Raw genomic sequence first — 72,089 nt, 5'->3', positions numbered from 1 at the left:
TGAGCGTGATGAAAACTAGCTTGACGATATTCCCATGTGTCCTTGGGAGCGCTTTTCCTATTATAAGAGTTTTGTCCAGGCTTGTCCTTTGCTACAAAAAGGATTGGGCCACCTTTCTGCACTTTATTTACTTTTGTTTCTTGTTGCCTGTTACAATTTATCTTATCACAAAACTATCTATTACCACTTATTTTAATACTTGCAGAGAATACCTTGCTAAAAACCGCTTATCATTTCCTTCTGCTCCTCGTTGGGTTCGACACTCTTACTTATCGAAAGGACTACGATAGATCCCCTATACTTGTGGGTCATCAAGACTCTTTTCTGGCGCCGTTGCCGGGTAGTGTAGCGCCTTTGGTAGGTGGAATTTTGTGACCCCCGGATAACTAAGCTACAGTGAACCTCTGCTAATGATGCCACGTCACCTCCGTTACTGTTACTAATCCCGCGTTAATTCAAAACTGATTCAAAATCCAAATTCAAGAACAAGTCAAACAATTAAAGTTTTCAAAAGTCAAAACTAAAATGTTCTTATTGTGAAAAATAATTCATAAGATATATTGGTGGAGAAACCAAGTCTTCATAAAAATTTTAAATGCACTAAACTAATTAAATCAGTAGCTAAAACCATTAATTAAATGCCTTTTATATTTTGTAAAATACTAAACTATATTATTCTGGGATGAAACTTTTGTGGTTGTGACATAATTTGTAACATAAATTTAGGTGCAAATTTGGTATTTTATTAAAACTGAAATAACTAGGAACTAAAAGAAAGCAGAAAACAATGATTAAAAAAATAAACAAAACAAAAGCAAACAAAAAAATAGAAGAAAGGCCCCCTGGGCCTTGGCCCAGTAGGCCACCTGGCCGCCCCACGTGGCCCAACCGGCCACCCACTCCCCCCTCACTCGCTTATCCACCCACACCCCCAAAACCCTAGCCCACAACCGCACACCCCCACTCCTCCCCCACGTCTCTCTTCCCCTCCCCGATCCAGATCGGGATCGGGGGAAGGAACCCCCACGGCGCCCGACCCCGCGGTCGCCGCCGCGCCAGCCTCCGTCGTCGCCGCCTCGTCTCGCCACCACCTCGCGGACGCCACCTCCCCGCCGGACCGCCTCGTCACCTCCCTGACCCCGGAGGCCGCCGCTCGCCGCCCGAACACTGACGCTGCCCGATGCCGCCTCGCCCTCGCCGCACGACGACGTCACCGGAGCAACCTCGTCGGTCTGCCTCCTCCACATCGTGTCGTCTCCATCCTCCTCAACCCCCACTTCCTAGACCCCACGGCCCATGGTGAGGCCCCGATCTCCTCCTCTCCTCCTCTGTCGCACGCCGTGCCCCACGCCATCGAACTGCGCTCATTGTCCGCTCGAGTTGCCTCCCCCCATGCACATGGTGGCCTGCACCACACGCAGCTCGTGGGCGCGCCCCTGATGCGGTCGCGCCCGCCCTGCTGCCGCCTCTGCTCACTCCCACCGCCATGAGCTCGCTCCGATCGCGCGTCCCACTGACGTTGCTCCCCGGCCGCCCCCTCGCGCGACCCTCCCCATCCTCCGCTGCTGTCCGCCACTCGGCCGTCTCGCCGGTGCAGTTCCCGGCTGGCCTCGCCGTGGCCAACGCCCCCGGCTCTGGCCCCTGTTGGCTCCGCCCGCACCTGGGCATGCGCCAGTTCGGGTCGCGCCCGCTAACGCCCGGAGCCCGCTTTGGCCCCTAGGGCCAATGACGGGGGGCCCACCCTAGAACGTTTTACAAAAACAAAAGGAGATAAAATAATAATAGTAATAGATTTGATTAATTAATTCATTAATTACTTAAATTAATTAAGTTAATTAATCTAATTAACCTGATAGTTTAATTAGACACTAATTAGTTTATCCTAAACCCTAATCAACCTAACAGTGTATGACAGGTGGGTCCCACTGGACCCACACGTCAGTTTGACCAGTCAACACCTCTGTTGACTACTGATGTCATGATGATGTCAGCATACACTATTTTGGATAATGTTGAACTAAAGTAATTGAATAAATTCTAAAAATGATTAAATCTTTTAAAATTAATATAAAATAAATCGTAGCTCGGATGGAAAAACTTTGTACACGGAAGTTGCTTAGAACGACGAGACGAATCGGATAGCAGCCCGTTCATCCGCTACACATTCCTAGCGTAGCAAACACGCAACTTTCCTCCTCTGTTTCATCTGTCCGAAAACGCGAAACACCAGGAATACTTTCCCAGATGTTTCCACCCTTCGCCGGTATCACCTCCTACCGATAGGTCACCCCTAGCACCGCTTATTGCCATGTTATGTTTTGTGATGCCTTGTTTGCTCCGTATTTACTGTTTCTTCCCCCCTCTTCTTCTCCAGTAGACCTCGAGACCGACGCCGCTGCTACCCAGTACGACTACGGTGTTGACGACCCGTCCTTCCCAGAGCAACTAGGCAACCCCCCCTTGATCACCAGATATCGCCTATTCTTCTCTATACTGCTTGCATTAGAGTAGTGTAGCATGTTACTGTTTGGTTACTCCTATTCTGTTGCATAGCCTGTCATTGTTGCTACAGTCATTGATACCCTACCCGCAATCCTAAATGCTTAGTATAGGATGCTAGTTTATCATCATTGGCCCTACATTCTTGTCAGTCTGCCTTGCTATACTATTGGGCCGTGATCACTCGGGAGGTGATCACGGGTATATACTATACATATATACATACTACAGATGGTGACTAAAGTCGGGTCGGCTCGAGGAGTACCCGCGAGTGATTCATGGATTGGGGGCTGAAAGGACCTTTGTCCCGACGGCCATCTGTGTGGATATTTGTGGCGGAGCGACAGGGCAGGTTGACACCACCTAGGAGAGAGGTGGGCCTGGCCCTGGTCGACATTCGCGGTTGCTTCATAATAACACGCTTAATGAGATCTTGGTATTTGATCTGAGTCTGGCCACTGGCCTATACACACTAACCAACTACGCGGAAAAGATATGGGCACTCGACATCATGGTATCAGCCGAAGCCTTCGTGACGTCAGCGACTGAGCGGAGCGCGCCGGATTGGAACGTAAGCCTGCTCTTTTATTAAGGGGGCTAGTTCTGCTTCTGGCCGCATTCGCAACATGCAGGTGTGCAAAGGGCGATGGGCCCAGACCCCTGCGCCATAGGAGTTAGACCGGCGTGCTGACCTCTCTGTTGTGCCTAGGTGGGGCTGCGACGTGTTGATCTTCCGAGGCCGGGCATGACCCAGGAAAGTGTGTCCGGCCAAATGGGATCAAGCGTGTTGGGAAATGTGGTGCACCCCTGCAGGGAAGTTAATCTATTCGAATAGCCGTGTCCCTCGGTAAAAGGACAAACCAGAGTTGTACCTTGACCTTATGACAACTAGCACCGGGTACTTAATAAAACACACCCAGACAAGTTCCACAGACAACCCGGTGATCGCTTTTCCACCGGGCAACGAGGGGAGGATCGCCGGGTAGGATTATGCTATGCGATGCTACTTGGAGGACTTCAGTCTACTCTCTTCTACATGCTGCAAGACGGAGGCTGCCAGAAGCGTAGTCTTCGACAGGATTAGTTATCCCCCTCTTATTCTGGCATTCTGCAGTTTAGTCCACTGATATGCCCCTTTACACATATACCCATGCATATGTAGTGTAGCTCCTTGCTTGCGAGTACTTTGGATGAGTACTCACGGTTGCTTTCTCCCCCTTTTCCCCCTTTCCTTTCTTTCTGGTTGTCGCAACCAGATGGTGGAGTCTAGGAGCCAGACGCCACCGTCGACGATGACTCCTACTACGCTGGAGGTGCCTACTACTACGTGCAGCTTGCTGACGACGACCAGGAGTAGTTAGGAGGATCCCAGGCAGGAGGCCTGCGCCTCTTTCGATTTGTATCCCAGTTTGTGCTAGCCTTCTTAAGGCAAACTTGTTTAACTTATGTCTGTACTCAGATATTGTTGCTTCCGCTGACTCGTCTATGATCGAGCACTTGTATTCGAGCCCTCGAGGCCCCTGGCTTGTATTATGATGCTTGTATGACTTATTTTATTTTTAGAGTTGTGTTGTGATATCTTCCCGTGAGTCCCTGATCTTGATCGTACACGTTTGCGTGTATGATTAAATCGGGGGCGTCACAAATTTGGTAATGAAAAATTTATTTAGTGTGCTGAAATTTTCTGTCACTTGTTACCATGGAAAGTAATTCTCTGAGGGGCTTGTTCGGGGTATCTTCAACCCGTCCAGTAGAGCAAAGATTTGCTCCTCAACCTACTCAACATATTGAAAATGAAACTCCTTTTGAAATTCTTTCAGGTATGATGGAAAAACTGCTAGCTAACACTTTTACAGTAGATGGAACAAAGCATCCTGATGAACATCTACGCTATGTGGATGAAGTTTGTGGACTATTTAAGCTTGCAGGTATACCCGATGATGTTGTTAAGAAGAAGGCCTTCCCTTTATCTTTGAAGGGAGACTCATTGACATGGTATAGGCTATGTGATGATATGAGATCATGGACCTATAAAAGATTGAAATTGGAATTTCATCAAAAGTATTACCCTATGCATCTTGTTCATCGTGATCGCAATTATATATATAATTTTTGGCCTTGCTAAGGAGAAAGCATCGCTCAAGCTTGGGGAGGCTTAAATCAATGTTATATTCATGCCCCAATCATGAGCTCTCAAGAGAAGTAATTATGCAAAGTTTTTATGCTCGGCTTTCTGATAACAATCGCACCATGCTTGATACTTCTTGTGCTGGCTCTTTTATGATGAAGACTATTGAATTTAAATGGAATTTATTGGATAGAATTAAACGCAACTCTGAAGATTGGGACCTCGACGAAGGTAAGGAGTCAGGTATGACACCCAAGTTTGATTGTGTTAAATCTTTTATGGATACCGATATTTTCCTTGAGTTTAGCACTAAATATGGACTTGACTCTGAGATAGTAGCTTCTTTCTGTGAATCTTTTGCTACTTATGTTGATCTCCCCAAGGAGAAGTGGTTTAAATATCATCCTCCCATAGAAGTAAAAGTAGCTGCGCCTATTAAATTTGAAGAAAAGACTCTCACTTATAATGATCCTATTGTTCCCACTTCTTATGTTGAAAAACCACCTTTCCCTGTTAGAATGAAGGATCATGCTAAAGCTTCAACTGTTGTTCATAAAAGCAATATTAGAACTTATACACCTCCTGAGCAAGTTAAAGTAGAACCCAATATTGCTATTGTTAAAGATCTCAGGTCTGATAATATTGATGGGCATGTTATTCAATTCCGTGGTGAAATTGCTACAATTGCTAAACCTTGTGCTAGAGATAAACATAGACCTGTGGTAGGCGTGCCTGTTATTTGTCTTAAAATAGGAGATCATTGTTATCATGGCTTATGTTATATGGGTGCTAGTGCTAGTGTTATACCTATTACCTTGTATGAAAAATTATGCATGAAATTGCACCTGCTGAGTTAGAAGATATTGATGTTACAATTAAACTTGCCAATATAGATACTATATTTGCAATGGGAATTGTTAGAGATGTTGAAGTCTTGTGTGGAAAAACAAAATATCCCGCTGATTTTCGTGTTCTTGGTTCCCCACAAGATAGCTTTTGTCCCATTATATTTGGTAGACCCTTCTTGAATAATGTTAATGCTAAGATAGACTGCGAAAAGAATGTTGTTACTATTGGCTTGGATGATATGGTTCATGAGTTTAATTTCTCTAAATTTAGTAAACAACATCGTGAGGAAGAATTGCCTAGTAAGGATGAGATTATTGGTCTTGCTTCTATTGCCGTACCTCCTAGTGATCCTTTAGAACACTATTTGCTAGACCATGAAAATGATATGTTCATGAATGAAAGAAGGGAAATAGATGAAGTATTCTTTAAACAGGAACCTATTCTGCAACACAATTTGCCTGTTGAAATCCTAGGGGATCCTCCTCCACCCAAGGGTGATCCCGCGTTTGAGCTTAAACCGTTGCCTGATAATCTTAAATATGCTTATCTTGATGAAAAGAAAATATATCCTGTCATTATTAGTGCTAACCTTTCAGAGTATGAAGAAGAAAGATTATTGAAAACTCTGAAGAACACCGTGCCGCTATTGGATATACTCTAGATGATCTTAAGGGCATCCGTCCCACTCTATGTCAACATAAAATAAATTTGGAAGTGGATGCCAAACCAGTTCGTGATCCTCAACGATGTTTGAATCCTAAAATGAAAGAAGTGGTAAGAAAAGAAATACTCAAGCTTCTGGAGGCAGGTATAATTTCTCCCGTTGCTGATAGTCAGTGGGTAAGTCTTGTCCATTGTGTCCCTAAGAAGGGAGGTATTACTGTTGTTCCTAATGATAAAGATGAATTGATTTCGCAAAGAATTATCACAGGTTATAGGATGGTAATTGATTTCCGCAAATTAAATAAGGCTACTAAGAAACATCATTACCCCTTACCTTTTATTGATCAAATGCTAGAAAGATTATGCAAACATACACATTATTGCTTTCTAGATGGTTATTCTGGTTTCTCTCAAATACCTATGTCGGCTAAAGATCAATCAAAGACTACTTTTACATGCCCTTTTGGTACTTTTGCTTATAGACGTATGCCTTTTGGTTTATGTAATGCACCTGCTACCTTTCAAAGATGCATGATGGCTATATTCTCTGACTTATGCGAAAAGATTTGTGAGGTTTTCATGGACGACTTTTCCGTCTATGGTTCCTCTTTTGATGATTGCTTGAGCAATCTTGCTCGAGTTTTGCAGAGATGTGAAGAAACTAATCTTATCTTGAATTGGAAAAAGTGCCACTTGATGGTTAATGAAGGTATTGTCTTGGGGCACAAAGTTTCTGAAAGAGGTATTGAAGTTGATAAAGCCAAGGTTGATTCTATTGAAAAGATGCCATGTCCCAAGGACATCAAAGGTATAAGAAGCTTCCTTGGTCACGCCGGATTTTATAGGAGGTTCATTAAGGACTTCTCAAAAATTTCTCGGCCTCTGACTAATTTACTACAAAAAGATGTACCATTTGTCTTTGATGATGATTGTGTAGAAGCATTTGAAATACTTAAGAAAGCATTAGTCTCCGCACCTGTTGTTCAGCCACCTGATTGGAATTTACCCTTTGAAATTATGTGTGATGCTAGTGATTATGCTGTAGGTGTTGTTCTAGGGCAAAGAGCTGATAAGAAATTAAATGTTATCCATTATGCTAGTAAGACTCTAGACAATGCTCAAAGAAATTATGCTACTAGCAAAAAGGAACTTTTAGCAGTTGTATTTGCTTGTGATAAATTCAGACCCTATATTGTTGATTCTAAAGTAACTATTCACACTGATCATGCTGCTATTAAATATCTTATGGAAAAGAAAGATGCAAAACCTAGACTTATTAGATGGGTTCTCTTGCTGCAAGAATTTGATTTGCATATTGTTGATAGGAAAGGAGCTGAGAACCCCATTGCAGACAACTTATCTAGGTTAGAGAATGTTCTTGATGACCCACTACCTATTGATGATAGCTTTCTTGATGAACAATTAAATGTCATAAGCACTTCTCGTAACACTCCATGGTATGCTGATTATGCTAATTATATTGTTTCTAAGTTTATACCACCTAGCTTCACATACCAACAAAAGAAAAAGTTTTTCTATGACTTGCGACATTATTTTTGGGATGACCCACATCTTTATAAAGAAGGAGTAGATGGTGTTATTAGACGTTGTGTACCTGGGCATGAACAGGAACAGATCCTACGCAAGTGTCACTCCGAGGCTTATGGAGGACGCCATGCTGGAGATAGAACTGCACATAAGGTATTGCAATCTGGGTTTTATTGGCCTACTCTCTTCAAGGATGCCCGTAAGTTTGTTTTGTCTTGTGATGAATGTCAAAGAATTGGTAATATTAGTAGACGTCAAGAAATCCGTATGAATTATTCACTTGTTATTGAACCGTTTGATGTTTGGGGCTTTGATTATATGGGACCTTTTCCTGCCTCTAATGGATACACACATATTTTAGTTGCTGTTGATTACGTTACTAAGTGGGTAGAAGCTATTCCAACTAGTAGTGCTGATCATAACACCTCTGTTAAAATGCTTAGGGAAGTTATTTTTCCGAGGTTTGGAGTCCTGAGATATTTAATGACTGATGGTGGTTCACACTTTATTCATGGTGCTTTCCGTAAAATGCTTGCTAAATATGACGTTAATCATAGAATCGCATCTCCTTATCATCCGCAGTCTAGTGGTCAAGTAGAATTGAGCAATAGAGAGCTCAAAATTAATTTTGCAAAAGACTGTTAATAGGTCTAGAAAGAATTGGTCCAAGAAACTGGATGACGCATTATGGGCCTATATAACTGCATACAAGAATCCTATGGGTATGTCTCCGTATAAAAAGGTTTATGGAAAAGCATGTCACTTACCTCTCGAACTAGAACATAAGGCATATTGGGCTATTAAAGAGCTCAACTATGATTTCAAACTTGCCAGTGAGAAGAGGTTATTTGATATTAGCTCCCTTGATGAATGGAGAACCCAAGCTTATGAAAATGCCAAGTTGTTTAAATAAAAAGTTAAAAGATGGCATGACAAAAGGATACAAAAGCGTGAGTTTAATGTAGGTGATTATATATTGCTATACAACTCTCGTTTAAGATTTTTTGCAGGAAAACTCCTCTCCAAATGGGAAGGTCCCTACGTTATCGAGGAGGTCTATCATTCCGGTGCCATAAAAATCAACAACTTCGAGGGCACAAATTCTAAGGCGGTAGACGGTCAAAGGATCAAACACTATATCTCAGGTAATCCTATAAATGTTGAAACCAATATTATTGAAACCGTAACCCTAGAGGAATACATAAGGGACACCTTCCAGACCGTTTCAAACTCCGAAAAGGAATAGGTATGTGGTACGGTAAGTAAGCCGACTCCAAAACAATTTTAAGGCAATATTTCTCCGTTTTGGAATATTTAGAAAAATAGAAAAATAAGTGGTAGTCCGGGAAGGACACGAGGGCCTGATAGAGGCAAAGGTGTCCCGTCTTTCGATGAGATGGTGGATTTCTCTTTGGTGGAAGTCGACTTTGACGATCCGACTACGAACGTGCGAGGACGTCGCGCCTTAGCAATCGCTAAACCAACTCCGAGAGGTTATTGACCACGCCGGAGCACGATCAACCTGACCACGAGGGTCTGTTTCCTGCGAGCAAACGAAGAACAAGCAAGAAACTAAGATTGCAATCTGGATATTGCGAATATAAGATGAAAGCTTTATTGATCAAGGTGGGGTTCTGTGACGCCTTTGTCTGGTCGTTGAACACAAACGAAGTACGCGAAGTTGCAGCTATGGCGAACTTTTAATCTAAACAAAACCCAAAGTCTAAACGATGCCCTAAGGGCTGTATATATGGAGGAAGAGGGGGGAATTTCGTGGCCCTTGGTGGAGGGGTCCGAAATCAACCCTATCTCTTGTTTCCCCACACATACGGACTCTAAAAATAGCCTATACTTATGTATTTCGAAATTACATGGGCCTGGCCCAATAATAAGGTGACGCAGCACCTAAAATAGCCTCGGGACGAAATTTATGAAGTGGCATCTTGTATATTTCGTCCAACGCTTCATGCACCCATTATGGTGGCTTCAAAGTCCTGAAATCACCACTTGTAACTCCGTTCTTGTTCCCCTTGCGCATGCCATCATCTCCATGCTTGTTCTTGCTCCAATGTTCATCCTTCTCCAAGCTAGGCCCTTCATTTGTAAGCAAAACAAATGTATCCAATTTAGGCAGCATCATATTCTCATGAACATTAGAATCATTACCAAGAAACGAAAGTACCTGGTAATTTAGTTGGCGTGCACGAGCTCTAGTAATTGGTCCAGTATGTATAGCAGCAGGGGCTGTGGGTGTAACAATTGTATTGATGTCCTCATCATCCTCCCCTTCTTGAAATGAAGTCGTCCTCGACGGAAGTTCATCTTCCCCACCCAAATAAGGCTTCAAATATGCAATGTTAAAAGTGGGACTAACCCCAAAATCTGCAGGCAGCTCAAGTTTATATGCATTATCATTTATTTTCTCTAACACCTTAAAGGGACCATCAGCACATGGCATTAGCTTTGATTTGCGCAAATCAGGAAATCTATCCTTACGCAAATGTAACCAAACAAGATCTCCAGGTGCAAACACAACATGTTTTCTACCCTTATCTCCAGCAAGTTTATATTTAGCATTCATACGCTCAATGTTTTCCTTAGTTAACTCATGCATTTTTAAAATCAATTCAGCACGTTGTTTAGCATCAAAATTAACCTTCTCCGAAGATGGAAGAGGCAACAAATCAATAGGTGCACGAGGTAGGAAACCATACACAACTTCAAAAGGTCACATCTTAGTAGTAGAATGCAATGAACGATTATAAGCAAATTCAATATGAGGCAAGCATTCCTCCCACATTTTCTTATTATTCTTCAAAACAGCCCTAAGCATAGTAGACAACGTTCTATTGACTACTTCAGTTTGTCCATCAGTTTGGGGGTGACAAGTAGTACTAAAAAGCAGTTTAGTCCCCAACTTAGCCCATAAACATCTCCAAAAGTGGCTAAGAAATTTAGTATCACGATCTGAAACAATAGTATTTGGCACACCATGCAAGCGAATAATTTCACAAAAGAACAAATCAGCAACATTAACAGCATCATCGCTTTTATGACATGGTATAAAGTGTGCCATTTTCGAGAATCTATCCACGACAACAAATATGCTATCCCTCCCCTTCTTTGTTCGAGGTAAACCTAATAAGCAAGGAACTCGGATTGGTGGTGGATATATGGTGGTGGTATATGGCAGCGGTGGTGGTAGCGGTGGTAGTATATGGATATGGATCGGTGGTGGTATATGGACACGGATTGGTGGTGGTATATGGATACGGATTCGGTGCGGTGGTGGTAGATGGCAGGGGCGATGATGATGGTGCGGCGGCGGCGTGACAACTTATGACCAGAACTCGAAACTCTAAAAGACTAGACTCTAAGACCAGCAACTAGACACGACGATGCAACCGCAAATTCAACAAAGCAAAACCCTAAAAAGATTATGCAAAGGCTCAGATTGGTTCGGATATGATGAACTAACCCTATTTTTTTTTGGCTTTTTCGTGGACTGTAGGTATGAAGAACAGACTCGATCTAAACTACGAAAAACTGTAAAATCTCACCGAGCAACCTGGAAATCTGATACCACTTGATAGAGGCAAAGGTGTCCCGTCGTTCGATGAGATGGTGGATTTCGCTTTGGTGGAAGTCGACTTTGACGATCCGACTACGAACGTGCGAGGACGTCGCGCCTTAGCAATCGCTAAACCAACTCCGAGAGGTTATTGACCACGCCGGAGCACGATCAACCTGACCACGAGGGTCTGTTTCCTACGAGCAAACGAAGAACAAGCAAGAAACTAAGATTGCAATCTGGATATTGCGAATATAAGATGAAAGCTTTATTGATCAAGGTGGGGTTCTGTGACGCCTTTGTCTGGTCGTTGAACACAAACGAAGTACGCGAAGTTGCAGCTATGGCGAACTTTTAATCTAAACAAAACCCAAAGTCTAAACGATGCCCTAAGGGCTGTATATATGGAGGAAGAGGGGGGAATTTCGTGGCCCTTGGTGGAGGGGTCCGAAATCAACCCTATCTCTTGCTTCCCCACACATACGGACTCTAAAAATAGCCTATACTTATGTATTTCGAAATTACATGGGCCTGGCCCAATAATAAGGTGACGCAGCACCTAAAATAGCCTCGGGACGAAATTTATGAAGTGGCATCTTGTATATTTCGTCCAAGGCTTCATGCACCCATTATGGTGGCTTCAAAGTCCTGAAATCATCACTTGTAACTCCGTTCCTGTTCCCCTTGCACATGCCATCATCTCCATGCTTGTTCTTGCTCCAATGTTCATCCTTCTCCAAGCTAGGCCCTTCATTTGTAAGCAAAACAAATGTATCCAATTTAGGCAGCATCATATTCTCATGAACATTAGAATCATTACCAAGAAACGAAAGTACCTGGTAATTTAGTTGGCGTGCACGAGCTCTAGTAATTGGTCCAGTATGTATAGCAGCAGGGGCTGTGGGTGTAACAATTGTATTGATGTCCTCATCATCCTCCCCTTCTTGAAATGAAGTCGTCCTCGACGGAAGTCCATCTTCCTCACCCAAATAAGGCTTCAAATCTGCAATGTTAAAAGTGGGACTAACCCCAAAATCTGCAGGCAGCTCAAGTTTATATGCATTATCATTTATTTTCTCTAACACCTTAAAGGGACCATCAGCACGTGACATTATCTTTGATTTGCGCAAATCAGGAAATCTATCCTTACGCAAATGTAACCAAACAAGATCTCCAGGTGCAAACACAACATGTTTTCTACCCTTATCTCCAGCAAGTTTATATTTAGCATTCATACGCTCAATGTTTTCCTTAGTTAACTCATGCATTTTTAAAATCAATTCAGCACGTTGTTTAGCATCAAAATTAACCTTCTCCAAAGATGGAAGAGGCAACAAATCAATAGGTGCACGAGGTAGGAAACCATACACAACTTCAAAAGGGCACATCTTAGTAGTAGAATGCAATGAACGATTATAAGCAAATTCAATATGAGGCAAGCATTCCTCCCACATTTTCTTATTATTCTTCAAAACAGCCCTAAGCATAGTAGACAACGTTCTATTGACTACTTCAGTTTGTCCATCAGTTTGGGGGTGACAAGTAGTACTAAAAAGCAGTTTAGTCCCGAACTTAGCCCATAAACATCTCCAAAAGTGGCTAAGAAATTTAGTATCACGATCTGAAACAATACTATTTGGCACACCATGCAAACGAATAATTTCACGAAAGAACAAATCAGCAACATTAACAGCATCATCGCTTTTATGACATGGTATAAAGTGTGCCATTTTCGAGAATCTATCCACGACAACAAATATGCTATCCCTCCCCTTCTTTGTTCGAGGTAAACCTAAAACAAAGTGCATAGATATATCCTCCCAAGGAACACTAGGTACAGGCAAAGGCATATATAAACCATGAGGATTGAGTCGTGACTTAGCTTTTTGACATGTAGTGCAGCGAGCAATAAAACGCTCAACATCCCGTCTCATCTTTGGCCAAAAGAAATGTGTAGCAAGTACGTCCTCCGTCTTCTTCACGCCAAAGTGTCCCATTAATCCTCCTCCATGCGCCTCCTGCAACAACAAAAGACGAACGGAGCTAGCTGGAATGCATAGCTTGTTAGCACGAAACACAAATCCATCGTTAACGAAAAACTTGTTCCACATTCTTCCTTCTTTACAATTCTGCATTACATCTTTAAAATCAGCATCATGCACATATTGATCTTTGATGGTCTCCAAACCAAATATTTTGAAGTCAAGTTGTGAAAGCATAGTATAGCGACGAGACAATGCATCAGCAATAACATTTTCTTTTCCCTCCTTGTGTTTAATGACATAAGGGAAAGTCTCAATGAATTCAACCCATTTAGCATGTCTACGATTCAGTTTAGCTTGACTTTTAATATGTTTCAAAGATTCATGGTCAGAATGTATAACAAACTCTTTGGGCCATAAATAATGTTGCCATGTTTCTAAAGTCCGAACAAGAGCATATAATTCTTTATCATAAGTAGAATAATTCAGACTAGGCCCACTCAATTTTTCAGAAAAGTATGCAACAGGTTTGCCATCTTGTAATAACACACCTCCTAATCCAATTCCACTAGCATCACATTCAAGCTCAAAAGTCTTATTAAAATCAGGAAGTTGGAGTAAAGGAGCATGTGTCAACTTATCTTTCAATACCGTGAAGGCTTCTTCCTGTGCGGTACCCCAAACAAAAGGCACATCCTTCTTTGTAAGCTCGTTGAGAGGTGCAGGAATGGTGCTGAAATCTCTCACAAAATGCCTATAGAATCCAGCGAGGCCAAGAAAACTCCTCACTTGTGTGACCGTTTTGGGCTGCGGCCAACTCTCAATAGCTTCAATCTTGGCTTTGTCAACTTCAATTCCCTGTGGAGTAACAACATAGCCAAGAAAAGATACTCGGTCGGTGCAAAAGGTGCACTTCCCAAGGTTACCAAACAAACGTGCATCACGTAGAGCAATAAAAACAGCACGTAAATGTTCCAAATGTTCTTCCAAAGATCTGCTATAAATCAGTATATCATCAAAATAGACTACCACAAATCGTCCAATGAAAGCACGTAAAACTTCGTTCATTAGTCTCATGAAAGTACTAGGCGCATTAGTTAACCCAAAAGGCATGACTAACCACTCATATAATCCAAACTTAGTTTTAAATGCTGTTTTCCATTCATCTCCCAATTTCATACGAATTTGATGGTATCCACTACGCAAATCAACTTTGGAGAATAGTGTAGAGCCACTCAATTCATCAAGCATATCATCTAGCCTAGGAATAGGATGACGATAACGAATAGTAATATTATTAATGCCTCTACAATCAACACACATACGTGATGTACCATCCTTTTTCGGCACTAGAATAATAGGAACAGCACAAGGACTAAGGGATTCGCGTATATAACCTTTGTCGAGAAGCTCTTGTACTTGACGCATAATCTCCTTCGTCTCCTCTGGATTGGTACGGTATGGTGCACGGTTTGGCAGTGAAGCACCGGGAATTAAGTCAATCTGATGCTCAATCCCTCGAATAGGCGGTAATCCCGGTGGCACGTCTTGTGGAAAAGCATCAGCGAACTCCTACAAAATGTTAGTGACAGCAGGAGGCAAAGAGGAAGGCACGTCCTCGAATGAAAATAATGCCTCTTTGCACACAAAAGCATAGCAAACAGATTTGCTGAAATCTAGCTCATCAATATCAGATTTGGTGGCAAATAAACATGTACTTTTTAATTTAATTTCAGAAGCAACACTAGATGGTTTATTATTAGGCTTCATTTGTTGCTCAAATTCTTTTGCCACAATCTGATTTTCACTCTTATTCTTCTCCTGTTGTGCTTTATTAGCTCTATTAATATCATCTTTCAAAATGGAATCAGGAGTCATAGGAAGCAAAGTAATATTTTTATCCTTATGAACAAGAGTATAGTGATTGTTTCTACCATGGTGTACAGAATTTTTATCAAATTGCCATGGTCTACCAAGTAATAAGGAACATGCTTGCATAGGTACCACATCACAATCAACATAATCAGCATATGTAGAGATACTAAAATCCACACGAACAGTACGTGTTACCTTAACCTTGCCGCTGTTGTTGAACCATTGGATGTAGTAAGGATGTGGATGTGGTCTTGTGGTGAGAGAAAGCTTCTCCACCATCTCCATGCTAGCCAAGTTGTTACAGCTCCCTCCGTCTATTATGACGCGCACAGAACGTTCCTTCACAACTCCCTTGGTATGGAACAAATTGTGCCTCTGATTTTGCTCAGCTTGTGTGACCTGCACACTCAAAACACGTTGAGCAACTAAACATTCATACCTGTCAGCGTCTTCAGGAGCCATGTATTGCGTCTCATGATCAGAATCATCTCCACCATGTTCTTCACGTGTAATAAGAGCCAATGTCTCTTCATCATAGTCACTAGCGGAATCATATCCACCATCCGCGGTAGCAATCATCACACGCGGAGATTTGCATTCCCTCGCATAATGACCTCCTCCCTTACAACGACGACAAATAATATCACTTGTGTGCCCTGTTGATGCCATGGAAGAAGAAGAACGCTGTGCAGGACCCGCAGGTGCGCTCTTGGAAGATAATGGTGGTTGTGCCTGTTTTCTTGTATCACGGCTGGAGGTGGCACCGGATGGATGTGCTGGTGCAGTTGAAGTAGAAGATGCACGTGGTGTCCATGATGAAGGTCGGCCTGCAGAAAAGTTAGTTCGCCCCAATGCTTGTCGATCCTGCACTTCACGTTCAGCTTTACAAGCAAGATGGAATAAACGAGTGATATTAGTATACTCCTTATAGTCTAGAATGGTCTGAATCTCTCTATTTAATCCACCCAGAAAACGTGCAAGCATAGCTTCATTCTCCTCAACAATACCACATCTAATCATGCCAGTTTGTAATTCCTGATAATATTCTTCTACAGAATTTTTCCCTTGTCTTAAACGCTGCAATTTTTGAAGCAATTCACGTTGATAATATGGTGGAACCCAATGCGTACGCATAGCAGTTTTCAAAGCAGCCCAAGTAGTTGGAATATGATATAATCAACAATGTTCAGACCACCATACACATGCAAAACTAGTGAAAGCACAAACAGCAGCAGCAACTCGTCTCTCCTCAGGATATTGTAAACATGTAAATCGTTGTTCAGTTTCTAACTCCCAAGTAAGATATATATCAGGAACATATCTACCCTCAAATGGTGGAATATTCAATTTCAGTTTAGGAATATGGACATCATCTCGTACCTGAGGTGGTGGTGCAGGCCTACCATTACGAATATATACCTGAGGTCGACCTGCTGGTGGTGGTACAGGTGGCTGCACGTAGTGTTGATTTTGATCAACCTCATCCTCATAGTCTCCCACATAAGCATCCTCCTCCACATCAGCAGCAGGAGCCACAGAAGTATCAACAGCAGCACCAACAGTTTGGCCAAACGCAAGAGGAACACGGCTTGCTCGGCGGAGGTCTGCTTCGCGACGTGGAGGTAGTCGTTGTTGTTGTTGTTGTTGGAGAGGTGCGTTAGCTGCAGCGGGTGGTGGTGGTGGAAGACGCGCGAGCAATTCATTAAACTTGTTATCGAGCTTTGTTTCGAACGTCTTCTCAAAGCCAGTGATCTTCTCCATGGCCTCTTCAAAATTGTTCAGCACATCTTGCACCTGTTCAGTCATCATTTGCTGAAACTTATCATGAAGCTCCTTGTTCGATAAATTATCCCAGTCAATCTCGTCGGCTTGTGATCCTGGCATGGTTAGCAGTAATAGAAACACACAAGAATATGATCCTACAGACTACGAACAAGTGGTGGTGGTGGGTGTCACAAATTCGTCAAGCAAATCTCAAATTCTTACCAGTTCTTACCCAGCAGCAGGCGGTGATCGGCAACCGTTGTAGTCAAAAACTCTCAAAGCTTGGATAGAGCGATTACCAGGGAGAGTCAAACGCACGACGTAGATGTATGTGGAGCTGGGAAGGCTTATAATATGGTAGCAAAAAGGGTCAGCAATAATCAATTCAGAGATGCAAAGTTGAATAAACGCTCAACGACGGTACTGTGCTGGTCCTAGGCTAGACTGTGCTAGAGACGCGAGCCTAGAACACTAACAAAATCACGGCGCGGCACGTAAACAAGGGAAAAGCACACTCTGGAATTTTTTTTCGCTCTTTTTTTTTTGCGCTGCTTTTTTTTTTGCGAAAAATCACTATAATGGCGAGTGTCTCAAAACTCTTCCTAGCTCAAACTGACAGGATGGGCATGAAATTTTTTCGACCAATTTTTTTTTTTCGACTGCCCGGACCCAAAAACTGGAAACGGGTCAAAAAAAAACTTCCTATAATGGCACCTGTCTCAAAACACTCAGAAACACCTAAAAATAGGATAGCCAGATTTTTTTCGAAAAATGCGTTTTCGAAAAATTTTGGGCCTAAACGGAGCGTGGCTACCCGACACTTTTTTTTTCCGAAACCTACTCCGGCAAGGAAACACGAATCGGAAACTAGATGGATCCCGAAAACAAACCTAATAAGCAAGGAACTCGGATTGGTGGTGGATATATGGTGGTGGTATATGGCAGCGGTGGTGGTAGTGGTGGTAGTATATGGATATGGATCGGTGGTGGTATATGGACACGGATTGGTGGTGGTATATGGATACGGATTCGGAGCGGTGGCGGATAAGCGGTGGTGGTAGATGGCAGGGGCGATGATGATGGTGCGGCGGCGGCGTGACAACTTATGACCAGAACTCGAAACTCTAAAAGACTAGACTCTAAGACCAGCAACTAGACACGACGATGCAACCGCAAATTCAACAAAGCAAAACCCTAAAAAGATTATGCAAAGGCTCAGATTGGTTCGGATATGATGAACTAACCCTATTTTTTTTTGGCTTTTTCGTGGACTGTAGGTATGAAGAACAGACTCGATCTAAACTACGAAAAACTGTAAAATCTCACCGAGCAACCTGGAAATCTGATACCACTTGATAGAGGCGGAGGTGTCCCGTCTTTCGATGAGATGGTGGATTTCGCTTTGGTGGAAGTCGACTTTGACGATCCAACTACGAACGTGCGAGGACGTCGCGCCTTAGCAATCGCTAAACCAACTCCGAGAGGTTATTTACCACGCCGGAGCACGATCAACCTGACCACGAGGGTCTGTTTCCTGCGAGCAAACGAAGAACAAGCAAGAAACTAAGATTGCAATCTGGATATTGCGAATATAAGATGAAAGCTTTATTGATCAAGGTGGGGTTCTGTGACGCCTTTGTCTGGTCGTTGAACACAAACGAAGTACGCGAAGTTGCAGCTATGGCGAACTTTTAATCTAAACAAAACCCCAAAGTCTAAACGATGCCCTAAGGGCTGTATATATGGAGGAAGAGGGGGGAATTTCGTGGCCCTTGGTGGAGGGGTCCGAAATCAACCCTATCTCTTGTTTCCCCACACATACGGACTCTAAAAATAGCCTATACTTATGTATTTCGAAATTACATGGGCCTGGCCCAATAATAAGGTGACGCAACACCTAAAATAGCCTCGGGACGAAATTTATGAAGTGGCATCTTGTATATTTCGTCCAAGGCTTCATGTACCCATTATGGTGGCTTCAAAGTCCTGAAATCATCACTTGTAACTCCGTTCTTGTTTCCCTTGCGCATGCCATCATCTCCATGCTTGTTCTTGCTCCAATGTTCATCCTTCTCCAAGCTAGGCCCTTCATTTGTAAGCAAAACAAATGTATCCAATTTAGGCAGCATCATATTCTCATGAACATTAGAATCATTACCAAGAAACGAACGTACCTGGTAATTTAGTTGGCGTGCACGAGCTCTAGTAATTGGTCCAGTATGTATAGCAGCAGGGGCTGTGGGTGTAACAAATGTTCCAAATGTTCTTCCAAAGATCTGCTATAAATCAGTATATCATCAAAATAGACTACCACAAATCGTCCAATGAAAGCACGTAAAACTTCGTTCATTAGTCTCATGAAAGTACTAGGCGCATTAGTTAACCCAAAAGGCATGACTAACCACTCATATAATCCAAACTTAGTTTTAAATGCTGTTTTCCATTCATCTCCCAATTTCATACGAATTTGATGGTATCCACTACGCAAATCAACTTTGGAGAATATTGTAGAGCCACTCAATTCATCAAGCATATCATCTAGCCTAGGAATAGGATGACGATAACGAATAGTAATATTATTAATGCCTCTACAATCAACACACATACGTGATGTACCATCCTTTTTCGGCACTAGAATAATAGGAACAGCACAAGGACTAAGGGATTCGCGTATATAACCTTTGTCGAGAAGCTCTTGTACTTGACGCATAATCTCCTTCGTCTCCTCTGGATTGGTACGGTATGGTGCACGGTTTGGCAGTGAAGCACCGGGAATTAAGTCAATCTGATGCTCAATCCCTCGAATAGGCGGTAATCCCGGTTGATAGAGGCGGGGGTGTCCCGATCTTTCGATGAGATGATAACTATCGATTTGGTGGAGACGACTTTGACGATCCGACTACAAACGTGCACGACGTTGCGCCTTAGCAATCGCTAAACCAATCTCCTGAGGTTACTGACGATGCCGGAAGCACGGTCAGCCTGACCACGAAGGTCTATTCCTGCAAGCAATCGAAGAACGAGCAAGAATATGATAAAGCAATCTGAATATTGCAAATATATATGAGGTATTGATAATGGTGGGGATCCGTAAGCGGTCTTGGTCTGGTCGTTGGACACAAACGAAGTACACGAAGTTGCAGTGGCTAACTTTTAACTAAACAAATCCCAAAGTCTAAACGATGCCCTAAGGGCTGTATATATGGAGGAAGAGGGGGGAATTTCGTGGCCCTTGGTGGAGGGGTCCGAAATCAACCCTATCTCTTGTTTCCCCACACATACGGACTCTAAAAATAGCCTATACTTATGTATTTCGAAATTACATGGGCCTGGCCCAATAATAAGGTGACGCAGCACCTAAAATAGCCTCGGGACGAAATTTATGAAGTGGCATCTTGTATATTTCGTACAAGGCTTCATGCACCCATTATGGTGGCTTCAAAGTCCTGAAATCATCACTTGTAACTCCGTTCTTGTTCCCCTTGCGCATGCCATCATCTCCATGCTTGTTCTTGCTCCAATGTTCATCCTTCTCCAAGCTAGGCCCTTCATTTGTAAGCAAAACAAATGTATCCAATTTAGGCAGCATCATATTCTCATGAACATTAGAATCATTACCAAGAAACGAAAGTACCTGGTAATTTAGTTGGCGTGCACGAGCTCTAGTAATTGGTCCAGTATGTATAGCAGCAGGGGCTGTGGGTGTAACAATTGTATTGATGTCCTCATCATCCTCCCCTTCTTGAAATGAAGTCGTCCTCGACGGAAGTTCATTGATAGAGGCGGAGGTGTCCCGTCTTTCGATGAGATGGTGGATTTCGCTTTGGTGGAAGTCGACTTTGACGATCCGACTACGAACGTGCGAGGACGTCGCGCCTTAGCAATCGCTAAACCAACTCCGAGAGGTTATTGACCACGCCGGAGCACGATCAACCTGACCACGAGGGTCTGTTTCCTGCGAGCAAACGAAGAACAAGCAAGAAACTAAGATTGCAATCTGGATATTGCGAATATAAGATGAAAGCTTTATTGATCAAGGTGGGGTTCTGTGACGCCTTTGTCTGGTCGTTGAACACAAACGAAGTACGCGAAGTTGCAGCTATGGCGAACTTTTAATCTAAACAAAACCCAAAGTCTAAACGATGCCCTAAGGGCTGTATATATGGAGGAAGAGGGGGGGAATTTCGTGGCCCTTGGTGGAGGAGTCCGAAATCAACCCTATCTCTTGTTTTCCCACACATACGGACTCTAAAAATAGCCTATACTTATGTATTTGGAAATTACATGGGCCTGGCCCAATAATAAGGTGACGCAGCACCTAAAATAGCCTCGGGACGAAATTTATGAAGTGGCATCTTGTATATTTCGTCCAAGGCTTCATGCACCCATTATGGTGGCTTCAAAGTCCTGAAATCATCACTTGTAACTCCGTTCTTGTTCCCCTTGCGCATGCCATCATCTCCATGCTTGTTCTTGCTCCAATGTTCATCCTTCTCCAAGCTAGGCCCTTCATTTGTAAGCAAAACAAATGTATCCAATTTAGGCAGCATCATATTCTCATGAACATTAGAATCATTACCAAGAAACGAAAGTACCTGGTAATTTAGTTGGCGTGCACGAGCTCTAGTAATTGGTCCAGTATGTATAGCAGCAGGGGCTGTGGGTGTAACAATTGTATTGATGTCCTCATCAGGGCCCCACGAGGGTGGTGGGCGCGCCCTACCCCCTGGGCGCGCCCCCCTACCTCGTGAGCGCCTCGTGTGCCCTCTGGACTCCGTTTCCTTGCACGATACGTATTTTGGTCGGTTAAAATTCATTATATATACTCCCGAAGGTTTTGACTCCCGTATCACGCAAATCTCCCCTGTTCTTGTTTCAAGCTGTTTTTCTGACAGATCTAGATCATCATGACGACCCCAAGTGCTTCCAAGGACAAGTTCTTCGAGAAGGTGATCAACCCTTACCTCGTGGAGGTGCTGCGACACCCTCAAACCATTGAGATGCATGATGGGTTGCTGCACATCCGCGATGTTGAGGGACCAAAGGGAACCAGAAGCGTGGAGTCGAGGCTCGAAGCAATGGAGCAAAAAGTTTTCAAGTTCCAGGGGATGGTGGAGTGTGGAATAAACGCTAGCCACAAGATGCTCACGGAGTTCACCAACAACTACGAGCCGAATGCCAAGAACACCGAGGAGGCCATCTTCAAGCTACATGAGAATATCGAGCACCTCCAAGCCCAAATCTGTGATCTACAAAACCAAATCTGTGAGTATGAATATAGATTCAAAAGGATGAGTTTGGCTGCAGATTTGAGGATTCCGGAGACTCGATCATCCTTCTACGATGGTGAGCCTATGCCATGGAAGGTGGACGACAATCCTGCATCATCAACAACACCTCCACCGCCAACAACAAAGAAGGAGACATAATCACATGGGTATGGGCACTCCCCTTGGCAACTGCCAAGCTTGGGGGAGGTGCCCTGGTATCGTATCACCATCACAACTCCTATCTTTACCGTTTTCTTAGTTCGATCCTATTAGTAGTATCTTGATTTAGTAGAATAAAGTCATGGCATGATCTAGTTTTGAGTTTTGCTTTATGATCCTTCTTTGTAATCGAGTTCGTGAGCTATATAATAAAGATTAGTGTTGAGCCAAGGGCTTGATTATTTTGCCATGATCTTGGGTAAATAGAAAGAAGAAAAAGAATAAAAAGAATCAAAGAGTTCATATTGATCTTATTGAGAGTAATGACTTCACGTAGAAAGAGTATGATGATTAAAAGTTGTTGGGAGTTGGCAAATATAGCTTTGGTCATCGTTGCAATTAATAGGAAGTAATAAGGAAAGAGAGGTTTCACATATAGATATATTATCATTGACATCTTTTATGATTGGGAGCACTCATTAAAATATGACATGCTAAAGAGTTGAGGTTGGACAAGGAAGACAACATAATGAGTTATGTTTTCTTACATCTGAGATAAAGTATGTTGTCATGGATCCTCTAACGTGTTGAGCTTGCATTTCCCCCTCATGCTAGCCAAATTCTCAGCACCAAGTAGAAATACTACTTGTGCTTCCAAATACCCTTAAACCAGTTTTGCCATGAGAGTCCACCATATCTACTTATGGATTGAGTAAGATCCTTCAAGTAAGTTGTCATCAGTGCAAGCAATAAAAATTGCTCTCTAAATATGCATAACTTATTAGTGCGGAGAAAATAAGCTTTGTACGAACTTGTTATGGACGGAATAAAAGCGACGGAATGCATAATAAAGGTCCACATACAAGGGGCAATATAAAGTGACGTTCTTTTGCATTAAGATTTTGTGCATCAACCCTAAACGCGCATGACAACCTCTGCTTCCCTCTGCGAAGGGCCTATCTTTTATTATTATCCTCTACCTTATGCAAGAGTCACGGTGATCTTCACCTTTCCTTTTTCATTTTATCCTTTGGCAAGCTCAGCATGTTGGAAAGAACATGATATATATCTAATTAGATGTAGGGGAGCATGAATTATTATTGTTGATATTACCCTTGAGGTAAAAGGTTGTGGGGAAAAACTATAAGCCCCTATCTTTCTCTGTGTCCGATTAAAACTCCGTAACCACAAGTATTGCGTGAGTGTTAGCAATTATGAAGGACTAAGTGATAGTTGAGTATGTGGACTTGCTTTTAAACTCTGACATAGACTCTTTCCGATGTTATGATAAATTGCAATTGTTTCAATGACTGAGGTTATAATTTGTTGGTGCTCAATAAGGTTTCTGATTCATACTCTTGCATTGTGAAAAGATCATCACTTGAACATAAGTAATCATATGACAAAATCTATATATGTTGCTGTTATGGAAATAATCATGATGCCTTCATGTTTGTATCTTATTTTTATCGACGCCTCTACCTCTAAACATGAGGATATATTTATTGTTATCGGCTTTTCGCTTGAGGACAAGCGAGGTCTAAGCTTGGGGGAGTTGATACGTCCATTTTGCATCATGCTTTTATATCAATATTATTGCATTATGGGCTGTTATTTCACGTTATGTCACAATACTTATGGCTATTCTCGCTTTTTTACAAGGTTTACATGAAGAGGGAGAATGCCGGCAGCTGGAATTCTGGGCTGGAAAAGGAGCAAATATAGGAGACCTATTCTGCATAACTCCAAAAGTCCTGAAACTCCACGGAATATCTTAAAATAAATAAAGAAAAATCATCACCAAAGATGAAGGCCAGGGGGCCCACACCCTGCTGACGAGGGTGGGGGGCGCGCCCCCCCTCTGGGCACGCCCCCTACCTCGTGGGCCCCCTGGTGGCTCTCCGACGCCCATCTTCTCCTACATGAAGTCTTTCGATGAGAAAAAAATAAAAATCAACCTTTCGGGATGAGACTCCGCCGCCACGAGGCGGAACCTTGGCGGAACCAATCTAGATCTCTGGCAGAGCTGTTCTGTTGGGGACACTTCCCTCCGGGAGGGGGAAATCATCACCATCGTCATCACCAATGCTCCTCTCATCGGGAGAGGGCAATCTCCATCAACATCTTCACCAGCACCATCTCATCTCCAAACCCTAGTTCATCTCTTGTATCCAATTCTTGTCTCCAAGTCCGGGATTGGTGCTAGCAGGTTGCTAGTAGTGTTGATTACTCCTTATAGTTGATGCTAGTTGGTTTATTTGGTGGAAGATCATATGTTCGAATCCTTTATGCATATTATTACCCCTCTGATTATGAACATGAATATGCTTTGTGAGTAATTACGTTTGTTCCTGGGGACAAGGGAGAAGTCTTGCTATTAGTAGTCATGTGAATTTGGTATTCGTTCGATATTTTGATAAGATGTATGTTGTGTAGCCTCTAGTGGTGTTATGTGAACGTCGACTACATAACACTTCACCATTATTTGGGCCTAGAGGAAGGCATTGGGAATTAATAAGTAGATGATGGGTTGCTACAGTGACAGAAGCTTAAACCCTAGTTTATGCGTTGCTTCGTAAGGGCCTAATTTGGACCCATATGTTTCATGCTATGGTTAGGTTTACCTTAATACTTTTGTTGTAGTTGCGGATGCTTGCAATAGAGGTTAATCATAAGTGGGATTCTTGTTCAATTAAGAATAGCACCCAAGCACCGGTCCACCCACATATCAAATTATCAAAGTACCGAACGCGAATCATATGAGCGTGATGAAAACTAGGGTTTAGCCTCTACGATCCCGTGGTAGATCTACTCTTGTACTACTCATATCGTCAATATTAATCAAGCAGGAAGTAGGGTTTTACCTCCATTGAGAGGGCCCGAACCTGGGTAAACATTGAGTCCCTTGCTTCCTGTTACCATCAGCCTAAGACGCACACATCGGGACCCCCTACCCGACGTCAGTTTTGACACCGACATTGGTGCTTTCATTGAGAGTTCCTCTGTGTCATCGCTGCAAGGATCGATGGCTCGTCTCGTTGTCAAGGACAACATTACCTCTGGGGGAGTGCTGGCTGTAGGCCAAACTCTTTGACTTGGCGGCTTCATCATTGCTGCCCCATCGGCGGTCGCGCCGACGATGGCCTCTCGGATCAACGCGCATAACCTTCGCGTCAATTCGGAACTCGCCGAACAAATTGATCTGATAGAGCTCTCCTCCCTTAATGAGCTCTTGGTTCGCATCGCCGCTTTGGGAGTCGCTATGAACTATGACCGGATCGGGCTTAAACCCGACCAAAAGGACATTAAATCCCCGCCGGCCACCCATGAGATAGCGGTAGTGGAGGAACCACACACGGATTACCCCTCAATTTTGAGGACGAATTATGTCCGGATCGCCGAGCTCCCTGAGCCGGACACCCGCTCAAGGGAAGACATGACCCAGGTCCCAGGCTTAGAATCGGGCATTGGGCTGGAGAAATTGGGCAGCACCCCAGATCCTGAGCTGTTAGACTCGAAAGCTCCCATGCCCCTAGGAGCTAGATTGGATCAGAATCCGGATTCAGCTACACCCACCCACCCGGACTTAAACCTTCTCTCCCATATCAGGCAAGAGCCCTAGGAGACAGTACATCGCTACTTGGCCAGGTTCCTCCTTGTGCTAAATAAGGTCAAGGACTGTCGCGAGGAGGATGCAGTCTCACTTTCTGCAAAAACTGCACGAACAAAGGAATCCTTAATGCTATAAGTCACCGTGACATAGTACACTTTGCTGACTTGGCAATCATAGTACAGAAGTACTGTGCGATGGAAAGCGCCTGGAAAACCCAAACCGAATTTTGGGATAGTTCGGCTCTCCCCAAAACCTTTGTCCGAACTAAACGGGCGAACTCTCGTAAGTCGGCCGATACAATCCCCAAGAAACCGAAACCCACCCCAGGGCGGGGAACCGTGTTGGAAGAATGGCTCAATGGGCCATGTAAACTCCACAGTACTCCAGACACAACACCAACTCATAGCCTTAGGGCATGTTGGATACTCCGGCAGGTTGCAAAAAGTGGCGAGGATCTTCTTGCAAGCCATAAAGCAGAACAACATCCCACCAACAAACACAATACGGTACTAACAGTCTTCGAGACTTTTGCCTCAAACAATAGGCGCAAGCGAGCTCATCGAAGCTCCGCCGAAATCTGCCATGTGGCAAAAATAAACCCATGGAATGACACTGCTATAACTTTCAATGCCAGTGATGAACCTCGATTCCAGACTGTCCGGGCACCAGCCGCTCTGGTCCTTAGCCCAATCATGGACGACTTTCGGCTCACTAAAGTACTAATGGACGGCGGAAGAAGATTGAACTTGATCTATGAAGAAACACTCAACAAGATGGAAATTGATAAAAGCCGCATTGAACAAAGCGGCACAACCTTCAGGGGAATTATCCCTAGTCGAGAAGCGCAGTGTGTGGGGAAAATCACACTCGATGTGGTATTCGGCACCCCGGAGAATTACAGGTCCGAAGAAATTACATTCCAGGTGGCTCCTTTCAGCAGCGGATACCACGCCCTTTTAGGACGGGACGCGTTTACAAGCATTCAAGTTATACCCCATTATGAGTACATGAAGCTTAACTTGCTCGGACCCAATGGAATCATCACTCTAGCCAGTGATCCGGACGTCGCTCCTCGCACCGAAAACAAAACCGCAGCACTAGCCCTGGAAGCATTATCCGAAGCCTTAGTAGCCGAAGAACTAACAATGCTGCGTGCCACCGTGGACAGGCACAACGTGATACTCAACAAACGACCCAAGTCCACCTCATTTAAACCCGTAGACGAGATAGTAAAATTCCAACTCCATACAATGGATCCCACAAAGACGGCTTCCATCCAATGGACACCGCACTGCGAGACTTCTTGCACAAGAATTGGGACATTTTCTCCTGGCACCCATCGGACATGCCGGGTATCCCACGAAGATTGGCCGAACACATCCTAAATATACTAAAAGGATACAAACCTGTCAAGCTGACTCTAAGGCGATTTTCAAAGCCTAAACGGCAAGCCATGGGGGAAGAGCTAGCCAAACTACTCGAGGCCGGATTCATTAGAGATATCAAGCATCCGGATTGGCTGGCAAATTTGGTAATGGTACCAAAGAAGGACAAATCCTGGCGCCTATGTGTCGACTTTAAAGACGTCAATAAGGCTTGCCCCAAGGATCCCTTTCCCCTCCCTCGCATTGATCAAATCAGCGACGCCACAGCAGGACACGACTCGCCGTGTTTCGTCAATGCATACTCTGGATACCATCAAATAAAAATGGCAGAGTCTGACCAAGCTGCAACAGCTTTCATAACGCCATATGGTCCTTTCTGCTTCAACACTATGCCTTTCGGGCTTAAAAACGCCGACGCAACCTATCAACACATGATTCAAACATGCCTGGAAAAGCAAATAGGCAAAACAGTGGAGGCATATGTGGACGACGTGGTCATAAAAACAAGACATGTCGAAACCTTAATAGACGACTTGAGGCTTACGTTCGATAAACTCCGAACATACGACATCACGCTGAACCCGGAAAAATGCGTCTTTGGCGTCCCCTCTGGGAAACTGCTGGGCTTCATTGTTTCCAATAGAGGGATTGAAGCGAATCCGGCAAAAATCCGAGCTCTGTCGCAGTTGGCTATACCAACGGACCTCAAGCATATCCAGAAATTAGCCGGATGCGTGGCTGCTTTGAGCCGCTTTATCTCCAGGTTAGGAGAACAAGCATTACCTCTTTACCGCCTTCTCCGGTGCACCGAACACTACGTGTGGATGGATGCAGCCGCGTATGGACTGGATGAAATAAAGACCTTATTGGCCAGTAATCCAGTCCTAACAGCGCCAAATATCGGCAAACCTATGCTGTTGTACATAGCTGCAACACATCAAGTTGTAAGCGCAGTGCTCGTCGTCGAACGAGAGGTTGACGGATACAAATTCCCGCTCTAGAAGCCAGTTCATTATGTATCCACGGTCCTCACCCCATGCAAATCCCGATACCTACACTATCAAAAAATAGCATACGCGGTCTTCATGGCATCCTGGAAGCTACGACACTACTTTCAAGAGTGTTCGATTACGGTGGCCTCCGAAGTGCCACTCAATGACATAATAAATAAATGCGACGCTATGGGCCGGATTGCTAAATGGGCCATCGAGCTCCTTCCATTCGACATAACATACAAACCACGACGGCCCATCAAATCGCAAGTACTGGCTGACTTTGTCGCCGAATGGACAGAAGCTGAACTCCCTAAAGAGTATGGCGCGTACTCTAACTGGATCATGCACTTCGACGACTCTAAAATGGTGGCCGGATTGGGAGCAGGTGTAGTCCTGACGTCTCCCACTGGAGACACGGTCCAGTACGTCCTCCAAATATTATACATAGACTCCAACAATGCAGCCGAATATGAGGCTCTGTTGCACGGTCTCCGGATGGCAGTCTCTATGGTCATCCAACGCCTAGAAGTGCGCGGGGATTCAAACCTCGCAATATCACAAATAAATAGAGACTTTGATGTGAAGGATCCGAAAATGGCGGCCTACCGTAATGCTGTCCTCAAAATGTCAGCTCGGTTCGAGGGGCTCGAATTCCACCATGTGGCTCGAGAAAACAATCAAGCGGCGGACGCCTCGCCCGCATCGACGCTAGACGCGACCCTGTCCCACCTAACATATTCCTGGAAAGGTTGTTCAAGAACCCGTAGTATGGGAAGGGGAGTCCCTCAATACTAGCACAGATCCGAACACACCCCCAGATTCCGAACTATCAGACATAATCGGAGGCTCTACCACCGAAATAACATCTTCGGCCCACAAAATCATGGCTGTAATTGCCCCGTGGACTGAGCCTTTCTTGGCCTACCTAAATAGGTAGGAGCTCCTCGAAGACCAAAATGAAGCACGCTGCATCGGCTGGCGTTCTAAAGCTTACAAAGTCCATGAAGGGGAACTCTATAAGAAAAGTGCGACCGGAGTGTTCCAAAGGTGCATCTCCGAAGAGCAAGCGCGGCAGCTCTTGGCTGAAATCCATGCCGGACTGGGCGGGCACCACGCCACGGCTCGAGCACTAGTCAGCAAGGCCTTCCGTACATGCTTCTATTGGCCGACGACCCGAGCAGACGCACAGGACCTTGTCCAACACTGCGTCGGTTGCCAGCTCTTTGCCAATCAGAGTCATATGCCCCCTACTGCTCTCCAAACAATCCCCATAACTTGGCCCTTCGCGGTCTGGGGGCTGGATATGGTCGGACCTCTTAAAGGGGGAAGACATAAGAAAAAAAAATACTTATTGGTCATGGTGGACAAGTTCACCAAATGGATAGAAGCCAAACCAGTCAAAACTGCCGAATCCGGACCAGTAATAGACTTCATATCCGGGGTCGTACGCCGATATGGTGTCCCCCACAGCATCATCACTGATAATGGCTCAAATTTCACAGCCGATGAAGTGAAAACATGGTGCGGCAAAATGGGCATTAAGCTTGACTACGCTTCCTTCTACCATCCCCAAACAAACGGCCAGGTCAAACGGGCAAACGGTCTCATCATGAGCGACATCAAACCCAGACTAGTGCGATCCTTGACAGAGTCGGATACGCACTGGGTCGAAGAGCTCGACTCCGTACTCGGGGGGCTGCGAATCACGCCAAATCGCACCACCGAATATACACCATTTTTTATGGTGTACGGCGCGGAAGCGGTACTACCCTGCGACATAATACATGATTCGCCATGCGTACGCATGTACGAAGAGAAGGAAGCCGAGTTAGATCGGCAGGATAACTTGGATGCCCTAGAGCAGGAGCGCGACGTCGCAAAAGCCCTCTCCGCATTCTATCAACAGCAGGCTCGACGATATCAAAGCAGAGAAGTGCGGGCCAAAACTTTTGATATTGGAGAGATCGTTCTACGCCTACCGGAGAAGAAGAAGGACAAGCTCAAACCCAAGTGGGAAGGTCCCTTCATCATTGACAAAGTTCTCACCGGAGGAGCGTACCGCTTACGTAATGCATCCGATAACAGACTCGAGCCGAACCCATGGAACGCGGCCAGACTCCAGAGATTCTACGCCTAGTGCCGAACTCAGTGTTCGTCTCCTTATCCCCTCCTTTTTAATTATGCCCGCTCCCCTTTCCCATCTCGACCTTTTTTCCTCTTCACACAAAGTATTTAATATAGTATGGACTCCCAGATCACTCCGGCCGCACTACATGTGTAAGTAATACTTGGGGGCTTCCTATACGGAACCTAAAAATAATTACTCTAATGGCTTCTTGCCCATCACATATGCGTTTCTTTTTCCATATGTGCCTTTTCTTCACCATTATATGCATCGATATGACTTAAGATGTGGCCAAGCTGGGTTGCCTGGCTCTTGTGTGTATGCCCTACGTTCCCGTTAATTCGGCTAGGGCATAAGGGGAGCACCTCTGTGATTGTTACTGCTGGTTCAGCCGGATGTGTACCTCAGACTGGGTGAAGCCAAAAGCTAGCGTCCTTAAGAGAATATTCGATCGGTGAACAAAAGATGTATTCGTTTATTACAACATAAATCTCCAGAAGTTTTGTATCCTACGCCCTTGTTCGCAGTCCGGACATGTGCATCTCGCATGTGTACCCAAGGAAAGGAACCCCTAACGGAACTATTCTCCCTGGAAGATGTTTCTTACTATCCATGTAATATGACATAACTAGTTGGGTACTTGTCTGTTCAAGCACTTATGACCCCTACGCCTGGTTTCCACGCATACCCCGGTTCTGTATAACTGATTGGGTATTCGGACACAACCCGGACTGTAGGATCCGGGGGCTGAAGCGAAAAGGTCTGCCATGACAAATGATTTTAATCCGGCTAGGGACTACTTATGTCCATTGAATTACACGGTCACTTGGACTGACTATATTCCTCCTCTATACAATCCAACAGGCTATCTAGCTTACAATTCTGTTGAGAATACTTTACGGCTAAAGCTAACTGGTCATATACCAAACTCACGGGAATTTCTTGCCCATCTGGCCTCGCCGGTCCGACTTCGGCCATATGGTTCGGGTCCAGCTTGGTGTAGCGCGTCTTCACCATAGCCCAGGCTTCTCTTGCACCTTGCCGGCAGGCTGACATCTTCCACAATCGGAAGCGCCGCCGTGCTCCTTGAAGCATATCCACAAGCTCCCCCATGCCAGTCGGCAGGAAGCTTGACGGCCACAAGGCCTGAGCAACGCCCTGCATCACCTGTCGAGCTCGCTCGCGCAGTTGTGAGAGGTCTTGCCGTAAATCGCCTGCAGATGAGGGCATCTCCTCCTCAGGGCGACCCGTTAACATTCCAACAAGCAAAATCCTTTCAATATACTTCCTCGTCGAACTATACTACAGTTCGTCTAGGCACTCACCATAAATGCCGCATCGTAGCCTTTTGTTCTCCTTAGCGGAGTCCGCCAGCTGAGCGCGGACGTCTTTTAATTCCACGTCGAGCTGGACTTTGGCATCTTGAAGATTGTTCTTCTCCTGCCTAACTTGCATAAGAACGCGCACGCTAGCCTTTAGCTGCCTTTTGAGATGTGACTCGTCATCTCTTACGCCCTCCGGATTCACCCCGGGATTGTCTGCATAATTTTTTGTTAGACTTATCATACCAGCCACTTACTAACTGGTGCATCTTCGTACAATTGAGACAAATGTTACCAGATGAGGGCTTTTGGGATTCCTCTAACTTGGCAACTGTGGCCCTCAGCTGGGCCTTGCACTCCTCCAGCTCCCGAGACAATTGCTCTTCTTATCTACAAGGACCTGTGCATAAATTGATCCTTAAAACAGTTGTTCCAACCGTTTCAAGTCTCAGGGGCTACTGCTATACATGCTTATCAAATTTTCTTACCCGTATATCTTTGGTATACTGGTCCGTCGCTCGGGCAAGCCCGCCTTGAGCAGCTCGGATGTATGCGTCTCCCGAATTGAAGGCGTTAAATGCCTCTTTGGAAAAGATGTTGTTCCGAAGTACGGCCCGTCGGCACCGGTGATTCATGGCGCTCTCTACTTCGAAATTCGTGGCCGAGAGCATATTCGCGTCCTCTGTCAGAGAACTATGCGGCCTCGGCCCCGCTCCCGCCTCCGCTGTCGAAGCCGGTTCTGGAATCCGGCTGGTGGAGGTGTGATTGGCGGGATCCCCGGATATAGTCCGGCTACTCCTCTTCCTGCCGGGACACAAAGGGCGCTATTACACTTCAAAATACCATAATCGTAGGACAGGTTTTTGCCTTACCTCTGTAGCGGCGTGTCGACCCTTACCGCCTTCCTCTTGTGATGAGGACATGACTACCTTGGATATGACCAAAAATATTGCATATATGCATATTTGTCAGGTGATTTCTAGTGCAAACTATTCAATAATCTATTTATGTTATCCAGAACAAAAATACTTCACACACTTTTGTGTTTTGTCTAATTGCAGGTGTATGGGACATTTGTACAATCCACATATGAAGATAAGGACGAAAGAGATGTTTATTTGCTGTCCAAAAAGTTCTCTCACGTCACTTTTGGCCCAAGAGAAGATAGAGTCCAAGTCTCTCACGTTCTGGATTCAGATTCGGACTGCACAGACATACCTGACTCAAAACGCACACAAGTTTTTCATACGGACTCCGAATTGGGTGATTCTTTTTTTATTGGAAACTAGATTTCGTGCACTTTCCAACCCAATTGGAATCACCTTCAAATTCGTCCGGAGCGTTGAGTTGTGGACGAAACAATCTGATGCTGCAGCAGAATCCGAGTCAAACTACAAGTCCAAAGGTGTTACATCACCTCCACTTGGGCCCATTGGCCTTGTACGACCTAAATTTAGTTTTAGGCTGCCTTGGGACGTCCTCCCACCTCCTTGGCCGCCACCCCTTGCTCCTATATAAGTAGATCCATCTAGTAGCTTTTCCTTGGGATTTGTTTAGTTAAAAGTTAGCCACTGCAACTTCGTGTACTTCGTTTGTGTCCAACGACCAGACCAAGACCGCTTCCGGATCCCCACCATTATCAATACCTCATATATATTTGCAATATTCAGATTGCTTTATCATATTCTTGCTCGTTCTTCGATTGCTTGCAGGAATAGACCTTCGTGGTCAGGCTGACCGTGCTTCCGGCAGCGTCAGTAACCTCAGGAGATTGGTTTAGCGATTGCTAAGGCGCAACGTCGTGCACGTTTGTAGTCGGATCGTCAAAGTCGTCTCCACCAAATCGATAGTTATCATCTCATCGAAAGATCGGGACACCCTCGCCTCTATCAAGTGGTATCAGTTTTCAGGTTGCTCGGTGAGAATTTCCAGTTTTTCCTAGATTAGATTTATTTTCTTACCTATTGTCCAAGAAAAAGCCACAAAACAAAAGTTAGATCTATTCATCCTTTGTCCTAGCCAGACTGAGCCTTTGCAATTTTCTTTTCATTGTTTGCATTATTGAATTAACGGTTGCATCGCCGTGTCGAGTTGCTGGTCTTAGTGTCTAGTTCCTTTAGAGTTTCGAGTTCTGTTCACATTAGTCACGCAGCCGCTGCATCATTATCCCATCCGCTGTCCACCATCCCATCCACCAATTTCCACCACGTGCTACGCACTGTTTATTGTCATAATCATAGTTGAGGTCACTCACATCTTCGCCTGATCGAATCTGCATCTTATCTAGTTTGTCTTGGAAAGAGGGAGAAAAAGAATATAAAGAAAAAAAAGAGAGAAAAAAGGAAAGAAAAAAAAGAAAAAGAGGGAGAAGAAAAAGAAAAAAAAAGCGTGAGAAAAAAAAAGAGAGAAGAAAAAAATTGGATCTATCTAGAATCAATCTCGTACCTGAATTCGGATTGGAATCTGTTTTGCGCACCGTTCAGTAAAACAGGTGTATCTTCCTCATACGAAGTCCGTTTTGGCTCCGTGAGTACTCAAATTGAAGATAGCGACGAGCCGCATCTAAATAGTTGCAGAAGCTAGTTCAATATTTGACACCTGAAAATCGGCTTCTAAATAGGTCTTTTTGCCCTCCGAAGTTCGTGAACACAGCTTGTTCCAATTTTTTAGGCCAGTTTTAGAATTCTTTGACTCCTCATATCAACTCGGAATTGAGTGATTCTTTTTGCATTGGAAAGCTTGAGTTAGTAGCATTCTTTGAAAGAATTTATCAGAAAATTGTCTCAAACTTTTCAAGAGGAAAGTTGGAGAGAGAGTTGTTGTATATCCTGCTTGGCAGTTGTTTTTCATCATTATCTTCATTGCCGTTGTGATCTTCACTTATATCTTGCTGTCAAGAGCTACTTAGTATCCTTCATTGATGCTAGTTGTGCTACGCCGTGACCTCATTAGTGTTCTAGGCTCGCGTCTCTAGTCCGGTCTAGCCTAGGACCAGCACAGTACCGTCGTTGAGCGTTTATTCAACATTGCATCTTTGAATTGATTATTGCTAATCTTTTGCTACCATATATAACCAACCCAGCTCCACATATTTCTACACCGTGTATACGTACGCTCCCCTGGCAATCGCTTTACTCAATATTCGGAGTTACTTGACACCGCTGGTTGCCGATCACCGCCTGCTGCATGGTAAGAACTTGTAAGACATTGATATTTGCTTTACTGTGAGCGTTTTACCACCACATCCTAGTAGTTATAGGAACATTATTTTTGGGTTTTGTTTCTTGTTCTACTAATCATGACAGGATCCAGAGTCAATTCATGGGCTTTGTCGATCGCGGGAGACGTGCCACCACCTTTGCAAATACCACAACCGTCACGAGAGGTGCACAAACATCCAAATGCACATGATCAGGTTAATGTATCTATACCACCATTTAATGGCTGTTTTAAACCTGCTTTATTTATTGAATGGGAGTTCGACATAAAAAATATATTTGCTTCCCATAATTTCAATGAACATAAAAAGGTTAAGGTTGCGGTTGGTTCTTTCACTGGTTATGCTTTGGTTTGGTGGAGTGAATATTGTCGGTTACACCCTGATTATATACCTACTACTTGGGATGATTTGAAACTTGCCATGCGACATACTTTCGTCCCTGCTTATTATACTCGTGACATGATTAAGAAGTTGCAACACTTAAAACAAGGTAGTGAAACTGTAACAAAATATTATGATGATTTACAAACTACCTTGTTGCATTCCTCTTTAGAAGAAAGTGAAGATGATTTTATGGATAGATTTTGGGGAGGATTAAACTGTGATATTCAAGAGATACTAATTCATGAAGAGTGTTATCCTATGGACCATTTGTTTCATCTTGCTTGCAAAGCTGAACAGGAAATAAAACGACGTGTTGGCCATGAGGAGAACAAGCGCACGGTGCACATTCCAAGAGTTGATATGATTGTTCCTTCAACTACTAGGCATACTATGACAACCACATCCGTTGTTGTCAGGACTACATCACCTCCACCATGTGACACATCGCTCCCGAGAGTGGCTACATCATCTGAGTTGATCATAAGAGGTAATGACAAAGGTACTGATCTTCCATCTCTACATGAGAATGATGAATGCCTTGTCAATTTGAATACACCATCTGATGAGCTACCCACTACTTTGATCACACCACCTATTTTAGAGGACTACGTTGATAATTTGACTTTGCCATGTGATCAAACAACTGAAATACCAACAATTTTGAGTGCACCCATTGAATTAACTATTGATGCGAAAGAACCAATGTTTAACCATTTTGATATGACCTCTAATCTTGGTGATGATTCTGTGTTGAATGACTTATTGCATGTTTGCTTATTTAAGCATGTTGTAGCATGTAAATTTGATGCAAGTAAGGTTTATTCACCAATGTTGGGATGGTTTAATGATGAACATTGTCAATCTTTTGAAATGAATAAGAGCTTCACTTATATGTGCAAACTGAGTTGCAATATTTTCATGCCTTCTACTTCTTGTGCTAATTTTTTGGCTTTAGATTTTATGAACTATGCAAGTTACTCATCTATTCATGTGTCATATATGCAAAAATCAAGGGAAGTAAAAATGGATGACATATACATATACAACATGTACACCTTGTCTCTTTTGTTAGCCACATTTCAGATTAAGCAACGCCGAGGACGGCTTTATTTTCAAGAAGGGGAGGATGATGAGGACATGACTACCTTGGAAATGACCAAAAATATTGCATATATGCATATTTGTCAGGTGATTTCTAGTGCAAACTATTCAATAATCTATTTATGTTATCCAGAACAAAAATACTTCACACACTTTTGTGTTTTGTCTAATTGCAGGTGTATGGGACATTTGTACAATCCACATATGAAGATAAGGAAGAAAGAGATGTTTATTTGCTGTCCAAAAAGTTCTCTCACGTCACTTTTGGCCCAAGAGAAGATAGAGTCCAAGTCTCTCACGTTCTGGATTCAGATTCGGACTGCACAGACATACCTGACTCAAAACGCACACAAGTTTTTCATACGGACTCCGAATTGGGTGATTCTTTTTTGTTGGAAACTAGATTTCGTGCACTTTCCAACCCAATTGGAATCACCTTCAAATTCGTCCGGAGCGTTGAGTTGTGGACGAAACAATCTGATGCTGCAGCAGAATCCGAGTCAAACTACAAGTCCAAAGGTGTTACATCACCTCCACTTGGGCCCATTGGCCTTGTACGACCTAAATTTAGTTTTAGGCTGCCTTGGGACGTCCTCCCACCTCCTTGGCCGCCACCCCTTGCTCCTATATAAGTAGATCCATCTAGTAGCTTTTCCTTGGGATTTGTTTAGTTAAAAGTTAGCCACTACAACTTCGTGTACTTCGTTTGTGTCCAACGACCAGACCAAGACCGCTTCCGGATCCCCACCATTATCAATACCTCATATATATTTGCAATATTCAGATTGCTTTATCATATTCTTGCTCGTTCTTCGATTGCTTGCAGGAATAGACCTTCGTGGTCAGGCTGACCGTGCTTCCGGCAGCGTCAGTAACCTCAGGAGATTGGTTTAGCGATTGCTAAGGCGCAACGTCGTGCACGTTTGTAGTCGGATCGTCAAAGTCGTCTCCACCAAATCGATAGTTATCATCTCATCGAAAGATCGGGACACCCTCGCCTCTATCATCTTGAGCCTGCCCGATCCGGACGCCCGCGGCCGACGAGTCCCTAGGGGCTCGGCCCCGCGCTCCGACCGTCGTCTTTGCAAAAACACGACACTTCAAGGGTAAGGCATGACATCTGAAAGGAGTCCTCTTCGGAGGATAGGGTTTTTCGGCCTGGCTTACACGCGACGTAGGTAGCAGTCTTGGATAGTCAGCAATAATGGCCACTGAGGCGCCATCGCAACTCACTTGATAAAATATCCCATTGACAAGCTCCACGGTAATATCCGGATCTTCTATGAGTCCTGGATCTAGGGCCCTTCCGAGGTCCTCTGGCTGCGGGGAGGGGCTAGAGATTCCTTCTACGGCCCACCTCAGTTCCTGCTCAGAAATATCGAGGCAGATAATCTTAGCAAAGAACGCCACAATAAGTGAAGCGGGGAAAGGAATGACGACTTACCCAGTTTGGGGGGTTGTACATGGAGAATCCATCCCGTGGTTTAATGTGAAGGAATTCTTCCTCTTCCCCTTTGTATAAATCGGACAATATCCTTGCCAGAGCAGTGGCGGAGTCCGGACCCTTACGGCCACAGCGGGTGACATCATCTTCCCGTTGAAGTGCCACATGGGCTTCCCCCGAGATTGAAGCGGTTGCACTCCCCGCATTATGCATATTGCCATAACCTCGGCTATCGTCATTCCGGATTTGGCCAGTAACTTTATCCTGCTCATCAGGAAATGCATTTCCCTGGTATCCTCGTCTTGGGGGCCCCGGGGGCGCCAGCTTAGACGTGCCCTCGGTGGGGCATTACTGAACTTGGTGAGACCTGTCCGGACTGGATCCGGAAGGGGAACGTCATCAATGTAAAACCACTCTGAAGGCCAGTTCTCTGTTGCCTTCTTGGGAGTGCCGGATAGGTATCCGGTCTCGGCAATGCGCCATACTTCGGCCCCGCCCACTTGACATAGGGATTCTCCCTGGTTGCGGGGGACAGAACAGCTTCTTCCATAACCCGAAGTGAGCCTCGCAGCCTAGAAATAGCTCACAAAGGGCAACGTACCCTGCTATATGTAGTACGGAGGCAGGGGTAAAATTGTGCAACTGGAGTCCGTAGAACTCCAGGAGCCCGCGAAGGAACGGGTGGATGGGAAACCCGACGCCCCTTAGCAGATGCGGGATGAGGCATATTCACTCCTCTGGAGATGGATTAGGAGATCCCTCCGCCTGTTCCCCACCGTTATAGGTGGCTATTCCGGCTCGGACGGGGACCATGAACGCTGGTGGGAGAAACCCTTGGGTTTGTAACTCTATCAAACGGCTATGAGGAACTGAACACTCTTCCCAGTCCCCCGGCTTGGAGCGAGGAGAGCGAGCAGAAGAGCTGCGACGACCGGCCATGTTGGAACAGTTTTTCCGGAGCGCTCTATTGGATGCTTGCTCGAGGGGGAGAGTGAGGTTTGGATCTGAGAAACCCCGTCCCTTCAAATAGACGGTCAGCCCGAAGGATTGGGGGTGGCAAATGCAAAAATGCCTCGGCTCCTCGCATTCGCTCGACACGTGGAGATGGTCATTATTGAGGCAATGAAGCCGAGGAGTACAACATTGATGGGATGTCGGACACTATTCGTCGTAACATGTACTTTGGAGTATTCGGAGATGGAACCCGCCTTGCAATGCCGAAGACAAAACTGCGCGTCAGACTCATCGTCATTGAAGCCTAGTTCAGGGGCTACTAAGGGTTTCCTGGATTAGAGGGTATCCGGACAGCCAGACTATATAAATTGTCCGTACTATTGGAGCATGAAGATACAAGACTCAAGACTCCGTCCCGTGTCCGGATGGGACTCTCCTTTGCGTGGAAGACAAGCTTGGTGATCCGGATATTCTATTTCCTTCCTTGTAACCGACTTCGTGTAAACCCTAGCCCTCTCCTTTGTCTATATAAACCTGTCGGCGTTCTGGGAATGGGGGTCCCCAGTGATAGAGGCAAAGGTGTCCCGTCTTTCGATGAGATGATGGATATCGCTTTGGTGGCAGTCGACTTTGACGATCCGACTAAAAACATGCGAGGACGTCGCGCCTTAGCAATCGCTAAACCAACTCCGAGAGGTTATTGACCACGCCGGAGCACGATCAACCTGACCACGAGGGTCTGTTTCCTGCGAGCAAACAAAGAACAAGCAAGAAACTGAGATTGCAATCTGGATATTGCGAATATAAGATGAGAGCTTTATTGATCAAGGTGGGGTTCTGTGACGCCTTTGTCTGGTCGTTGAACACAAACGAAGTACGCGAAGTTGCAGCTATGGCGAACTTTTAATCTAAACAAAACCCAAAGTCTAAACGGTACCCTAAGGGCTGTATATATGGAGGAAGAGAGGGGGAATTTCGTGGCCCTTGGTGGAGGGGTCCGAAATCAACCCTATCTCTTGTTTCCCCACACATACGGACTCTAAAAATAGCCTATACCTATGTATTTCGAAATTACATGGGCCTGGCCCAATAAAAAGGTGACGCAGCACCCATAATAGCCTCGGGACGAAATTTATGAAGTGGCATCTTGTATATTTCGTCCAAGGCTTCATGCACCCATTATGGTGGCTTCAAAGTCCTGAAATCATCACTTGTAACTCCGTTCTTGTTCCCCTTGCGCATGGCATCATCTCCATGCTTGTTCTTGCTCCAATGTTCATCCTTCTCCAAGCTAGGCCCTTCATTTGTAAGCAAAACAAATGTATCCAATTTAGGCAGCATCATATTCTCATGAACATTAGAATCATTACCAAGAAACGAAAGTACCTGATAATTTAATTGGCGTGCGCGAGCTCTAGTAATTGGTCCCGTATATGTAGCAGTAGGGGCTGTGGGTGTAACAATGGTATTGATGTCCTCATCACCCAGACTTGCCTGCCTGCGGCCTGCGTCGTGGCTCAAAGGGGGGCCCAGCACGGCCCATCTTTATCAACACAGGCTCAAGACCCTCGCGAGGGGCCAAGCCTCGCGGGGCGGACGACAAGGAGCTTCCTCAGGCACGGCCTCATCAGGCTGGCTCATGAGGAGGCGAAGAGTTCATGGCGGGGTACCTCACGAGGTGCCCATGACGCAAGCCATGACGACCAAGGGCGCCTGTCGGGCGCCAGCCCGCGCAGTGTCCTCCCTTCCTCTTTGGTGCAAAGGGAGCAAGCGCAGGCGAGAGCATCAAGCAAAGGCATCCATTTCGGTGCAACAAGACCATGACCAGCCCAATGGTAGGAAAGAAGTCATTGTGGAGCCCAAGCAGGCATCACCACCAGAGCCTTTGACAGGCGAGGACCAACTTTAGTCAGGATAAGTGTACCCGCTGTTCCCCTTCAAAATGGCCAATTGTTGGCGCCCTTCCCGCTCAATATTTGGGAAGAGGCCCGGGGTCTTTGCCTATAAATAGGACTAGCCACCCCCATGGTAGAGGCATCTAGCATCTGGATCGAGCATCGAGACCTGATCTAGAATCTGATCCTCACCAAGAGACCAGTAGATAGAGCGACTGAACCCCTCCTAGCAGTTCATCGCACCAGCCAAGAACAGACCCTCGCGAGGCTATTCTTCCTTGTATTGTTCATCATCAGCCCAAGAGGCAATCCACCACACCACACACGGAGTAGGGTATTACACCACAATGGTGGCCTGAACTAGTATAAACTCTGTGTCTCTTGTGTTGTTCCTTCCGTAGTTTAGGTCTCAGCGAGCCGGCGAGGAACGGGTAGGTAGAGGGCGAAATCTCCATGCGCACCCCAGTGTTCGAACCTCAAGGGTCTGCCGGAACCCGAAATCCGACAAAACTGGAGAGGTTGGTCCTTAGAAGACTGATCACAATTACAATCATAATCATCTTAGGCTAGCTTCTAGGGTTTAGCCTCTACGATCTCGTGGTAGATCTACTCTTGTACTACTCATATCGTCAATATTAATCAAGCAGGAAGTAGGGTTTTACCTCCATCGAGAGGGCCTGAACCTGGGTAAACATTGTGTCCCTTGCTTCCTGTTACCATCAGCCTAAGACGCACAGATCGGGACCCCCTACCCGAGATCCGTCGGTTTTGACACCGACAGTGACGACACAGTGGAACTCTCAATGAAAGCACCAATGTCGGTGTCAAACCCGGTGGATCTCGGGCAGGGGGTCCCGAACTGTGCGTCTAAGGCTAATGGTAACATGAGGAGGGGGACACAATGTTTACCCAGGTTCGTGCCCTCTCGATGGAGATAATACCCTACTTCCTGCTTGATTGATCTTGATGATCTGAGTATTACAAGAGTTGATCTACCACGAGATCATAGAGGCTAAACCCTAGAAGCTAGCCTATGGTTATGATTGTTGTTGTCCTACGGACTAAACCCTCCGGTTTAAATAGACACCGGAGGGGGCTAGGGTTACACAGAGTCAATTATAGAGAGAGGAATCTTCATATCCTAACCGCCAAGCTTGCCTTCCACGCAAAGGAGAGTCCCATCCGGACACGGCATGAAGTCTTCTATCTTGTATCTTCATAGTCCAACAATCCGGCATATGCATATAGTCCAGCTGTCCGAGGGCCCCTTGATCCAGGACTCCCTCAGCCGCCGAGCAGGCCGACAAGACCGCTGTTGAGGATGCCGCCAAGGGGCCTGCCGGAGGGACCGACAAGGCTGCTGCCGAGGAGGCCGACAAGGGCGCTTTCGAGGAGGCCTGCAAGGGGCCTGCTGGGGAGGCGGGCAAGGCTGCTGCCGAGGAGGGGGCGGTCGATGATCAACCCTCCTCCTCCGCCGCCTCTAGCTCGGGCAGGTACTTGAAGGTGTGCGATGACCTCTTCGTCCACCTTCCAGGGACGGCGGGCACCAGGGCGCCAGCCGAGGGGGAGGTGTTTGACGACGAGGCGCTCGCTCCGTCGGGCTCCAGGTTGTTGACGAACCGAGCGCCGGTGTTGGCGGTTCTTAAGAGGAGGGGCTTCTTCGGGCCATGAACACCGACTTCCAGAAGCTCTAGGCGCTCCACAGCACCCATCTGGACAAGGTGAAGTCCAGGGTGGTGGTGGCGGACAAGGCGGAGGCGGACCTTGAGGAACGCATCGCCGAGACGCAGACCTGGTTCCACCAGGCCCACGAAGAGCTGAAGGCTGCCCAAGATCTGCTGGCCGAGCACAAGCAAGAGCTCATCTTGAAGCAGGCCGACATCGAGAAGGCCCAGGAGTGGGCAAGGGAACAGGCCGCCAAGGACGAGGCCGTCCGGCACCAGCACCAGGCCGAGCTGAACTCCTAGGAGGAGGACCTCGCTGCTCGTGAGGAGGCGCTTTCCGCCACACTACGCGGCAAGGATGAGGAGGTCGAGAAGCTCATTGCGCAGCAGACCTGGGAGCTAGAGCAGAGGCACGAGGAGGCATTCGATGCTCAGGCCCTGGTCCATGACGACAAGGTGAAGGAGCTGGAGGTGGAGCAGGACGGCCTGAAGAACAAGACCCTGGAGCTGGCGAAGGAGAAAAACACGATAAGTTGCGCCTTGACGGAGGCGCAGGCCACGGTCCTCGACAAGGCCGAGCTACTGTCCCAAGCCAACAACTCCATCAAAGACCTGAAGCTGAAGCTGGAGGGTCTTGAGGTGATGAGGACATCAATACAATTGTTACACCCACAGCCCCTGCTGCTATACATACTGGACCAATTACTAGAGCTCGTGCACGCCAACTAAATTACCAGGTACTTTCGTTTCTTGGTAATGATTCTAATGTTCATGAGAATATGATGCTGCCTAAATTGGATACATTTGTTTTGCTTACAAATGAAGGGCCTAGCTTGGAGAAGGATGAACATTGGAGCAAGAACAAGCATGGAGATGATGGCATGCGCAAGGGGAACAAGAACGGAGTTACAAGTGATGATTTCAGGACTTTGAAGCCACCATAATGGGTGCATGAAGCCTTGGACGAAATATACAAGATGCCACTTCATAAATTTCGTCCCGAGGCTAATTTAGGTGCTGCGTCACCTTATTATTGGGCCAGACCCATGTAATTTCGAAATACATAAGTATAGGCTATTTTTAGAGTCCGTATGTGTGGGGAAACAAGAGATAGGGTTGATTTCGGACCCCTCCACCAAGGGCCACGAAATTCCCCCCTCTTCCTCCATATATACAGCCCTTAGGGCATCGTTTAGACTTTGGGTTTTGTTTAGATTAAAAGTTTGCCATAGCTGCAACTTCGCGTACTTCGTTTGTGTTCAATGACCAGACAAAGGCGTCACAGAACCCCACCTTGATCAATAAAGCTTTCATCTTATATTCGCTATATCCAGATTGCAACCTCAGTTTCTTGCTTGTTCTTCGTTTGCTCGCAGGAAACAGACCCTCGTGGCAGGTTGATCATGCTCCGGCGTGGTCAATAACCTCTCAGAGTTGGTTTAGCGATTGCTAAGGCGCGACGTCCTCGCACGTTCGTAGTCGGATCGTCAAAGTCGACTGCCACCAAAGCGATATCCATCATCTCATTGAAAGGCGGGACACCTTTGCCTCTATCAAGTGGTATCAGAGCTCCAGGTTGCTCGGTGAGATTTTACAGTTTTTCGTAGTTTAGATCGAGTCTGTTCTTCATACCTACAGTCCACGAAAAAGCCACAAAAAAAATTAGGGTTAGTTCATCATATCCGAACCAATCTGAGCCTTTGCATAATCTTTTTAGGGTTTTGCTTTGTTGAATTTGCGGTTGCATCGTCGTGTCTAGTTGCTGGTCTTAGAGTCTAGTCTTTTAGAGTTTCGAGTTCTGGTCATAAGTTGTCACGCCGCCGCCGCACCATCATCATCGCCCCTGCCATCTACCACCACCGCTCCGAATCCATATCCATATACCACCACCAATCTGTGTCCATATACCACCACCGATCCATATCCATATACTACCACCGCTACCACCACCGCTGCCATATACCACCACCATATTTCCACCACCAATCCGAGTTCCTTGCATATTAGGTTTGTTTTCGGGATCCATCTAATTTCCGATTCGTGTTTCCTTGTCTGAGTAGGTTTCGGATTCCAGCAATCTTTTGCCGTCCGTAGAAGAGGTTGGTTTCCAAAAAAAAAGAGTCCGGAAACCACCCTCCGTTTAGGCCCAAAATTTTTGGAAAACGCACTTGACAAAAAAAAATTCTGGCTATCCTATTTTTAGGTGTTTCTAAGCGTATTGAGACAGTCGCCGTTATAGAAAGTTTTTTTTGACCCGTTTCCAGTTTTTGGGTCCAGGCAGTCAAAAAAAAATTTGGTCACAAAAATTTCGTGCCCATCCTGTCAGTTTGACCTGGGAAGAGTTTTGAGACACTCGCCATTATAGTGATTTTTCGCAAAAAAAAAAGAGAGCAGCGCAAAAAAAAAGCAGCGCAAAAAAAAGAGCGAAAAAAAAATTCAAGAGTGTGCTTTTCCCTTGTTTACGTGCAGCACCGTGATTTTGTTAGTGTTCTAGGCTCGCGTCTCTAGCACGGTCTAGCCTAGGACCAGCACAGTACCGTCGTTGAGCGTTTATTCAACTTTGCATCTCTGAATTGATTATTGCTGATCCTTTTTGCTACCATATTATAAGCCTTCCCAGTTCCACATACATCTACGTCGTGCGTTTGACTTTCCCTGGTAATCGCTCTATCCAAGCTTTGAGAAGTTTTGACTACAACGGTTGCCGATCACCACCTGCTGCTGGGTAAGAACTGGTAAGAATTTGAGGTTTGCTTGACGGGTTTGTGATACACCACCACAACTTCTTAGTAGTCTGTAGGATCATATTCTTGTGTGTTTCTATTGCTGCTAACCATGCCAGGATCACAAGCCGACGAGATTGACTGAGAGAACTTATCGAACAAGGAGCTTCATGATAAGTTTCAGCAAATGATGACCGAACAGGTGCAAGATGTGCTGAACAATTTTGAAGAGGCCATGGAGAAGATTACTGGCCTTGAGAAGACGTTCGAAACAAAGCTCGATAACAGATTTAATGAACTGCTTGCGCGTCTTCCACCACCGGCTGCACCTGTCGCACCTCTGCAACAACAACAACTACGCCCCCTTCCGAATCAGTATGGACGAGCACAGCGTGTTCCTATTGAGCCAGGACAAAATTCTGGTGCCGCTGCTACTGCTGTTGGTGCTTCTTTGGCTCCTGCTACTGCTGCTGCTGGTCCCAGGAGGATGATGATTATGTGCGAGATTATGAGGATGAGGTTGATCAAAATCCGAACTACGTGCAGCCACCAGCACCACCACCACCAGGTCGACCTCAGGTATATATTCGTAATGGTAGGCCTGCACCACCACCTCAGGTACGAGATGATGTCCATATTCCTAAACTGAAATTGAATATTCCACCATTTGAGGGTAGATATGTTCCTGATATATATCTTACTTGGGAGTTAGAAACTGAACAACGTTTTACGTGTTTACAATATCCCGAGGAGAGACGGGTTGCTGCTGCTGTTTGTGCTTTCACTAGTTTTGCATGTGTCTGGTGGTCTGAACATTGTAGATTATATCCTATTCCAACTACTTGGGCTGCTTTGAAAACCGCTATGCGTACGCGTTGGGTTCCACCATATTATCAACGTGAATTGCTTCAAAAATTGCAGCGTTTAAGACAAGGAAAAAATTCTGTAGAAGAATATTATCAGGAATTACAAACTGGCATGATTCGATGTGGTATTGTTGAGGAGAATGAAGCTATGCATGCACGTTTTCTGGGTGGATTAAATAGAGAGATTCAGACCATTCTAGACTATAAGGAGTATACTAATATCACTCGTTTATTCCATCTTGCTTGTAAAGCTGAACGTGAAGTGCAGGATCGACAAGCATTGGCGCGAACTAACTTTTCTGCAGGCCGACCTTCCTCATGGACACCGCGTGCATCTTCTACTTCAACTGCACCAGCACCTCAATCAGGTGCCTCCTATAGCCGTGATACAAGAAAACAGGAACAACCACCATTATCTGCCAAGAGCGCACCTGCCGGGCCTGCACAGAGTTCTTCTTCTTCCAGGGCATCAACAGGGCACACAAGTGATATTATTTGTCGTCGTTGTAAGAGAGGAGGTCATTATGCGAGAGAATGCAAATCTCCGCGTGTGATGATTGCTACCGCGGATGGTGGATATGAGTCCGCTAGTGACTATGATGAGGAGACTTTGGCTCTTATTACACGTGAAGAACATGGTGGAGATGATTCTGATCATGAGACGCAATACATGGCTCCTGAAGACGCTGACAGGTATGAATGTTTAGTTGCTCAATGTGTTTTGAGTGTGCAGGTCACACAAGCTGAGCAAAATCAGAGGCACAATTTGTTCCATACCAAGGGAGTTGTGAAGGAACGTTCTGTGCGCGTCATAATAGACAGAGGGAGCTGCAACAACTTGGCTAGCATGGAGATGGTGGAGAAGCTTTCTCTCACCACAAGACCACATCCACATCCTTACTACATCCAATGGTTCAACAACAGCGGCAAGGTTAAGGTAACACGTACTGTTCGTGTGCATTTTAGTATCTCTACATATGCTGATTATGTTGATTGTGATGTGGTACCTATGCAAGCATGTTCCTTATTACTTGGTAGACCATGGCAATTTGATAAAAATTCTGTACACCATGGTAGAAACAATCACTATACTCTTGTTCATAAGGATAAAAATATTACTTTGCTTCCTATGACTCCTGATTCCATTTTGAAAGATGATATTACTAGAGCTAATAAAGCACAACAGGAGAAGAATAAGAGTGAAAATCAGATTGTGGCAAAAGAATTTGAGCAACAAATGAAGCCTAATAATAAACCATCTAGTGTTGCTTCTGAAATTAAATTGAAAAGTGCATGTTTATTTGCCACCAAATCTGATATTGATGAGCTAGATTTCAGCAAATCTGTTTGCTATGCTTTTGTGTGCAAAGAGGCATTATTTTCATTCGAGGACGTGCCTTCCTCTTTGCCTCCTGCTGTCACTAACATTTTGCAGGAGTTCGCTGACGTTTTTCCACAAGACGTGCCATCGGGATTACCGCCTATTCGAGGGATTGAGCATCAGATTGACTTAATTCCCGGTGCTTCACTGCCAAACCGTGCACCATACCGTACCAATCCAGAGAAGCAGATCTTTGGAAGAACATTTGGAACATTTACGTGCTGTTTTTATTGCTCTACGTGATGCACGTTTGTTTGGTAACCTTGGGAAGTGCACCTTTTGCACCGACCGAGTATCTTTTCTTGGCTATGTTGTTACTCCACAGGGAATTGAAGTTGATAAAGCCAAGATTGAAGCTATTGAGAGTTGGCCACAGCCCAAAACGGTCACACAAGTGAGGAGTTTTCTTGGCCTCGCTGGATTCTATAGGCGTTTTGTGAGAGATTTCAGCACCATTGCCGCACCTCTCAATGAGCTTACAAAGAAAGATGTGCCTTTTCTTTGGGGTACCGCACAGGAAGAAGCCTTCACGGTATTGAAAGATAAGTTGACACATGCTCCTTTACTCCAACTTCCTGATTTTAATAAGACTTTTGAGCTTGAATGTGATGCTAGTGGAATTGGATTAGGAGGTGTGTTATTACAAGATGGCAAACCTGTTGCATACTTTTCTGAAAAATTGAGTGGGCCTAGTCTGAATTATTCTACTTATGATAAAGAATTATATGCTCTTGTTCGGACTTTAGAAACATGGCAACATTATTTATGGCCCAAAGAATTTGTTATACATTCTGATCATGAATCTTTGAAACATATTAAAAGTCAAGCTAAACTGAATCGTAGACATGCTAAATGGGTTGAATTCATTGAGACTTTCCCTTATGTCATTAAACACAAGAAGGGAAAAGAAAATGTTATTGCTGATGCATTGTCTCATCGCTATACTATGCTTTCACAACTTGACTTCAAAATATTTGGTTTAGAGACCATCAAAGATCAATATGTGCATGATGCTGATTTTAAAGATGTAATGCATAATTGTAAAGAAGGAAGAATGTGGAACAAGTTTGTTGTTAACGATGGATTTGTGTTTCGTGCTAACAAGCTATGCATTCCAGCTAGCTCCGTTCGTCTTTTGTTGTTGCAGGAGGCGCATGGAGGAGGATTAATGGGACACTTTGGCGTGAAGAAGACGGAGGACGTACTTGCTACACATTTCTTTTGGCCAAAGATGAGACGGGATGTTGAGCGTTTTATTGCTCGCTGCACTACATGTCAAAAAGCTAAGTCACGACTCAATGCTCATGGTTTATATATGCCTTTGCATGTACCTAGTGTTCCTTGGGAGGATATATTTTGTTGTCGTGGATAGATTCTCGAAAATGGCACACTTTATACCATGTCATAAAAGCGATGATGCTGTTAATGTTGCTGATTTGTTCTTTCGAGAAATTATTCGTTTGCATGGTGTGCCAAATACTATTGTTTCAGATCGTGATACTAAATTTCTTAGCCACTTTTGGAGATGTTTATGGGCTAAGTTGGGGACTAAACTGCTTTTTAGTACTACTTGTCACCCCCAAACTGATGGACAAACTGAAGTAGTCAATAGAACGTTGTCTACTATGCTTAGGGCTGTTTTGAAGAATAATAAGAAAATGTGGGAGGAATGCTTGCCTCATATTGAATTTGCTTATAATCGTTCATTGCATTCTATTACTAAGATGTGCCCTTTCGAAGTTGTGTATGGTTTCCTACCTCGTGCACCTATTGATTTGTTGCCTCTTCCATCTTCGGAGAAGGTTAATTTTGATGCTAAACAACGTGCTGAATTGATTTTAAAAATGCATGAGTTAACTAAGGAAAACATTGAGCGTATGAATGCTAAATATAAACTTGCTGGAGATAAGGGTAGAAAACATGTTGTGTTTGCACCTGGAGATCTTGTTTGGTTACATTTGCGTAAGGATAGATTTCCTGATTTGCGCAAATCAAAGCTAATGCCACGTGCTGATGGTCCCTTTAAGGTGTTAGAGAAAATAAATGATAATGCATATAAACTTGAGCTGCCTGCAGATTTTGGGGTTAGTCCCACTTTTAACATTGCAGATTTGAAGCCTTATTTGGGTGGGGAAGATGAACTTCCGTCGAGGACGACTTCATTTCAAGAAGGGGAGGATGATGAGGACATCAATACAATTGTTACACCCACAGCCCCTGCTGCTATACATACTGGACCAATTACTAAAGCTCGTGCACGCCAACTAAATTACCAGGTACTTTCGTTTCTTGGTAATGATTCTAATGTTCATGAGAATATGATGCTGCCTAAATTGGATACATTTGTTTTGCTTACAAATGAAGGGCCTAGCTTGGAGAAGGATGAACATTGGAGCAAGAACAAGCATGGAGATGATGGCATGCGCAAGGGGAACAAGAACGGAGTTACAAGTGATGATTTCAGGACTTTGAAGCCACCATAATGGGTGCATTAAGCCTTGGACGAAATATACAAGATGCCACTTCATAAATTTCGTCCCGAGGCTATTTTAGGTGCTGCGTCACCTTATTATTGGGCCAGGCCCATGTAATTTCGAAATACATAAGTATAGGCTATTTTTAGAGTCCGTATGTGTGGGGAAACAAGAGATAGGGTTGATTTCGGACCCCTCCACCAAGGGCCACGAAATTCCCCCCTCTTCCTCCATATATACAGCCCTTAGGGCATCGTTTAGACTTTGGGTTTTGTTTAGATTAAAAGTTCGCCATAGCTGCAACTTCGCGTACTTCGTTTGTGTTCAACGACCAGACAAAGGCGTCACAGAACCCCACCTTGATCAATAAAGCTTTCATCTTATATTCGCAATATCCAGATTGCAATCTTAGTTTCTTGCTTGTTCTTCGTTTGCTCGCAGGAAACAGACCCTCGTGGTCAGGTTGATCGTGCTCCGGCGTGGTCAATAACCTTTCGGAGTTGGTTTAGCGATTGCTAAGGCGCGACGTCCTCGCACGTTCGTAGTCGGATCGACAAAGTCGACTTCCACCAAAGCGATATCCATCATCTCATCGAAAGACGGGACACCTCCGCCTCTATCAATGTTCCTTATTACTTGGTAAACCATGGCAATTTGATAAAAATTCTGTACACCATGGTAGAAACAATCACTATACTCTTGTTCATAAGGATAAAAATATTACTTTGCTTCCTATGACTCCTGATTCCATTTTGAAAGATGATATTAATAGAGCTAATAAAGCAAAACAGGAGAAGAATAAGAGTGAAAATCAGATTGTGGCAAAAGAATTTGAGCAACAAATGAAGCCTAATAATAAACCATCTAGTGTTGCTTCTGAAATTAAATTGAAAAGTGCATGTTTATTTGCCACCAAATCTGATATTGATGAGCTAGATTTCAGCAAATCTGTTTGCTATGCTTTTGTGTGCAAAGAGGCATTATTTTCATTCGAGGACGTGCCTTCCTCTTTGCCTCCTGCCGTCACTAACATTTTTCAGGAGTTCGCTGACGTTTTTCCACAAGACGTGCCACCGGGATTACCGCCTATTCGAGGGAATGAGCATCAGATTGACTTAATTCCCGGTGCTTCACTGCCAAACCGTGCACCATACCGTACCAATCCAGAGGAGACGAAGGAGATTATGCGTCAAGTACAAGAGCTTCTCGACAAAGGTTATATACGCGAATCCCTTAGTCCTTGTGCTGTTCCTATTATTCTAGTGCCGAAAAAGGATGGTACATCACGTATGTGTGTTGATTGTAGAGGCATTAATAATATTACTATTCGTTATCGTCATCCTATTCCTAGGCTAGATGATATGCTTTATGAATTGAGTGGCTCTACAATATTCTCCAAAGTTGATTTGCGTAGTGGCTACCATCAAATTCGTATGAAATTGGGAGATGAATGGAAAATAGCATTTAAAACTAAGTTTGGATTATATGAGTGGTTTGTCATGCCTTTTGGGTTAACTAATGCACCTAGTACTTTCATGAGATTAATGAACGAAGTTTTACGTGCTTTCATTGGACGATTTGTGGTAGTTTACTTTGATGACATATTGATTTATAGCAGATCTTTGGAAGAACATTTGGAACATTTACGTGCTGTTTTTATTGCTCTACGTGATGCATGTTTGTTTGGTAACCTTGGGAAGTGCACCTTTTGCACCGACCGAGTATCTTTTCTTGGCTATGTTGTTACTCCACAGGGAATTGAAGTTGATAAAGCCAAGATTGAAGCTATTGAGAGTTGGCCGCAGCCCAAAACGGTCACACAAGTGAGGAGTTTTCTTGGCCTCGCTGGATTCTATAGGCGTTTTGTGAGAGATTTCAGCACCATTGCTGCACCTCTCAATGAGCTTACAAAGAAAGATGTGCCTTTTCTTTGTGGTACCGCACAGGAAGAAGCCTTCACGGTATTGAAATATAAGTTGACACATGCTCCTTTACTCCAACTTCCTGATTTTAATAAGACTTTTGAGCTTGAATGTGATGCTAGTTGATGAGGACATCAATACAATTGTTACACCCACAGCCCCTGCTGCTATACATACTGGACCAATTACTAGAGCTCGTGCACGCCAACTAAATTACCAGGTACTTTCGTTTCTTGGTAATGATTCTAATGTTCATGAGAATATGATGCTGCCTAAATTGGATACATTTGTTTTGCTTACAAATGAAGGGCCTAGCTTGGAGAAGGATGAACATTGGAGCAAGAACAAGCATGGAGATGATGGCATGCGCAAGGGGAACAAGAACGGAGTTACAAGTGATGATTTCAGGACTTTGAAGCCACCATAATGGGTGCATGAAGCCTTGGACGAAATATACAAGATACCACTTCATAAATTTCGTCCCGAGGCTATTTTAGGTGCTGCGTCACCTTATTATTGGGCCAGGCCCATGTAATTTCGAAATACATAAGTATAGGCTATTTTTAGAGTCCGTATGTGTGGGGAAACAAGAGATAGGGTTGATTTCGGACCCCTCCACCAAGGGCCACGAAATTCCCCCCTCTTCCTCCATATATACAGCCCTTAGGGCATCGTTTAGACTTTGGGTTTTGTTTAGATTAAAAGTTCGCCATAGCTGCAACTTCGCGTACTTCGTTTGTGTTCAACGACCAGACAAAGGCGTCACAAAACCCCACCTTGATCAATAAAGCTTTCATCTTATATTCGCAATATCCAGATTGCAATCTTAGTTTCTTGCTTGTTTTTCGTTTGCTCGCAGGAAACAGACCCTCGTGGTCAGGTTGATCGTGCTCCGGCGTGGTCAATAACCTCTCGGAGTTGGTTTAGCGATTGCTAAGGCGCGACGTCCTCGCACGTTCGTAGTCGGATCGTCAAAGTCGACTTCCACCAAAGCGAAATCCAGCATCTCATCGAAAGATGGGACACCTTTGCCTCTATCAAGTGGTATCAGATTTCCAGGTTGCTCGGTGAGATTTTACAGTTTTTCGTAGTTTAGATCGAGTCTGTTCTTCATACCTACAGTCCACGAAAAAGCCAAAAAAAATTAGGGTTAGTTCATCATATCCGAACCAATCTGAGCCTTTGCATAATCTTTTTAGGGTTTTGCTTTGTTGAATTTGCGGTTGCATCGTCGTGTCTAGTTGCTGGTCTTAGAGTCTAGTCTTTTAGAGTTTCGAGTTCTGGTCATAAGTTGTCACGCCGCCGCCGCACCATCATCATCGCCCCTGCCATCTACCACCACCGCACCGAATCCGTATCCATATACCACCACCAATCCGTGTCCATATACCACCACCGATCCATATCCATATACTACCACCGCTACCACCACCGCTGCCATATACCACCACCATATATCCACCACCAATCCGAGTTCCTTGCTTATTAGGTTTGTTTTCGGGATCCATCCAGATTCCGATTCGTGTTTCCTTGCCGGAGTAGGTTTCGGGAAAAAAAAAGAGTCGGGTAGCCACGCTCCGTTTAGGCCCAAAATTTTTCGAAAACGCATTTTTCGAAAAAAATTCTGGCTATCCTATTTTTAGGTGTTTCTGAGTGTTTTGAGACAGGTGCCATTATAGGAAGTTTTTTTTGACCCGTTTCCAGTTTTTGGGTCCGGGCAGTCGAAAAAAAAAAAATTGGTCGAAAAATTTCGTGCCCATCCTGTCAGTTTGAGCTAGGAAGAGTTTTGAGACACTCGCCATTATAGTGATTTTTCGCAAAAAAAAAAGAGTGCAAAAAAAAAAGAGCGAAAAAAAATAAAATTCAGAGTGTGCTTTTCCCTTGTTTACGTGCCGCGCCGTGATTTTGTTGGTGTTCTAGGCTCGCGTCTCTAGCACAGTCTAGCCTAGGACCAGCACAGTACCGTCGTTGAGCGTTTATTCAACTTTGCATCTCTGAATTGATTATTGCTGACCCTTTTTGCTACCATAGTATAAGCCTTCCCAGCTCCACATACATCTACGTCGTGCGTTTGACTTTCCCTGGTAATCGCTCTATCCAAGCTTTGAGAGTTTTTGACTACAACGGTTGCCGATCACCGCCTGCTGCTGGGTAAGAACTGGTAAGAATTTAAGATTTGCTTGACGGATTTGTGACACCCACCACCACCACTTGTTCGTAGTCTGTAGGATCATACTCTTGTGTGTTTCTATTGCTGCTAACCATGCCAGGATCACAAGCCGACGAGATTGACTGGGAGAATTTATCGAACAAGGAGCTTCATGATAAGTTTCAGCAAATGATGACTGAACAGGTGCAAGATGTGCTGAACAATTTTGAAGAGGCCATGGAGAAGATCACTGGCCTTGAGAAGACGTTCGAAACAAAGCTCGATAACAAGTTTAATGAATTGCTCGCGCGTCTTCCACCACCACCACCCGCTGCACCTAACACACCTCTCCAACAACAACAACAACGACTACCTCCACGTCGCGAAGCAGACCTCCGCCGAGCAAGCCGTGTTCCTCTTGCGTTTGGCCAAACTGTTGGTGCTGCTGTTGATACTTCTGTGGCTCCTGCTGCTGATGCGGAGGAGGATGATTATGTGGGAGATTATGAGGATGAGGTTGATCAAAATCAACACTACGTGCAGCCACCTGTACCACCACCAGCAGGTCGACCTCAGGTATATATTCGTAATGGTAGGCCTGAACCACCACCTCAGGTACGAGATGATGTCCATATTCCTAAACTGAAATTGAATATTCCACCATTTGAGGGTAGATATGTTCCTGATATATATCTTACTTGGGAGTTAGAAACTGAACAACGATTTACATGTTTACAATATCCTGAGGAGAGACGAGTTGCTGCTGCTGTTTGTGCTTTCACTAGTTTTGCATGTGTATGGTGGTCTGAACATTGTAGATTATATCCTATTCCAACTACTTGGGCTGCTTTGAAAACTGCTATGCGTACGCGTTGGGTTCCACCATATTATCAACGTGAATTGCTTCAAAAATTGCAGCGTTTAAGACAAGGGAAAAATTCTGTAGAAGAATATTATCAGGAATTACAAACTGGCATGATTAGATGTGGTATTGTTGAGGAGAATGAAGCTATGCTTGCACGTTTTCTGGGTGGATTAAATAGAGAGATTCAGACCATTCTAGACTATAAGGAGTATACTAATATCACTCGTCTATTCCATCTTGCTTGTAAAGCTGAACGTGAAGTGCAGGATCGGCAAGCATTGGGGCGAACTAACTTTTCTGCAGGCCGACCTTCATCATGGACACCACGTGCATCTTCTACTTCAACTGCACCAGCACCTCCATCCGGTGCCACCTCCAGCCATGATACAAGAAAACAGGCACAACCACCATTATCTTCCAAGAGCGCACCTGCGCGTCCTGCACAGCGTTCTTCTTCTTCCATGGCATCAACAGGGCACACAAGTGATATTATTTGTCGTCGTTGTAAGGGAGGAGGTCATTATGCAAGGGAATGCAAATCTCCGCGTGTGATGATTGCTACCGCGGATGGTGGATATGAGTCCGCTAGTGACTATGATGAAGAGACATTGGCTCTTATTACACGTGAAGAACATGGTGGAGATCATTCTGATCATGAGACGCAATACATGGCTCCTGAAGACGCTGACAGGTATGAATGTTTAGTTGCTCAACGTGTTTTGAGTGTGCAGGTCACACAAGCTGAGCAAAATCAGAGGCACAATTTGTTCCATACCAAGGGAGTTGTGAAGGAACGTTCTGTGCGCGTCATAATAGACGGAGGGAGCTGCAACAACTTGGCTAGCATGGAGATGGTGGAGAAGCTTTCTCTCACCACAAGACCACATCCACATCCTTACTACATCCAATGGTTCAACAACAGCGGCAAGGTTAAGGTAACACGTACTGTTTGTGTGCATTTTAGTATCTCTACATATGCTGATTATGTTGATTGTGATGTGGTACCTATGCAAGCATGTTCCTTATTACTTGGTAGACCATGGCAATTTGATAAAAATTCTGTACACCATGGTAGAAACAATCACTATACTCTTGTTCATAAGGATAAAAATATTACTTTGCTTCCTATGACTCCTGATTCCATTTTGGAAGATGATATTAATAGAGCTAATAAAGCACAACAGGAGAAGAATAAGAGTGAAAATCAGATTGTGGCAAAAGAATTTGAGCAACAAATGAAGCCTAATAATAAACCATCTAGTGTTGCTTCTGAAATTAAATTGAAAAGTGCATGTTTATTTGCCACCAAATCTGATATTGATGAGCTAGATTTCAGCAAATCTGTTTGCTATGCTTTTGTGTGCAAAGAGGCATTATTTTCATTCGAGGACGTGCCTTCCTCTTTGCCTCCTGCTGTCACTAACATTTTGCAGGAGTTCGCTGACGTTTTTCCACAAGACGTGCCACCGGGATTACCGCCTATTCGAGGGATTGAGCATCAGATTAACTTAATTCCCGGTGCTTCACTTCCAAACCGTGCACCATACCGTACCAATCCAGAGGAGACGAAGTGATAGAGGCAAAGGTGTCCCGTCTTTCGATGAGATGATGGATATCACTTTGGTGGAAGTCGACTTTGACGATCCGACTACGAACGTGCGAGGACGTCGCGCCTTAGCAATCGCTAAACCAACTCCGAGAGGTTATTGACCACGCCGGAGCACGATCAACCTGACCACGAGGGTCTGTTTCCTGCGAGCAAACGAAGAACAAGCAAGAAACTGAGATTGCAATCTAGATATTGCGAATATAAGATGAAAGCTTTATTGATCAAGGTGGGGTTCTATGACGCCTTTGTCTGGTCGTTGAACACAAACGAAGTACGCGAAGTTGCAGCTATGGCGAACTTTTAATCTAAACAAAACCCCCAAAGTCTAAACGATGCCCTAAGGGCTGTATATATGGAGGAAGAGGGGGGGAATTTCGTGGCCCTTGGTGGAGGGGTCCGAAATCAACCCTATCTCTTGTTTCCCCACACATACGGACTCTAAAAATAGCCTATACTTATGTATTTCGAAATTACATGGGCCTGGCCCAATAATAAGGTGACGCAGCACCTAAAATAGCCTCGGGACGAAATTTATGAAGTGGCATCTTGTATATTTCGTCCAAGGCTTCATGCACCCATTATGGTGGCTTCAAAGTCCTGAAATCATCACTTGTAACTCCGTTCTTGTTTCCCTTGCGCATGCCATCATCTCCATGCTTGTTCTTGCTCCAATGTTCATCCTTCTCCAAGCTAGGCCCTTCATTTGTAAGCAAAACAAATGTATCCAATTTAGGCAGCATCATATTCTCATGAACATTAGAATCATTCCAAAGAAACGAAAGTACCTGGTAATTTAGTTGGCGTGCACGAGCTCTAGTAATTGGTCCAGTATGTATAGCAGCAGGGCCTGTGGGTGTAACAATTGTATTGATGTCCTCATCATCCTCCCCTTCTTGAAATGAAGTCGTCCTCGACGAAAGTTCATCTTCCTCACCCAAATAAGGCTTCAAATCTGCAATGTTAAAAGTGGGACTAACCCCAAAATCTGCAGGCAGCTCAAGTTTATATGCATTATCATTTATTTTCTCTAACACCTTAAAGGGACCATCAGCACGTGGCATTAGCTTTGATTTGCGCAAATCAGGAAATCTATCCTTACGCAAATGTAACCAAACAAGATCTCCAGGTGCAAACACAACATGTTTTCTACCCTTATCTCCAGCAAGTTTATATTTAGCATTCATACGCTCAATGTTTTCCTTAGTTAACTCATGCATTTTTAAAATCAATTCAGCACGTTGTTTAGCATCAAAATTAACCTTCTCCGAAGATGGAAGAGGCAACAAATCAATAGGTGCACGAGGTAGGAAACCATACACAACTTCGAAAGGGCACATCTTAGTAATAGAATGCAATGAACGATTATAAGCAAATTCAATATGAGGCAAGCATTCCTCCCACATTTTCTTATTATTCTTCAAAACAGCCCTAAGCATAGTAGACAACGTTCTATTGACTACTTCAGTTTGTCCATCAGTTTGGGGGTGACAAGTAGTACTAAAAAGCAGTTTAGTCCCCAACTTAGCCCATAAACATCTCCAAAAGTGGCTAAGAAATTTAGTATCACGATCTGAAACAATAGTATTTGGCACACCATGCAAACGAATAATTTCTCGAAAGAACAAATCAGCAACATTAACAGCATCATCGCTTTTATGACATGGTATAAAGTGTGCCATTTTCGAGAATCTATCCACGACAACAAAATATATCCTCCCAAGGAACACTAGGTACATGCAAAGGCATATATAAACCATGAGCATTGAGTCGTGACTTAGCTTTTTGACATGTAGTGCAGCGAGCAATAAAACGCTCAACATCCCGTCTCATCTTTGGCCAAAAGAAATGTGTAGCAAGTACGTCCTCCGTCTTCTTCACGCCAAAGTGTCCCATTAATCCTCCTCCATGCGCCTCCTGCAACAACAAAAGACGAACGGAGCTAGCTGGAATGCATAGCTTGTTAGCACGAAACACAAATCCATCGTTAACAACAAACTTGTTCCACATTCTTCCTTCTTTACAATTATGCATTACATCTTTAAAATCAGCATCATGCACATATTGATCTTTGATGGTCTCTAAACCAAATATTTTGAAGTCAAGTTGTGAAAGCATAGTATAGCGATGAGACAATGCATCAGCAATAACATTTTCTTTTCCCTTCTTGTGTTTAATGACATAAGGGAAAGTCTCAATGAATTCAACCCATTTAGCATGTCTACGATTCAGTTTAGCTTGACTTTTAATATGTTTCAAAGATTCATGATCAGAATGTATAACAAATTCTTTGGGCCATAAATAATGTTGCCATGTTTCTAAAGTCCGAACAAGAGCATATAATTCTTTATCATAAGTAGAATAATTCAGACTAGGCCCACTCAATTTTTCAGAAAAGTATGCAACAGGTTTGCCATCTTGTAATAACACACCTCCTAATCCAATTCCACTAGCATCACATTCAAGCTCAAAAGTCTTATTAAAATCAGGAAGTTGGAGTAAAGGAGCATGTGTCAACTTATCTTTCAATACCGAGAAGGCTTCTTCCTGTGCGGTACCCCAAAGAAAAGGCACATCTTTCTTTGTAAGCTCATTGAGAGGTGCGGCAATGGTGCTGAAATCTCTCACAAAACGCCTATAGAATCCAGCGAGGCCAAGAAAACTCCTCACGTGTGATAGAGGCGAGGGTGTCCCGATCTTTCGATGAGATGATAACTATCAATTTGGTGGAGACGACTTTGACGATCCGACTACAAACGTGCACGACGTTGTGCCTTAGCAATCGCTAAACCAATCTCCTGAGGTTACTGACGATGCCGGAAGCACGGTCAGCCTGACCACGAAGGTCTATTCCTGCAAGCAATCGAAGAACGAGCAAGAATATGATAAAGCAATCTGAATATTGCAAATATATATGAGGTATTGATAATGGTGGGGATCCGTAAGCGGTCTTGGTCTGGTCGTTGGACACAAACGAAGTACACGAAGTTGCGTTGGCTAACTTTTAACTAAACAAATCCCAAGGAAAAGCTACTAGATGGATCTACTTATATAGGAGCAAGGGATGGCGGCCAAGGAGGTGGGAGGACGTCCCAAGGCAGCCTAAAACTAAATCTAGGTCGTACAAGGCCAATGGGCCCAAGTGGAGGTGATGTAACACCTTTGGACTTGTAGTTTGACTCGGATTCTGCTGCAGCATCAGATTGTTTCGTCCACAACTCAACGCTCCGGACGAATTTGAAGGTGATTCCAATTGGGTTGGAAAGTGCACGAAATCTAGTTTCCAACAAAAAGAATCACCCAATTCGGAGTCCGTATGAAAAACTTGTGTGCGTTTTGAGTCAGGTATGTCTGTGCAGTCCGAATCTGAATCCAGAACGTGAGAGACTTGGACTCTATCTTCTCTTGGGCCAAAAGTGACGTGAGAGAACTTTTTGGACAGCAAATAAACATCTCTTTCTTCCTTATCTTCATATGTGGATTGTACAAATGTCCCATACACCTGCAATTAGACAAAACACAAAAGTGTGTGAAGTATTTTTGTTCTGGATAACATAAATAGATTATTGAATAGTTTGCACTAGAAATCACCTGACAAATATGCATATATGCAATATTTTTGGTCATATCCAAGGTAGTCATGTCCTCATCATTGAATGTGATGCTAGTGGAATTGGATTAGGAGGTGTGTTATTACAAGATGGCAAACCTGTTGCATACTTTTCTGAAAAATTGAGTGGGCCTAGTCTGAATTATTCTACTTATGATAAAGAATTATATGCTCTTGTTCGGACTTTAGAAACATGGCAACATTATTTATGGCCCAAAGAATTTGTTATACATTCTGATCATGAATCTTTGAAACATATTAAAAGTCAAGCTAAACTGAATCGTAGACATGCTAAATGGGTTGAATTCATTGAGACTTTCCCTTATGTCATTAAACACAAGAAGGGAAAAGAAAATGTTATTGCTGATGCATTGTCTCATCGCTATACTATGCTTTCACAACTTGACTTCAAAATATTTGGTTTAGAGACCATCAAAGATCAATATGTGCATGATGCTGATTTTAAAGATGTAATGCATAATTGTAAAGAAGGAAGAATGTGGAACAAGTTTGTTGTTAACGATGGATTTGTGTTTCGTGCTAACAAGCTATGCATTCCAGCTAGCTCCGTTCGTCTTTTGTTGTTGCAGGAGGCGCATGGAGGAGGATTAATGGGACACTTTGGCGTGAAGAAGACGGAGGACGTACTTGCTACACATTTCTTTTGGCCAAAGATGAGACGGGATGTTGAGCGTTTTATTGCTCGCTGCACTACATGTCAAAAAGCTAAGTCACGACTCAATGCTCATGGTTTATATATGCCTTTGCATGTACCTAGTGTTCCTTGGGAGGATATATTTTGTTGTCGTGGATAGATTCTCGAAAATGGCACACTTTATACCATGTCATAAAAGCGATGATGCTGTTAATGTTGCTGATTTGTTCTTTCGAGAAATTATTCGTTTGCATGGTGTGCCAAATACTATTGTTTCAGATCGTGATACTAAATTTCTTAGCCACTTTTGGAGATGTTTATGGGCTAAGTTGGGGACTAAACTGCTTTTTAGTACTACTTGTCACCCCCAAACTGATGGACAAACTGAAGTAGTCAATAGAACGTTGTCTACTATGCTTAGGGCTGTTTTGAAGAATAATAAGAAAATGTGGGAGGAATGCTTGCCTCATATTGAATTTGCTTATAATCGTTCATTGCATTCTATTACTAAGATGTGCCCTTTCGAAGTTGTGTATGGTTTCCTACCTCGTGCACCTATTGATTTGTTGCCTCTTCCATCTTCGGAGAAGGTTAATTTTGATGCTAAACAACGTGCTGAATTGATTTTAAAAATGCATGAGTTAACTAAGGAAAACATTGAGCGTATGAATGCTAAATATAAACTTGCTGGAGATAAGGGTAGAAAACATGTTGTGTTTGCACCTGGAGATCTTGTTTGGTTACATTTGCGTAAGGATAGATTTCCTGATTTGCGCAAATCAAAGCTAATGCCACGTGCTGATGGTCCCTTTAAGGTGTTAGAGAAAATAAATGATAATGCATATAAACTTGAGCTGCCTGCAGATTTTGGGGTTAGTCCCACTTTTAACATTGCAGATTTGAAGCCTTATTTGGGTGAGGAAGATGAACTTCCGTCGACGACGACTTCATTTCAAGAAGGGGAGGATGATGAGGACATCAATACAATTGTTACACCCACAGCCCCTGCTGCTATACATACTGGACCAATTACTAGAGCTCGTGCACGCCAACTAAATTACCAGGTACTTTCGTTTCTTGGTAATGATTCTAATGTTCATGAGAATATGATGCTGCCTAAATTGGATACATTTGTTTTCCTTACAAATGAAGGGCCTAGCTTGGAGAAGGATGAACATTGGAGCAAGAACAAGCATGGAGATGATGGCATGCGCAAGGGGAACAAGAACGGAGTTACAAGTGATGATTTCAGGACTTTGAAGCCACCATAATGGGTGCATGAAGCCTTGGACGAAATATACAAGATGCCACTTCCTAAATTTCGTCCCGAGGCTATTTTAGGTGCTGCGTCACCTTATTATTGGGCCAGGCCCATGTAATTTCGAAATACATAAGTATAGGCTATTTTTAGAGTCCGTATGTGTGGGGAAACAAGAGATAGGGTTGATTTCGGCCCCCTCCACCAAGGGCCACGAAATTCCCCCCTCTTCCTCCATATATACAGCCCTTAGGGCATCGTTTAGACTTTGGGTTTTGTTTAGATTAAAAGTTCGCCATAGCTGCAACTTCGCGTACTTCGTTTGTGTTCAACGACCAGACAAAGGCGTCACAGAACCCCACCTTGATCAATAAAGCTTTCATCTTATATTCGCAATATCCAGATTGCAATCTTAGTTTCTTGCTTGTTCTTCGTTTGCTCGCAGGAAACAGACCCTCGTGGTCAGGTTGATCGTGCTCCGGCGTGGTCAATAACCTCTCGGAGTTGGTTTAGCGATTGCTAAGGCGCGACGTCCTCGCACGTTCGTAGTCGGATCGTCAAAGTCAACTTCCACCAAAGCGAAATCCACCATCTCATCGAAAGACGGGACACCTTTGCCTCTATCACTAGTGGAATTGGATTAGGAGGTGTGTTATTACAAGATGGCAAACCTGTTGCATACTTTTCTGAAAAATTGAGTGGGCCTAGTCTGAATTATTCTACTTATGATAAAGAATTATATGCTCTTGTTCGGATTTTAGAAACATGGCAACATTATTTATGGCCCAAAGAATTTGTTATACATTCTGATCATGAATCTTTGAAACATATTAAAAGTCAAGCTAAACTGAATCGTAGACATGCTAAATGGGTTGAATTCATTGAGACTTTCCCTTATGTCATTAAACACAAGAAGGGAAAAGAAAATGTTATTGCTGATGCATTGTCTCGTCGCTATACTATGCTTTCACAACTTGACTTCAAAATATTTGGTTTGGAGACCATCAAAGATCAATATGTGCATGATGTTGATTTTAAAGATGTAATGCAGAATTGTAAAGAAGGAAGAATGTGGAACAAGTTTGTTGTTAACGATGGATTTGTGTTTCGTGCTAACAAGCTATGCATTCCAGCTAGCCCCGTTCGTCTTTTGTTGTTGCAGGAGGCGCATGGAGGAGGATTAATGGGACACTTTGGCGTGAAGAAGACGGAGGACGTACTTGCTACACATTTCTTTTGGCCAAAGATGAGACGGGATGTTGAGCGTTTTATTGCTCGCTGCACTACATGTCAAAAAGCTAAGTCAGGACTCAATCCTCATGGTTTATATATGCCTTTGCCTGTACCGAGTGTTCCTTGGGAGGATATATCTATGGACTTTGTTTTAGGTTTACCTCGAACAAAGAAGGGGAGGGATAGCATATTTGTTGTCGTGGATAGATTCTCGAAAATGGCACACTTTATACCATGTCATAAAAGCGATGATGCTGTTAATGTTGCTGATTTGTTCTTTCGTGAAATTATTCGCTTGCATGGTGTGCCAAATACTATTGTTTCAGATCGTGATACTAAATTTCTGAGCCACTTTGGAGATGTTTATGGGCTAAGTTGGGGACTAAACTGCTTTTTAGTACTACTTGTCACCCCCAAACTGATGGACAAACTGAAGTAGTCAATAGAACGTTGTCTACTATGCTTAGAGCTGTTTTGAAGAATAATAAGAAAATGTGGGAGGAATGCTTGCCTCATATTGAATTTGCTTATAATCGTTCATTGCATTCTACTACTAAGATGTGCCCTTTTGAAGTTGTGTATGGTTTCCTACCTCGTGCACCTATTGATTTGTTGCCTCTTCCATCTTCGGAGAAGGTTAATTTTGATGCTAAACAACGTGCTGAATTGATTTTAAAAATGCATGAGTTAACTAAGGAAAACATTGAGCGTATGAATGCTAAATATAAACTTGCTGGAGATAAGGGTAGAAAACATGTTGTGTTTGCACCTGGAGATCTTGTTTGGTTACATTTGCGTAAGGATAGATTTCCTGATTTGCGCAAATCAAAGCTAATGCCACGTGCTGATGGTCCCTTTAAGGTGTTAGAGAAAATAAATGATAATGCATATAAACTTGAGGTGCCTGCAGATTTTGGGGTTAGTCCCACTTTTAACATTGCAGATTTGAAGCATTATGTGGGTGAGGAAGATGAACTTCCGTCGAGGACGACTTCATTTCAAGAAGGGGAGGATGATGAGGACATCAATACAATTGTTACACCCACAGCCCCTGCTGCTATACATACTGGACCAATTACTAGAGCTCGTGCACGCCAACTAAATTATCAGGTACTTTCGTTTCTTGGTAATGATTCTAATGTTCATGAGAATATGATGCTGCCTAAATTGGATACATTTGTTTTGCTTACAAATGAAGGGCCTAGCTTGGAGAAGGATGAACATTGGAGCAAGAACAAGCATGGAGATGATGGCATGCGCAAGGGAAACAAGAACGGAGTTACAAGTGATGATTTCAGGACTTTGAAGCCACCATAATGGGTGCATGAAGCCTTGGACGAAATATACAAGATACCACTTCATAAATTTCGTCCCGAGGCTATTTTAGGTGCTGCGTCACCTTATTATTGGGCCAGGCCCATGTAATTTCGAAATACATAAGTATAGGCTATTTTTAGAGTCCGTATGTGTGGGGAAACAAGAGATAGGGTTGATTTCGGACCCCTCCACCAAGGGCCACGAAATTCCCCCCTCTTCCTCCATATATACAGCCCTTAGGGCATCGTTTAGACTTTGGGTTTTGTTTAGATTAAAAGTTCGCCATAGCTGCAACTTCGCGTACTTCGTTTGTGTTCAACGACCAGACAAAGGCGTCACAAAACCCCACCTTGATCAATAAAGCTTTCATCTTATATTCGCAATATCCAGATTGCAATCTTAGTTTCTTGCTTGTTTTTCGTTTGCTCGCAGGAAACAGACCCTCGTGGTCAGGTTGATCGTGCTCCGGCGTGGTCAATAACCTCTCGGAGTTGGTTTAGCGATTGCTAAGGCGCGACGTCCTCGCACGTTCGTAGTCGGATCGTCAAAGTCGACTTCCACCAAAGCGAAATCCAGCATCTCATCGAAAGATGGGACACCTTTGCCTCTATCAAGTGGTATCAGATTTCCAGGTTGCTCGGTGAGATTTTACAGTTTTTCGTAGTTTAGATCGAGTCTGTTCTTCATACCTACAGTCCACGAAAAAGCCAAAAAAAATTAGGGTTAGTTCATCATATCCGAACCAATCTGAGCCTTTGCATAATCTTTTTAGGGTTTTGCTTTGTTGAATTTGCGGTTGCATCGTCGTGTCTAGTTGCTGGTCTTAGAGTCTAGTCTTTTAGAGTTTCGAGTTCTGGTCATAAGTTGTCACGCCGCCGCCGCACCATCATCATCGCCCCTGCCATCTACCACCACCGCACCGAATCCGTATCCATATACCACCACCAATCCGTGTCCATATACCACCACCGATCCATATCCATATACTACCACCGCTACCACCACCGCTGCCATATACCACCACCATATATCCACCACCAATCCGAGTTCCTTGCTTATTAGGTTTACCTCGAACAAAGAAGGGGAGGGATAGCATATTTGTTGTCGTGGATAGATTCTCGAAAATGGCACACTTTATACCATGTCATAAAAGCGATGATGCTGTTAATGTTGCTGATTTGTTCTTTTGTGAAATTATTCGCTTGCATGGTGTGCCAAATACTATTGTTTCAGATCGTGATACTAAATTTCTTAGCCACTTTTGGAGATGTTTATGGGCTAAGTTGGGGACTAAACTGCTTTTTAGTACTACTTGTCACCCCCAAACTGATGGACAAACTGAAGTAGTCAATAGAACGTTGTCTACTATGCTTAGGGCTGTTTTGAAGAATAATAAGAAAATGTGGGAGGAATGCTTGCCTCATATTGAATTTGCTTATAATCGTTCATTGCATTCTACTACTAAGATGTGCCCTTTGGAAGTTGTGTATGGTTTCCTACCTCGTGCACCTATTGATTTGTTGCCTCTTCCATCTTCGGAGAAGGTTAATTTTGATGCTAAACAACGTGCTGAATTGATTTTAAAAATGCATGAGTTAACTAAGGAAAACATTGAGCGCATGAATGCTAAATATAAACTTGCTGGAGATAAGGGTAGAAAACATGTTGTGTTTGCACCTGGAGATCTTGTTTGGTTACATTTGCGTAAGGATAGATTTCCTGATTTGAGCAAATCAAAGTTAATGCCACGTGCTGATGGTCCCTTTAAGGTGTTAGAGAAAATAAATGATAATGCATATAAACTTGAGCTGCCTGCAGATTTTGGGGTTAGTCCCACTTTTAACATTGCAGATTTGAAGCCTTATTTGGGTGAGGAAGATGAACTTCCGTCGAGGACGACTTCATTTCAAGAAGGGGAGGATGATGAGGACATCAATACAATTGTTACACCCACAGCCCCTGCTGCTATACATACTGGACCAATTACTAGAGCTCGTGCACGCCAACTAAATTACCAGGTACTTTCGTTTCTTGGTAATGATTCTAATGTTCATGAGAATATGATGCTGCCTAAATTGGATACATTTGTTTTGCTTACAAATGAAGGGCCTAGCTTGGAGAAGGATGAACATTGGAGCAAGAACAAGCATGGAGATGATGGCATGCGCAAGGGGAACAAGAACGGAGTCACAAGTGATGATTTCAGGACTTTGAAGCCACCATAATGGGTGCATGAAGCCTTGGACGAAATATACAAGATGCCACTTCATAAATTTCGTCCCGAGGCTATTTTAGGTGCTGCGTCACCTTATTATTGGGCCAGGCCCATGTAATTTCGAAATACATAAGTATAGGCTATTTTTAGAGTCCGTATGTGTGGGGAAACAAGAGATAGGGTTGATTTCGGACCCCTCCACCAAGGGCCACGAAATTCCCCCCTCTTCCTCCATATATACAGCCCTTAGGGCATCGTTTAGACTTTGGGTTTTGTTTAGATTAAAAGTTCACCATAGCTGCAACTTCGCGTACTTCGTTTGTGTTCAACGACCAGACAAAGGCGTCACAGAACCCCACCTTGATCAATAAAGCTTTCATCTTATATTCGCAATATCCAGATTGCAACCTCAGTTTCTTGCTTGTTCTTCGTTTGCTCGCAGGAAACAGACCCTCGTGGTCAGGTTGATCGTGCTCCGGCGTGGTCAATAACCTCTCGGAGTTGGTTTAGCGATTGCTAAGGCGCGACGTCCTCGCACGTTCGTAGTCGGATCGTCAAAGTCGACTGCCACCAAAGCGATATCCATCATCTCATCGAAAGACGGGACACCTTTGCCTCTATCATGAGGGGACGCTTTCAGAGGTCAGGGCCTGGGAGGAGACCATGACCAAGAATTTGGAGGAGGAGAGGCAGCTGCGGAGGAATGACGCTGCCAACCACGAGGATTACGTGAAGGGCGAAAACCTCTGGATTAGCCGCCTCGCCGACGTCGTCGGCAGGATCACCACGAAGCTGGCTGCCATCGGGGTGTCGAACATGAGGTACACCCCGGAGCCGAAAGTGAGTCCCAACGCCAAGCTGTCCCTGTTCTTTGAGGGCGTTCTTAAAGCCTTGGAGCAGTTTCGGTCTAACACAACGAGCTCTCTAGCTAATGAGGCCCGGCAGCTTTGCCGAGGTGCCCTGACTAAGGTCCTCACCAAGGTGGTGTACTGGAACCCCAACCTCGACTTCGACGCCGCGCTGGAAAGCTTGCCGGAGGATGTGGACCTCGCGACGCTCGAGGAGCATATCAAGCCCATCATCAGCCGTGTCGACGGAATTTAGAGGATAGAAGGCCAGTGCCGGGACTAGGCACCCCGTTTCTCATCGCTGCTGCAGGTTCACGACCAAGACAATCTTTATCTTTAGTTAGAACTGCAGCAACAATTGATGTAATATAACTCTGCAGTACTTGGAAAAGATGCATGTTATTTTCCAGTTTGATCTCTATTTGTATGTCCACCCTACGATAATTGGGTAGGCTTGCCGGCGCGTAAACCCAAGCCGCGGCGCTCCGAGGATGGATCCCCAATAGCCTGCCAGGTGTGCTTGCTGCCAGGAGAACCACCTTATCGTTCCCAGCGCGGTCGCTCGAACTGTCAAGCGGACTGGAAACAGAACGAGAGCGTTGCCAATAGCGGAAGGCCACCCTGCCGTTATCGACGCAGCCGCTCGAACTGTTGAGCGGACTCAAAACAGAACAAGGGTGTTGCCAATAGTGGAAGGGCCCCATTGCGTGCAGGTTTCTCATACAGAGGGAAAGATCTCCAAGGAGAATAATCTTATATAAAAAGAATTGCTCAAAGTTTTGCATGACTTAGCTTTTCTGTCACTCTGCGAGCGTTCACTGCATCCGCAAATGACGCCGCTCGTTCAATCGCCTTCTTCCTTGGAAGCCATGGCGATGAAGAACTGCTAAACTAACTGCTAAACCGGATTTTCACAACTGCGCCCCCTACCTGGCGCGCCAGAGATGTCGGTGGAAAACGACACCTATGGGATCACTAGAATCCCTACTACGGTCGGCGGGCACGGGGTTGTGGAAAGAGCAGGTCTAGGAGCCAGCACAAGGTCGTTTACCCGGGTTTGGGCCGCGAGGATGCGTAATACCCTAGTCCTGCTTTGGTGTATATTTGAGTGTTCTTGAGTTCTTGAACTAGCTACGGCGTGTGCGTGGTCCCAAAGATCCGAATCCTTTCTCAGTATGCCTCTGGCCTCCTTTTATAGTCAAACGGGGTTGCCACAGTGGCACACAGGAGGTGGAAAGGTATACAGTGTACAAGCTTATGGCCTACCATTATGGGATAAAACGCATCAAATGCGCTCCTTAGGTGTTCCCTTGCTTTATTGGGTACGGTAACGAGGCCCGTCCAGTCCGTCGCCGCTCCGTCTTGCTCCGACACGCGTCTAGGCCAACAAGGCATGCAATGCCATGTAGGCTGGCAGGCTGCTGAGTTGGCGTGGTGGTAGGATCTTCATGAAGATCTGCATGCCACCACGCAGGTGCTTGCTGAGTTGGCCTAGAGGCCGCACGTCGCCACGCAGGTGCTCGCCTAGTTGGTGGGCTGGCAGATGTAGGGGAATGGCTGTGGAGTCCTGGCAGATCTTGGCATGGCTGCGGCCCCACGGATGTCCACGGCAAGAGTCTCGCCAGGGCCCCGGCAAGGGTCTTGCCGTGGCATAGCGGTCGTCCCTGGCAAGGATATTGTCGGGGGTCTTGTGGGTATCCTCGGCAAGGATCTTGTCGAGGATCGTTGTCTTCTGATTCTCACATGATCTTGCATGCTTCTGGTCTTCACAAAGATCTGCATGCCACCATGGAGGTGCCTCCCGAGCCTTGGTTCCAACGTGGTTGATGGTGTTTGGTACCTTTGGGCTCTAGGGTGGCAGCTCTGCTGGTGTTGGGAATGTTGCCCCGTCAAGGGTCTTGCCGGGGCTGCGGAGGCTGCCCCAGCAAGGGTCTTACCGGGGGAGTCTACCTCGCCTTCTCGCTCTTTGTGTCTCTGGTATTGGTGTTGCTTTGGTTGTCTTGCGCCTTTGGCTTCCCTCCTATGCCCTGCTAAGTGTGGCCACGAGCGCGGCTCTGACTGCCCGTGCATAAGTAGAGGGGTACAAAAGAGAGCCCCTACTTTCATACACCGACAATGAATCTTCTTGCATTCTTTACAGACTGTCCTGTTTAGACAGATTGCTATTATATTTGCATATGTTTGCTTGTTTAATTATTCTATTTGAGGATAGGAGTATTAAATATGCAGAGGCATTTAGTGTGCAATGTTAAATAATAATTTTAGTGATTTGCTATAGCAGGGAATGATAAGGTTATTGCATTGATTTATACTACTTATCTCACGAGTTCATGTTGAGTTTTGTGTGGATGAAGTTTTTAAGATTTAGGGAAACCGTGATATAAAAGGAATTAACGAGACAAAAAAACTCAAGCTTGGGGATGCCCAAGGCATCCAAAGTTAATATTCCAAGAAGTCTCAACCATCTAAGCTTGGGGATGCCCAAGTAGACATCCCACCTTTCTTCATCAACAATTATCGGCTAGTCTCAGTTGAGCATAAGGTTTGCTTGTTCACATGATGTGTTCTATTATTGGAATGTCATTTTATTTTGATTTGCTTGTTATTTTAATAAAATACTTAGACCATAAAGTTTTTAAATGAGAGATAGTCCTCACATAGCTACCCATTTATTTAACTACTCGCTTGATCTTCACTTATATCTTTTTGGAGTAGTTTGTCATTTACTCTTGTGCTTCACTTATATCCTATGAGTAAATTGTTGAATGAATTTGTCGGTGTACGCAAATAGGTGTATTTGTTTTCCCCTGACGGTACGCAGACTCACACACGAAAACTGCCCTTGTCGGGCACGACTGCAAACCAAGGACAAGAAGCTATGAGCCACCTTAGGAAGGCCTCCCTTGCCGAGCAGGAGAGCCTGGCCAGGTCAAGGCCGCCCCAAGATCGAGACTAGGTCTACCCCAACAGGCCTATTGGGGCCGCCAAGATAAAACCTTTCCAACCTCCTTCAACAAAGAACCTTCACCGAGGCACCACCGCTCCACCTCACCGCACCCAAGTCACTAATCAGCGGGGCATCATGGTGTTAAGCAACCAGTTGGATCCTGCCAACCACATGGCAGCATCAACGAAAAGAGATTACCTTTATTGACACCCGTCTAGGAGGAGTGTCAAGCTGATAAGAAGAGGTAGACAAGCGTTGCGACAGGCTTGCCAGGATTCACCATCGGCACGACACCTAGCAGTGCATTTAATGCTCTTTGTCCTAACTGCCAGAGTTAGGTATGATGAGAAGTTCCGCTACCGCAAGCCTTTGTATCCACGAAATACCATCTGGTGCCCTATTCCAGCACTCTATAGGAGGGGGAAATCATCACCGGAGTCCATCTTCACCATCCCGGCGGCCACCATGATGAGGAGGGTGTAGTCCACCATCGGGGATGGGGGTTTGTACCAGTAGCTATGTGTTTGATCTCTCTCTCTCTCTCTCTCTCTCTCTCTCTCTCGAGCTTTGTTAATATAGTTGGATCATATGGTGTTTTCCCCTCTCTATCTTGTTGTGATGAATTGAGTTTTACCACTGACTTTCATTATTATCGGATTGAATACTTTTATGGATTTGAGAACACTTGATGTATGTCTTTGTATGAATAGCTGTGATGACAAATGGGTATCGTATTGGTTCACTTGATGTATGTTTTTTCTTTGTTTCACTGGTAGTAATCTTGGGGAACTCTTTGAGGTTCTTTGTGTTGGATTGAATATTATGAATCTGAAGTTGTTTTATGCATATCATATAAAACTCACAGATACTTGTGGTGACATTGGAGTATCTAGGTGACATTAGAGTTGGTTATTTTAGTACGAACTCTAGGGCTGTTTGTGACACTTATAGGAATAGCTCAATAGATTGATCGAAAAAAATAACTTCGAGGTGGTTTTGTACCCTACAAAGAATTTCATCGTATGTTCTGTGCTAGATAAGAACTTTGGAGTGACTTTTTGTCGCATGTTGAGGGATTGTTATATGATTCAATTATGTTAGCACTATTGAGAGATTGCACTAGTGAAAGTATTAACCCTAGGCCTTGTTTTCAAGCATTGCAACACCGTTTGTGCTTTGTTTTATAACTTGCTAGCTTGCTGTTTTTTTATTTTTAGATTACAATAACCTATATCAATTATCCATACTACGCTTGTATTGGGTGTGTTGGGGACACAAAAGATTTCTTGTATTTGGTTGCAGGGTTCTTCCAGAGAGACCATCTTCATCATATGCCTCCCACGGATTGGTAAACCTTAGGTCATCCACTTGAGACAAAATTGCTACTGTCCTACAAAACTCTGAGCTTGGAGGCCCAACACGAGTCTGCAAGAATAAAGTTGCATAGTAGACATCAAGGAACATAAAGTTGTTCCTCATCCTCTTCATCGTCACCCCTTCCATTTCATCAGCGGGCTCCGTATCTTCACCGTCGTGGTCGTTAGAGCATTCGTCTTCACCGGTGGTCTCGCCAGTGTGCTCTTTGGTACGTTCTTCAGTACCCTCTTTTG

Source organism: Triticum dicoccoides, chromosome 6B (genome assembly GCF_002162155.2).
Source record: "Triticum dicoccoides isolate Atlit2015 ecotype Zavitan chromosome 6B, WEW_v2.0, whole genome shotgun sequence".
Taxonomy (NCBI): Eukaryota; Viridiplantae; Streptophyta; class Magnoliopsida; order Poales; family Poaceae; genus Triticum; species Triticum dicoccoides.
This window is presented reverse-complemented; position numbering follows the sequence as displayed.